This window comes from Arvicola amphibius, chromosome 12 (assembly GCF_903992535.2).
Source record: "Arvicola amphibius chromosome 12, mArvAmp1.2, whole genome shotgun sequence".
Lineage (NCBI taxonomy): Eukaryota > Metazoa > Chordata > Mammalia > Rodentia > Cricetidae > Arvicola > Arvicola amphibius.
This window is the reverse complement of record NC_052058.2, coordinates 67,831,029-67,902,427: the sequence shown is the minus strand read 5'-3', so window position 1 is coordinate 67,902,427 and position 71,399 is coordinate 67,831,029. Positions and strand designations below refer to the sequence as shown.

Here is a 71,399-nt window from a genome sequence, read left to right as displayed (position 1 = left end):
TGTTTTGGTCCCTCATGTGAGGCTGAGTACATGCCTGGTCAGTTTAGACAAGTTTAGACAACTCAGCCTAGGCTTAGCTTCTCAGGGTAAGTCTTCCACAACTGCTCTCCATGGAGAAATATATTATTAGGTTGCTTGGCTTACTATCTCACGCAATGAAAATTACTCTTTGGAAAAAGAGAGTGTTTCTGCTATTTAAATATTCATTTATTTATTTCTTCATTTATTAAATATACATGCAATTAGCAGCAAATATATTTACTATATACCAGGGACCATTCTGGGACTGAGGACATACCAGGGATAAGGACAGGAAGCCTTTTTCCTTCCTTGGAGTTTACTTTCTCACAGGAGGATATGACAGTTAACAAGTCATTTCAGATGGTGGCATTATCATATTATTATATTATCGGAAGGAAATGTAACAGTTGAGAACGACCGCAGGTGTGATGTGGCATCCCACGGGTGGGGGCCTCTTGAAATGCCCCGAAGCACCAGACTTCATTTTAATCTTGATGGGTTCTTTCTGGAGTGTGGCTGATGAAATCAACCGCAGAGCTCGTTCACCTGTGCACTTGGTTGGATGCGTCACCTCACTGCCACGGGTTCACTTCAGAGTCACTGGCGTGGAAAGGGAAGAGGCACGCTCAGCTTGAGAGAGAAAAACGAGCCTGGCACTTTTCCATCAGACAGCGGTTGATGTTTCTAGTGCCCTCTTCTATCTTCCCCATCGCTCTTCCTGTGTCAGCTTCAGGGTTCTACTGTTGAAGGGAAAAATGGTTTTCATTTTATCCTAACAGGATACTATGTGTTTTCATTTAACTGCATACGGCTCCAGTGTAGAAGGCCATGTTCTGAGTATTATCTCAGAGCGTATTTAGTCTTCCTAGGTGTTCTGCAAGGCCCTCGGTTTACAGATATCTGTACCAAGTCATAGAGCTGTGAATAGTGGTGAGAGCTACCCACTCACACGTCTCCTGCCTCACATTAGCCCTGGCTGTTTACCATACATTAGCCCAGAATCAATCAATCAGTCTCTGTCTCTCTGTCTCTGACTCTCAGTCTCCCTCTTTCCCCCTCTGTCCCTCCCCTCTCCTCCCCTCTCTGAGGTATTTTGATGGACAATATGTAGAGTCCAGAAAACAATGTCAAGTATCTTCTCAATTGCTCACAACCTTACTTTTTGTGAGGGGTTCTCTCAGAGAACCTGGAGCTCTCTGATTTCACTAGGCTGGCTGACCAGGGGTCTGTCTTCTTGTTGCTAGGGTTAAAGGCATGCCGACTGTTAAACTTTTAGGTGATTCTGGAGACCAAACTCAGGACCTCTTTATGCAGTGAGCGCGTTACCAATTGTCTTCGAGGAAGCTGCAGTTGGGTATGCTTCTCTGCCTGACTCTGGAATGTATTTACTTTCCACTGAACTGTAACCATCACCAAAATGAAGTCAAGTGGTATCACCTGTTCTTGATCTTGGATGACAATGTTAAGGCCAGATGAGCCATGGGGCTAGAATTCAAACCCAGGTCCCCAAAATAAATTCTAGCCAAGAGCATTGACCAGAAGTTTAGATCCAGACTATTGCACTCACTAGTGGTGTGACTGTTGGCTATTCTGAATCTCAATATTCTGACTGGCAATTGATCATAATAAATGCCCATCTCCAAAAGTTATTGGAGACAGCAAAAAAAAAAAAAAAAAAAAAAAGGAATTCTGGTTTTGGTTCCTAGTAGGCTGCCTAGCCATCGTTCCGTTTCACTGTGGCAGATCTCTCTTGTCCCTCCTAAAATCTGTGCTCTGCATAGCTCGCAGGTTTCTCCTGGCCCTGCTAGATCATGGTCTAAGTCAGAATTTCTCAAAGTATGGTCCCCAGAAGGAAGTGCCAGCATAGCTTACTATCAATACCACTTTGGGACCCCATATTAGAGCTACAGAGCCCAAACTCCAGCCTGCGGATCTCATATGATGGTTGCCTCATGCACAAGTCCGTGCCTTTTGGAATGCTGGAAGATTATGGTGCATTTGAAATGTGAACTTTCATCATGCTATTTATGTCCGTCCTCTCTCTGCGTTGGCAGTGGAGGAGCAAAACAGCCGTTTCCTTTTTCTGTCCGTCAGACTAAATGCACCAGAAAGATGCTAAAAATCCTGGGTGAAGACAAGCTTGGCTATATCCATGTCCAGTACAAATGCAGATCGTGACAGGCAAGGAGAGGGTGATGTGCTGTTGGGCAGTCACCGGGCTTTGGAGTTTACTCTGGGGCCAGGAAAGGAATGTCTTGAATGAGACATTTAACCGGCAACCTAAGCGTGAGTGGGAGTAGTGAGATTGCGTGTGGGAAGATGAAGGGGAGGAAAGGTAAGAAAGTCTTCTTATAGGAACTGGCATTTGCAGTGCCTCAGAAGTCGAGCTGGTGTGGCAGAAAATGTCTCTGTATGTGAAAATTAAGACGAGCATAAGGCATAGGTCAAAATGTGAGCAGGACCCATCTCTGGGTAATGGGATTAGCTGTATTTCTAATTTCCTTGTTTGTGTGTGTTTTATAAGAAACATCTTGCTTGTGTAGTTCTTTTGCAATAAATAAAAGTTACCTTTTAAAAGTAACCATGGCTAGAGATGCAGCTCAGTTGGTAGAGGGCTTGCCTAGCATGAACAAGTAAAACCTTTGGTTTGGTCCCCAGTACGGCATAAACCTGGCGTGTCAATGCGAGCTTATGATACTAGCACTGTCTCGAAAAAGTTCATAAAAGGAGGAGGGGAGACACACACACATGCACACACACACACATACACTTACACACACACACACACACAGAGCACGAGACAGAGAGAGAGAGAGAGAGAGAGAGAGAGAGAGAGAGAGAGAGAGAGAGAGCACGTCAGAGAGATTGACTCAAAAAGACCTTCCTGGCCAAGCCTGGGTTGGAATGTATGCTTTAGGGGAGAGGTGATATTTCCAGGCAGAGGAAGTGGCTTGGACAACAGCGTGTATGTTTAAATAACTGCTAGTTGCTAATGGCTTGTTATAACTACAGCATGCCCGTGGGGGTTGGGTGGGAGATGTGACAGGAAAGTGGGCAAGAGAGCAAATCCCAGAGGCCATGTGTCAGCAGGAAGTTTCATGTTTGTTCCATGGTCAATGTAGAGTGAATTGATCAGATCTGTGTTCTACAGATGTCCTAGGGTTGTAGTGTGAGGTGGTGTGCCAGCTGTTCTCACCAAGGGAGTGACACACCAGAGAGGCGGGGGAAAGGAAGGAAGGAACGGAATAGGGAGGGAAGGTGAATGGGAAGGAAGGGAAGGAAGGAAGGAAGGGGAAGCAGGTGGGTAAGTGAGGGGATGTGTTGGGGAGGAAGGAAGTACGAAGAACGCAGGGAAATAAAGAATGCATGCCCTACCCTCCCGCCATTCATTCCCTCCTTACCCTCCCTCCTTCCTTTCCCTCCCTCCCTCCCTTCCTTCCCTCCTTCCCTCCCTCCCTTCCTTCCTTTTCCTTAGAAAACAAAACCAAAAAACCATACATAGTTTACATTTTTTTAAAAATATTTCTTTATTTGTGAGAGAAAGAGAGAGAAAGGTGCAGGTCAGAGGATGATTGTTGGGAGTTGGTCCTCTGCTTCTACCGTGTGGGGCCTGGGGAGCTAGCTCAGGCCATGAGACTTTGTGGCAGACATCTTTGAGACAAGTTCCTTGTCTGCTGAGCCATCTTACCAGTCCTTCTGTTTGTTTGTTTGTTTGTTTGTTTTTGCAGCAAATTCAAGAATGTGACCTGAGATTTAGTCTTAGTTGCTTTCTGATTAAATATTAAATTTAAATGATTTGTATGACCACTTTGATGTCAAATAATGGGGGTGAGAGGCAGCCTTTCTATTTCAACCCCCATTCTAGAGAGTCACAGGCCATCAGCCCCTTCTGTGCTGGAGTCCTGTGTGCATCTTCAGACCAAGAGAACACGTCTACTTCCTACTATAGGGCAAGATCAAAATGAGGTAATTCCTGCAGCGTGATTGACATTCTCAGACACAAACAGCTGAGACAGACACCATCCGCATTATTTGCCACCAACTTTTTAATGCAAGTTTTAATTTTGTCTGTTCATTTCAACCAAATCTGAGGTCTCCATGACTACAATAGAGGAACAGAAGGAAAAGAATGCTTCTATGTTGGAACACCCTAAATGGTATTGTTTATTATGAAATGTGGATATTTTAAAGGATGCCCACAGCTTTAAAAGGTGTAAATGCTATTCATATGGTGTTCTAAGCCTCAGGCATTTTTATGTTCAAGCTGTGGGTGATATGGGAACACACTGAGAAGACGCGTCAATAAGGGCTTTCAGAGGAGACGCGGGATGGATGGAGCTGGAAGCAAACACAAATGGAGAAAGTTGTGTGTTTTCTTAGCTGCCAGAGTCACGAGGTCAAGTGTGGTCAATGGATTGATGTAAGAAAGTAACAGCAACCTGAGTAAAAACAGTCAAGAAAAAAAATCCATAACACTTTATGGGGCTTTTATGGCTAACTTTCCCGGCTGATCATTAAGACATGATGGCAGCCCGGCCACATCCTTTTCCAAAGGAAGCAGGTGCGCCTGAAGCTCTTGGAGTTAGAGCTAAAGTCCAGCTCTTCTACTTACTGTCTGGGTTTAGATGCCGTCAGTGGAACACGAATCCACTTGCTAGGGGCTATAGGGGGAAGCCAGATGTATTCATCAGGTGCCCAGAATTTAATAACCTCCCCAAAATGGCAGACATTACTGTTGCTCATCCTCTAGGGGCCGTAGAGACCTTGCGTGCGCCTCCGCAAGAATTCTGCTTTCTGAAGAACACCAAGTAGGAGTATTAGAATAGGGCTGGGGTTTCCTGTGATCCCAGCTCCGGAACGGGGTCTGGACGGCTTGGAATCATGCCCAGTATCTGAGGCCGTTTTATTTATACAGATGCCAATGTTCAGGCTTTCCACAGGCAAGGGTAAGGAGACAGGCATTCACCACTGAGCTGGGCAGTTCCGCAGCACGGATGGGAGCAATGCTGGCTGGCGCTGGCCCACTGACCAGTTGTCTGGATGTTTGTCAGTGGCATGGGTCCCCAGCCGTTTTTCATTCCTCCTTTCCTCCCTCCTGGGTCCTGTCCTAGTGAGGTGCTCCGCTTCCACTCAGGTACCCAGTCTGTGTCCTATTTTGTTCTCGGCTAAGGAGAGCAAACCTCCGCAAGGTGAAGCACTTGCTGACAAGGCAGGGCCTGTGCCATTTGGAAGAGGACTCTTGAAATCTGGAAGAATGACATTTTAATGACAGAGTGATGGACAGCAGATTACTGCCTGGGGTTAGAGGACTCCGCCAGTCACCGTGACTAGACTACAACAGCTGCACTGTTGACTAAGACGGGCATTCCTTTCCAGAAAGAGTTTCTAGTTTATCTGGAGGGCATAAAGGGTCAGGGCAGTGTTTAGTAGAGGAGCTACCCCCTTCCCATTCCTCCTCCTCCTTGTCCTCCTTATCTTTTATCTCTCTCTTTCCTTTTCTTTCTTTTTCTTTTCTTTTTCTTTTTTTGAGGCAGGATCTCACAAAACCCGATGTAATGCCATTGAAGATGGGGTAGGAAGGTTATGGGGAGGAGGACAAAATGTAGTCAATAAAATGAAAGCACAGCAGGGAAGCATCTTCCCACAGCCTTAGCTGATCTGTTAGGGCAGCACGGAAACAGTAGTGCTACAATGTAACGTTTGGATGAGTACAGGCCTTTCATTTCAGTACTCTGGAGGCTGGGGTAGGAGGATTGTAAAACTTGAGTCCAGCCTGTACTATAGAGTGAGACCCCATCTTACACAATATAAAACAAAGAACAAAACCCCTGAAAATCTAGGGATGCATGGCAAGGACATTGGCTGTTTCCCTGGTCCTTCATTTCCCCACATCTTCCGATAACTACACCTTGATTTTCCTTTGGGACACACCATCTTCCCATGTGTGTAATCCTGTGGAACTTCTGGTTTTCACCCTATTGGTGAGGGAGAGATCCCTGATTTAGGGCCTGGGGTAGCCGAATCCTGACGCCTGGTACGGAAGAGATGAGATCACTGGTATTTTATTATTTAGACATAGTCACAGTCTTGAGGAGGAGGAGGATGCAGGCCACACAGGGTCATGAGGCAGGAGGAGGATGGAGCCAGGGCTGGGGAATAGCATGAGTGTGAAGGGGCCCGAGGAAGTGGACTTTGTAGATGAAGGGGGTGAGGTGTGCCTGTGACATGCCAGGGTGTGGTTGGATTATGTAAATCATGTCACAGGCCACCACGGAGGTGACACCCACTCTCAGGGACAGGCAGAACTGTCCTAGTTCACTTGATGAGGGGGGCTGTTTATTTGCAGGTATGGTGAGAATTTGAGTTTAGCTTGCTTAAATTCTTATTTTGTTCCTTAGATGTCATTAAAATGCCATGGTTTATTTTGAACCAGGGTTTCTCTACCGATCTCTGACTGTCCTGGGATTCTCTTTGTAGATCAGGCTGGCCCCCAAATTTACAGAGATCCTCCTGCCTCTGCCTCCCTGAGTGCTGGGCTTAAATGTGTGTACCATGATGCATGCTTGAGTCTAGGCCTTAGCTTAATCTTTTTATTTGTGAATAGTTCTGTGTCTCCCACTGTGAAGAGAACGAACCAACCATGCTTCTTTTCTTGTAAATAGGAAGTATGACATTGGGGGAAACAGGGGTGGAAAATGACTGGAGTGTGTTAATCCAGACAGAGCTTCAGAAATTGCCTAGAGTCTCCCCTTGTCCTGGCTTTTCTGAGCATCCTGCCTTTCTTTAGAATATGGGAAATGTGTAATTGGTTAAGTTGTCTGGAGCTGCTTCTATTGCTTGTAGCAGAACACAGAGTTGTTGTACATTTGTTTGGCATACTGGCTCTGATGGATAATTTCAAAATACTTTTAAAAATTTATTCTTTAGGGACTTGATACACATATACAATGCATTTTGATTGTATCTTTCCCCCCATTTACCCTCCCCTGTCTCCCAGAACTCCTCCCCAACGGATCATCTTCCCATGTCATCATTTCTTCTTTTTCTTCTCCTTCTCCTCCTTCACCCTTCCTCCTTTACCTCTCATTCCTTATGTTTAGTAACTCATTAAGTCTGATTACTGTTACCGGCATGGGTACAGGGCCATTCACTGGAGTATGGGCAATCCACTAAGGGCCACACCCACAAAGACAATTAAATCTTATTATCAACTGCTAATAGTTCCTTAGCTAAGGATGGAGCCTTGGGAGCCCCTCCCCCATTCATTCCAGATTGCTGACTAGTTTGATCTTGTAGGGTCTTATGTGGGTAGCCACAGTTAGGTACTGTGAGGTCGGGAGTGCCATAGCCTTGTCATGTCTAGAAGACAACACTTTATAGCTCCTTTCCATCCTCTTACATGCTTTTGTGTGCCCACATCCCTGGCATTCTATGAGTCTTGGTGGTGGTAGGTTAACTTGGGATGTCCCATTTAGGGCTAAGCACTCACTTATTCTCAGCTCTTTTGACCAGTAATGAGTTTTCATATTAGCTGCTTTTCAGTACAAAATAGAAGTCTGGTCAAAGTTGAGATAAACCCAAATCTATGGCTATAAATATTTAGAAGGCAGTTGGAGCATTTCAAAAAGTATAAGTAGTGGGTTCACTCTTAGGATCTATAGGCACACCAGCTGTGGCTTTTTGATCAGGTTTTCAGTATCAGACATAGGTGTCTTCCTGGAGAGCTGGCCTCAAACCCAAGCATTTGGTCACCCTCATACACTCATTCCACTGTTGTACAGATGGGCACATCCTGCCTGTCAGCTCAGGATTAGGTTACACAGGGCTCACTGTTATATATTATTGCATACTGGGTAAGACTGCTGATGACTTTTCACCCCCAGAAGCCTGCACTATGAATGAAAACCCAGCCTGCAGGGAAGAAGATTCCTGTCGTTTTCCTTTCCTCTATGCAGTACAACCAAGCATGTAGTATCTTCAGCAATAGGTTCTTACCATGTAGCTATGGTGGGCAGCGAAGGGCATTGATAATATTCTGTGTTGTTTGGCCGGGGTGTGTGTGGCTCTGTGACCTCCCTGACTAATAAGTTATATAACATACTTTGTACTGAGATTTTTTATTTAATAACTAAGCTGTGCCTTCTGGGAGCAGCACTGTTCACCCATGCACGGTACCTATATTTAGACGCCATCTTTATTTATGTAATCTTTGTATATTATATGTTAAAATTAAATTACAAAGTAGTGGGTTTTCATAAGGATTTCCAACATGTCATTAGTTTTAATTAAAACTAATTAATTATTAGAGAGGGCCCCTCCCTCTCTCTCCCAATAGTTTGCATTATTCCCACTTTACAAATGAAGGAGATGGAGGCAAAGAGGTACCAAGATCACATAAGCAAAGACGGGAAAGTTAAAACAGAATTAGCTTTGTAATCATGAACAGCTCTGCATCCCTTTTCGTAAAAACAATAAATGGAGACAACCTCTTAAAATTCTACACGCCCCCTAGAAAGAGGAGGATCAGTTTGATACACTGTCCTTCACTGTTTGATACATTGTCCTTCACTGTTTGATACATTGTCCTCCACTGTTTGATACATTGTCCTTCACTGTTTGATACATTGTCCTCCACTGTTTGATACACTGTCCTTCACTGTTTGATACATTGTCTTTCACTGTTTGATACATTGTCTTTCACTAGCAACACCTGTTCTTCCCATTGGACACTGATGGCCCTAGGGAGTCACTTATAACCTACCCAGAGCTAGGGAATCTCATTCCTTGAGTTCTGAAGATTATTACGAGTGAGCCACCTCATCTATGTGGAAGCTATAACCAGAAAATGAAAGGCTGTTATCTTTAGTAGGCTCTGGTATTTGTGGAAGAGCTTTCTGGCTTGAGAGGGAAGGCTACGTGCATGTGTGCACTTCACAGCTCAGGTGACTCAGCCCTTCCTTCTAGTCATGACTTAGGCCTGGGCTTTGGTGGTCAGATAACCAGACTGAAGGGGAAAAGGGAATTAGAGCAGAGAGCTCGCATTTTCCCATTCACAAGTAAGGTCCTGAAAATGGAGACCGTGAAAGCAGGATGGATAATATTCTAAAAAGGATTTTGATCTGCACACCTAAATAAAAGCACATGTATAGAAACAGGAAGAAAACCAAGAGGCAGAAGAGCCTCTGAAAGTGAAGATGGAAAAGAGAAGGTTGCAGAAACAGGGACGGCCCTGCAGTGGTGAGTTTCTGGGACAAAGGTGGCTTTACCTGGGCGTCTCAAACAGGCACTTCTTTCTCTTCCATTTCCTGCCTCCTCAGAGCTGAGAGCTGCTTCAGAAGGGAGTGTCACTGAAATAGATGGACCCCAGGAGCAGCAATGCCTCCTTAGATGTTCAGAGGTCACAACCCCACACCCATGGTCAAGGAGGGAGTATCTTCCTACAGATGCAGCAGATCCGGACTATTGGGTTCCAATGGGGCATTTGCCCCAAGTTCTACTCCCCAGGAGACCCACACTCCTTCTCTGCACTTTGAGCTCTGTGGCTCTTGGCAGGGTCTAAAGGCTTTGGCGCAGAGGCTGCAGCAGAAAGACACACTCCAAGGTCATAGCTATTAATTATACTGTCAGTTAATCGATGGCCTCAAGCCCCTTGTCAGAACCATTATTTCATCTCAGGAATGGGTGGGGCCCTAGTCTGCCTCTGTCAAGAGGGCAACTTTGTTGCACCAGGGTTAACAGTAGCTGAGTTCTGGGTCTATCTTTCCTTCAAGAATTTGCTTAATGGACACAATAGAACCCCTGTCCCACCCCCTTGCTACCTTGGAGGGAACAGGAAGAAATGCTTGTGTCAGGTCACATCATAAGGGATGAGGCCGAGGGGAAGCCACAGAGGAAAGCAGATGCTTTCCTGCTGTTGGGCTGGCTCTTCATCCTGTGGGTTGCTGCTGCTTAGCCTGCTGGCTAAAAGCCCATATGGCACGGGCTTAATTCCAGCTACACTGGTTCAAGCCATGTGACCATACACAATTCCTAACTTCTCTGTGCCTTTGCTTTCTTATCTGCTTAATGACAGACTTAGGAGTTGTAATGGCTGAGGAAAACAATCCGTTTGTCTTAGTTACTTTTCTATCGCTGTGATAAAACACCATGACCAAGACAACATATAGAAGAAAGAGTTTATTTGGGGCTTACAGTTCTAGACAGCAAGAATCCCATGATGGTGGAATGGGAGAAGCTGGCAGCAGGTGGCTGGAACCGCAGCTGAGAGCTCACTTTTCAAACCACAAACAGGAGGCAGAGCAAACACGGGACATGGTGTGTCTTTTGAGATCTCAAAGCCTGTTCCCAGTGACATACTTCCTCCAGCAAGGCCACACCTTCTAGTCCATCACATATGACTACCAACTGGAGATCAAGTATTCAGATGCCTGAGATTAATGGGGGACATTTCATTGAAATCACCACACCCTGAAAAACAAAAAAGCCAAGTGCCACGTTGGCATATGGAAAGTTCCTAATGTGTGATATTTCTTATGATGACTGGTTGTCTTCAGCACCTCTTCCCTTGGACTTTTCCTGACCACACCACAGGGATCCTCTGGCCCCAGGTTGGACATCTTCGAATGCTTCTCTAGTGGTGAGATGGCAAGTGGGGTGGCTAGGAGCAGGAAAAGGGCTAAGGATGGCTTGGCAGATGTTAATACACGGTCTTGACTCTCTGGGCACACTCTACCCTGTTTTGCGCTTGGGTTATATTCAAAGGCACATTCCTGTGGCCAACGTTCTTAGAAAGCTGGCTCAAGCCATGCTTGGCTCCAAGAATTTTCGTGGGCAAGAGGCCACATTCCTCAGCTGGACCTGCTCCAAGCAAAGTGAAGTGAAACAGGCTGCCTTGGGCTCTCCAGTGTCTGTTTCTGAGGCCTTTTGGAAAGATGATCTTCTCAGGTACCTTCTTTTCTTCTTCCTATCAATGCCTTGGTTGAGAAAAAGAACTAAAATGAATTCATCCTGAGGTGTAGTCTGCCTTGGGTGTGACTACTTCAAGGGAATTTAGATTCGGATACAAATGGATTTTTATGTAAACTGACATTAACTGTGGGAGTCAGCCCGTGGGAAAGGCATTCCTGGAGGCTCAGGACATTCTGGAATATCTTACTTAGGTGATTAATCACCTTCTGCACTCTGGTCTTCAGATCTCTTCTCTGCAGCTTCCCTAGCTTTAGTTGAGGGCACCAGCTGAACAAGAGACTGTTCTCGGGATGCAGGGGAACCGAATCTGGCACTAGGGAGACCCCAGCATCTGCCGTTCCTCACTCAACCTGCTTCCAAACCCATCACGTACAGGAGAAGCTGCTGAAGGAGGAGGCTGTTGACGCCCCCATGCAGGGTGCTGAGAGGAATTCTGTACCTCTGAAATCTGCTGTCATAGTTAGAAGGTCTGACAATTCCCCAATACAGAGCATTCTTTCAAAAGGAACTTCGCCTTACATATATTGTTTTATTTACGCTTGTATATACTCTAACTATGTACTCCTATCTTAGTATGGATGACTTGATGAATATTATGGGATCACTGCCGAGGCTCTCTTTTGTCTACTTACCTACCTCCATGCTAAAGCAGCTTTTGCTTTTTAAATAATTATTATAGTGGTGGTTTTATATGCCAACCTAACTGGGAATGCCCAATTAGCTGGAGAATCATAACTTCTAGGGTCTGTGGATTAGTCACTTCTTGTCTTTATGATAAAATGCTTGACAAAAACGTAATGTAAGGGAGGGAGGATTTATTTTGACTAATGGTTTGGGGGGAAAGCCCATTAGACTGAAAAGGGATGTTAACAAAAGCAGTTTAGAGCTGTGGTAGTGGGTGCTTGCTCATAGTTGCATAGATTAGGAAGGAGGGAGAGGGCAGGAAATAAGGGTTCCCCAATGTGGCTTACTTCCTTCAGGTTCTCCGCCCCTAAAGGTCCACTGTCTCTCAAAATGCAATCATCTGGAGACTAAAGATCCAAGTGCAGGGTTCTGTGGAGGACCCTTCACATCTGAAGCAGAGTATTCTCTCTGGGTGCTCTGGATGAGATTAGCATGTGGGCTGATAGTTGATTAGAGAAGTCACCCTTGTTTGAGGAGATGGTACATATCTTCAGTCCCAGCACTCAGGAGGCAGAGGCAGGCAGATCTCTGACTTCTTCAAGGCCAGCTTGGTCTACACAGTGAGGCTATGTCACAAATAAATAAGAAGACAAAACAAAATGGAGGTAGAGATGCAAAGCCTTTATCCTAGTCCCTTGTGGGTCTAAGTGAGTCGATGTTTTTGAGCAAGAGCAGTTTTCTTCCTCCCTCCTACCCTCATTTCTGTCTTTCCTACTTTCCTTCCTTCCCCCTTAGGCTTTCTTTTTGTTGTTTGTTTGTTTTTTTTTTTTTGAGACAGGATCTCATGTAGCCTAGGCTGACCTTGAACACTGATCCTTTTACCTCTGCCTCCCAAAAGTTGGATTTCAGGCATGTGGCAGCATACCCAGCAGCAAAATGATGCTACCACAGGTACAGGTACTTGAGGAATGACTCTGAGTTCTACAGGATCAGAAGCCACTTGTGTCACATGGGTGTTTGGGTGACACAGGTCGCTCTGGGCTCATAGTTACAGCTCCGGGGAAATTTCAGTTGTAAAGTCTTTGTATGCTCTCCCCCTGTGGTGGTTTGAATAAAAATGACCCCCATAGGCTCACATATTTGAATGCTCAGCCACCTGAGAGAGACACAATTTGAGAAGGATTAAGAGGTGTGGCTTGGTTGGCACAGGTATGGCCTTGTTGGAGGAAGTGTGTTCATTGGGGATGGGTTTTGAGGTTTCAAAAGCCCAAGCCAAGCCTAGTGGCTCTCTCTCTTTCTGCTGCCTGTAGATCCGGATATAGAACTCTCGGCTTCATCTCCAGCACCATGTCTACCTACTCACCGCCATGCTCCACGCCATGATGGTAACGGACTAAGCCTCTGAAACTGTAAGCCAGTCCCAATTAAATACTGTCTTTTATAAGAGTTGCTGTGGCCATGGTGTCTCTTCACAGCAACAGAGCCCTGACTGACTAAGACACCACCAGAGAGGATGGCAAGCTCATCCACAGTAAAGATGATCTCACTCATCTCCTGAGAGACCAAGTGCTGTGTCTTGCCGTTTGTTGATGTTCAATAAATATTTGTTAAACAAATGATGCAATCTGTAGCTTAACTCCCACAAAGTTTTATTTCAAAGTAGCTTTTCCCAACACCCAGCCTACTCGACGACAACCACAATGCTCCCCCCTCCCACTTCACTATGAGAGTGTGCTGAGGGAATGCAACCAAAAAGCTAATTAGGGAGCTGAGTGGACTCTGAGATGCGCTCGCATAGGCAAATGTAGGACAGAGGCAAATTTAAATGATTTGCAGAATCATCGGAGGTTATTATCCATGACCCTACACCGGCCCAGTTTTTTTTTTTTTTCAGATAATCAGGTTATAATTGGTATTGGTTCTGTATTCCTCTTTAGAACAGAGGGAGAAGGTGTGAGGATGTTATGAGCATGAAGTAGGAGAAAATATTGCCATACAAACTCAAAAACTGTTATGAGTTGACACAAAACCAAGAGATGCTATTTTTCTTAGCTGAAGTCTATGCAAATATACCCTTTGGCCCCACTCCACATTAGAGGTGCATTAGGGTGAGGCCACACTTCTGTCTATTGTCTCATCTTGGGTATTGGTTGGCGGCAGGATTTTAAGGACATTAGCAGTTTGGTAGCCCCAGTATATATTCTCTCAAGTTAACACAAGTTTCCCAGCTTTCGCAGGGAAGGTCTTGGTTTTTAGCTTTTACTATTACACAAAATTTGAGTGGCAGGAGAAAATATTTCTTTCCTTTCAGAGAGAGTTGGAGGAAGTTAGAGGATCTTTGCACAGTCTGGGTTAGAACACAGGCTTGGGACTGTACCTGTTACAAGTCAGGCCACTAAGAACACCCCGTCTTGACCAGGTTGCTGATTGTCCTGTGAGGATCAAAAGGACAACTAGTTGGATGTTTGAATGGATGGAGAGAGACGCACGACCCATGCGCTCTGCCCTTCTGTCACTTGCCTACATATTCCAGTGACCCGCTGGTTGTGCTCTGCACAGCGGTGGCTCGCTGGGCTATACACTTCTGTGCACTGTGATGTAAGGACAGTAGGAATGAACTCATTTGGTTAAAATCCAAGAGCTGAGTTTCTAATCTCTTTCAGCATGTTGAATCATCTCTTAGTGACCTATGCATCTGACGTGGAATGCCCATCTTTGCTATCATTGAGGGGTTATACAACAAAGTTAAGGAACTGACTTGTGAGCTGGGGAGACAGCTTTGGTTGGTCAGGTGCTTGTTTACGTTTGGATCTCTAGCACCACATGAGCTCTGTGTAGTGGGAGACATGCCTCTGGAACCCCAGCACTTTGAAGGAATTCCGAAGCTCATAGACCAGTAAGTCAGCAGAGCCCAATCAGGAGCTCCAGGTACAGGGGACTGTCTGTGTAGAAATATAAACTGTGTGTGTGTGTGTGTGTGTGTGTGTGTGTGTGTCTGTGACTGAGAAAGACATCAGGCCTTTACACCTACATATAAACAGATATTACACACACACACACACACACACACACACACACTTCTCGCCCTGGTGTGGCACTAAATTCTAGCACCTGGGAGGCTGAGGTAAGAGGATCAGGAACTCATCTTTTGACTACACAGTAGAGCTGAGGCCAATCTGGGCTACCTGAGACATTTTCTCAAATGCTGTGTTTTACATTTCTGTAGGAAGTTATTAAAAATTGCTTTTATATAGAAAGCCAGGGACAATGTAAATAATTTAGTTACATTTGGATGTTAATGATCTCCTGTTTGTCAGATTAGCTGGGTTGGGTCCTCATCCTTTGAGACACTAAGATAAATATTTAAAGAATTCATTTATGTTTGAGATAGGATTTCATTCTGTAATCTTTGTTGGCTTGGAATTCAATCTGTAGACCAGGCTGGCCTCCAACTCACAGAAATCAGCCTGCTTCTGCCTTCCAGAGTGTTGGGACTAAGACTAATTATTTAAATTTGAGAAATACACAGAACATTAAGAAAGATCTGAGGGCACCCTAGGAACCGCCCCCCCCTCCCCCGTGGTACCTCATGTACTTTAAGGGACACATAGCTGCAATTATCTCAAAGGTCGATTGGACATAAACATAGTACAAGGAGCTGATAACTTGAATTTGCTTTCCCTGCCTCTAGCACCTTATTGACTAATGGAGCTTCTTAAAATGCTTCTGCTGTGTGGTTCCAATTCTGCTCAAAGATAAACAATGCTTGTCTGTGGTCAATCATTCAAATGGCCCCCTGCCTTGTGCCATCCTTTTGCTACTGGTTTCACTTATTTGCTTTGGGGCAGAGCTACCACCAGGTGAAAATACCATGTTTTGACAAGGAAAATTCAATGTTTTTATGATGGATTTGTTATGATGATATACAGTGTATATAATTCATTCATTAAAATTAAGAAGCTTAAGCCGAGTCAGGTTTGCCACAGTTAAGATGAGCTTGGGATAGATAGTTCCATGCTAGACGAGGCTATAGTGTCTCAACAGGACAGACAAAAATACCATATGGTATTTTTTATAATATGGCACGTGGTAAATGCACATGTAGAAACACTTGTAAACGGAGGTGCCTCCAAAGAATGATGGACTAGGATTTGGAAAAGTTGACCTCGGCTCCCACTACTCATTATGAAGCCTCAAATAGTTATTTCTTTCTGGTGTATCAATTTTCTCCAAAGACAGTAGTACTCTGGTTGTTTCCATCAAACCGAACGACTGTTGAGTCTTTTTAAATGCAAAATCCAGAATTCAAATAACTCTCAAATACATTTTGCCAAGTAACAAATAGAGATTCCATCAATTTGTGGGTGCGTGTTTGGCTCCGTGCATTTACTGAAACGAGAAAGTAAAGAAAAGCTCCGGATTTCCCGAAGACTCTCAGTATCTCAGCTATTTCATGGAAGTTCCGAAGATTAGAGGATGGGCAATCCAACCCGCACCTTTGAATCCGGGGATCAGCCCAAGGCTGTACCCTGGGTGTCGCTTGGAACTTCCTGGGACCACATTTCCTTTCCTCGAGAGAAAATCCAAGAAAGATACCTTGCTTACTTTTGGGAGGAATGCTGAGAAGTCAGGGATTGCTGGGCTCACGGAGGCATAAAGGAACAAAGTAACAACACAACCGGTAGAGGAGGCGGGGCGGATGTTTGGGGGGTCAGGTTGGGGTGAGTGGTCACACCTGCTTCCTTCCATTTTCCAGGGCAAATGGCTTCAGCTGCTTCCCGGCAACAGCAGTTTCATAAAAAGCTTTTGAAAAGGTGTCAGCCAATAGCAGGGCGGGACCCGGCCTAACAGCTGGGGGCCCCTCCCCCTCCTCCAGGCTGGAGTAGAGAATTGGCAAGCGGCAGATGGAGGCCTTTCTCCCCATCGGCGAGCTCCCGGGGCTCTGCCACAGTGCCCCCAAGATTCAGGAGCGCAGGCAGAGGCAGACCCTTCACAGGTTTTCCCTTGAGCGCGTCCCCCCACATCCCCCGCTGGCTTGCAGTCTCCTAGGTGGGGTGTGAGGTACCAGATCTCATCCAGCGCCTTAAGGGTTTTGCTTAAATGTTAAATTTGCCTCGAGTCTTCGCATGTGACATTAATCAAACAGCTGAGCTGTGCCGGCCCTGCTGGAGTAGAGCATTCATTAGAGTCCCCAAGGGACCCCCTTCTTTAGATCTGGGAACTTTTTGCGGCAGGAATAGAGATATCGTCTCTGCCAGGAAGGCCCCAGGCTTGTGGCTCTCCTAGGGCCACTCCCGGGCTTTCCCTGAATGTTTCCCGGGATTCAGAAGCCCCATGGCTATCCCCAGGGTTCTGTGACTCTCCCTGGATTCCTATGAACCCTGCAGCAACCAAGTCTCTCGGGTAGCCGCAGCCCTGGGATCTGCATGGAAGTTTCTGAGGACACAGCCATATGGCGCATGTCTAGACTGCTTTGTGAAGTGTTTTCAACTTTCCCTGTGGCAAGTGTCAGTCCCTGGGGGCTGGGAGTGAGGAGAGTCCTGGGCCCCCTGCCAAGAATGCTTGGCACCCCTATCTAATCTCTGCTCTCAGGAAGGAGCTGTTTCCAGAAACCCTTGCTTTCGTCTCTCGGCCCCCACCCCCTTCCCCACACACCAAGCCTTTCTTGTCTTCCAAATACAGACCGGTGCCAGGAAAAAAAAAAAAAAAAAAAAAAAAACCTTTCGCGGTGGTTGCCTGGCCAATATTTCCAATCCCAGGTGGGAGGAACAATGTGAATGAAGGCCTTGGTGGCCTGCGCTGTGAACCCTCTGGCCCGGGGATGGAGATCTGAAATTACAGCCTGAGAGGTGGCTTCTGATACAAAGATGAATCAACGTGCCGCAGGTTAGAAACTCCTCGACTATAACCAGCCTTCTGCTTTAACCTTTTTCAGAATTATTAAAAAAGAAACGAAAAGCGAAACTAACCTAATTTCTTCCAGGTAGTTCCATTTTTTTTTTTTGCCACCCCCACCTCCTTTCATAGACATAAGTAAACCTGAGCATGGTTGACATTTGAATATATGTAACGACACACTCACTACGGAGATTTGTGTGTGCACTGATCTAAACCCGTTTAGATCCTCTTTTATGCATTCAGAAACAGGCATGGCAGGGTTGGGTCACTTTCCTGAAGAAACACTACTTTTTTGTTTGTTTTTTGAGACAAAGTCTCACTTGCAACCCAGGCTGGTCTAACACTGTATAGCCAAAGTGACCTCGGACTCACCCTGGTTCTCCTGAGCTCAGGGACCACAGGCATCAGCTGCCACAGCTGACCCTACACCAGCCGGTCAACCCCACTGTGGGTTTTACATGGCTCTAGTTTTCTCCCTTCTCTTCAATTGATTTTACATTTTTCTTAATTCTGCTCACTAATAAACCCTATGACAGAGTGACAGGGAAGAAGAGAAGCAGAAGCGGTCCAGTCTGTTCACCTTTGACAACCTTCCGCCATCCTCGTGGTCATTCAAGTCATCCTTCCCCCGGGGTTACCGGTGTCACAATGGATTCTCTGTTGTGTGGTCACCACATTAAAGCTTGGCTAGTCACCTTCCTTTCTCCCAGTTCACTTCAAATCATTTTAATAAGCACACAAATGGCTTCCAGCGACAAAGACTTGTATCCCCACTGCAGTTACGACATCCTGTCTACGGAAGGTTGTGTGTCGTCACTGCAGTTACGACATCCTGTCTACGGAAGGTTTCGTGTCACTGCAGTTACATGACATTTCCGGGAGGATTGACCCTGGGAGGGGTCATCACCAACCTTACCTCAGTACAGGTTCACAGGGAAGTCAAGACTTCTTGGCTATGGGAATCTTAAATGGGGGGGGGGGGAGGGAGAGTTTTAGTTTTGGGAAGATGGAGTATTTTACTTCTGTCTTTCTACAAGGATGGAGTCATGTTCTGGAACCTTTGGAAGGGCTCTCCTTACGTGGTCTGCCCTCTCTGGGTATCTGAGTTTTGATTACAGTTGCCAGTGAGAGTTCAGTCTTGCTCAGATATCTATTGTAATAGTTGAAGGGGTTCTATTCTTTCTCCAAGACCGGGGAGAAATTGTTTTGTAAGGAAATCGGCTCCTGTATGGGCTCTGTATTTACTTCTCAAGAGGAGAGGCTGACTTCAGGGGCTGCCTCCTACCAGGTTAGAAATTGCCTAAAGAGTCTTGTATTATTCTTTGAGAATTCCATACATGTAAACAATGGAATATGATCATATTCATGTTCCAGTTCCCAACTGCAGCTCCCCTCATATCCCCTCAGCACCTCCTCCTAATCTCATGTCTTTTTCTTCCTCTCTTCTCCTTTTCCTTCTTTTTCCTCCTTTTCTGGCACTTCTTTTTCTTCTTGCTAATTCGCTAAATCCAGTTAGTGCTGCCTGTATACATGTGGGTGTGGGGCCATTCACTGGAGCATGGGAAACCTACCAATGGCCATACCCTCAAAGGGAGAAAAAGAGATTTTCCTCCTCCCAGTAGCCTCAGTAAGGGGCAGAGCCTACCATCAACAGCAGGGATGCCACTGGCTTGATCTGGGGTAGGTTTTGTGTGGCGGAAACAGGGGGTGTGAGTTCGTGAGTGTGACAACCATGCCAGGCCAGAAGACAGCATCTCACAGCAGCCCTCCCCAGTCTCTGGCTCTCACATTCTTTCTGCCTTCCCATTCGTAATGTTCCCTGTGTAAAAGGAGTATGGGCAGGTGGGTTGATATGGGATTTCCCTCTGTATGCTGTGAATATCATTGGTTAATAAAGAAGCTTCTCTGGGCCTACCGCAGTGCAGAATAGGGCAAGGTGGGAATTCTCAGCAGATAGAGAAGGAGAGAGTAGGCAGAGTCATGTAGTTGCTAGAGGAGAAAGATGCCTGTGTGCTGGTACTGATAAATCACAAGCCTTGAGGTAAAATATAAAATAATGGAAATGGGTTAATTTAAGATGTAAGAGTTAGCTAGAAATATGCTTAAGCTACTGGCCAAACAATATTGCAATTAATATAGGTTCTGTGTGATTATTTTGGGTCTGGGAAGCCAGGAATGAACAAGCAGTCTCTGACAACAGTGGGTAATAGTGTTTGTCTAGGGAACTATCAAATTGGTTCCTGGCAAAAACAAACACTGAAATGACCAAGTAAGACAGAAGACCAAGCTACAGAGGAAGGAAAAAATATCAACTTTATACAAAGAAACTCTCTTCCTGCTGCCTGTGGATTCAGATGTAGAACTTTCAGCTACTTCTCCAGAACCATGCCAGCCTGCATGCCCTCATTCTCCCCACCGTGATGACAATGGACTAAAATTGTGAAACTGTAAGCCAGCACCAGTTAAATTCTTTCCTTTTTAAGAGTTGACACGGTCATGGTATCTCTTCACAGCAGTCGAACACCGACTAAGACAGGAAGTAATAATAATAGCTTGAGCCGGAGAGTTGAGATTCCATCTCAGAAAACAACAGCAACAAAAATCAACAAAAACCAAAGTGAAACTAGAGAAGAAGCTGTTTTACATTTCTGGAAAATGCACACTATGGCTCTGGCCCAATATATCCACTTCCTGTGATGCTGAAGCTCGAAGCCTGCTCCAGAGTTAACAGAACAAACGAGTGTGAAGACCCTCCTGAGACCTACTTATCAACATCACCTCTGATTGCAGTCCCTTGGCACTCCGAGGAACTGATGATGGGTGCAGTGATGTGGACCAATTTCCCAATATAGATTCCTTATGAGCATCAGAGAAAAAGTTAGCACTGACTACAGAAAAATGAAAGAACCCCTTCCCCCCCAAACACATGCGTGTTTCTTCATAACAATTTCTATGCACCAATGTGGGTAAATAGTTACCCTTCATTGTGCTTTTATTCTTCTGGCATTAAAATCATCTTTATTTTATAAAATGATAGCAGTAGTAAATAGGATTTTAATGCTTTTATTTGAAAATGAAAAATTGATGATTTTGTGTTACTGAGAATTAAGAAAATTTTGCTAGACTATGACATAAAAATATGGAAATTTTATGACACAAAGTGACTCCCAAAGCTATGTTTATGAATTGGAATATATATGATAGGTAAGTGAACAATATACACATGAAAGAAAAAATTAAATCAATCACTTTGAAGAAGAGAATTTATCAATATTTTAGAGGACATAGTCACAAATAAGTTTTCTAGTATAGACTGGGTTTCTTTAGGTTCCTGTGTCAAATTACATTTTTGATATTAGAAATGAAGCTGAGGTGCGTAATAAATTAAACATAGTTGCTAGGTGACAGTCTTAATGGAAACATTCAGGGTCAGTGTGGGAGATAGTTCTATGAACAGGCCACGTCAGCCAGTCATCGTTAGCACCTGCTAACACCCCAGTGATGGTCTTTTGTTTACATTGCCTCAATTTATCTCAGGTGAAGTTTCCACCTGGCAGGTGAAAAACAGAACACAGAATTACAGAAGTGGAAACAGATCCATAGACAAGTCAGTGAAGATGGAGGTCCAAGAAGCCTAGGATTTGTTCAAAGATGGGAGCTGGGAACCAATTACATATTTTAAACATTTGTGTCTATCTGCCATCAGATGTAGAACCTGGTGTCTTACTCACTGGCCTGTTGCTGGGAAGAAACACCATGACCATGGCAACTCTTATACTAGAGCACATTTGATTGGGGCTTGCTTATAGTTTCAGAGGTTTAGTCCTTTGTCATCATGGTGGGGAGCGTGGCTGCCTGCAGGGAGATACTGAATCAGTAGCAGAAGGCTAATCTGTAAGGCAAAGGGGGAGGAAGACAGACAGAGAGGGGGAGGTAGGGAGGAAGGGAGGGAAGAAGGGAGGGAAGGAGGGAGGAAGGAAGAGAGAGAGAGAGAGAGAGAGAGAGAGAGAGAGAGAGAGAGAGAGAGAGGACAGACAGACAGACATACTGGCATACTGGGCCTGGCATGGGCTTTTGAAACCTCAAGGCCCACCACCAGTGACATACTTCCTGCAACAAGGCTTCACCTTCTAGTCCTTCTAACCCTACCAAACAGTTCCACTCCTTGGAGACTAAGCACTCAAATATCTGAGCCTGTGGGGCTGTCCTTATTCAAGCCACCACAGTTGATGAGGAACAGAGTGTCCTTTCATCACTGAGATTTTGATAAGACAAGGAGAGCAGGGTGAAACTAGAGATTTGGTTCTTGTCTTCATGGAATGTTTAGTTTAGTGGGGGTGCCGGAGACAAGAAAACAGGCAATAAAGGATAGTATGTCCACACTTGAGGATGGCTTTGTTCTCTGTGGGGCCCAAAACTGTGAGCCTATCTCCACCTTGTCTGAAGGTCAGAGAGTTTGAGGTTGCTCAAAATTGTTGACAACAACCAGGGCTACACATCCTGACCTAGGGTGCGGTTACTTGGTCCTTTTGACATTAAGATGGCCCACATAGGTAGATCCACTCCCCACTAACCAAGGGTTAGGAAATTTAAGCATACTTCTGCTCCTTCTTTTGAAATAGGAGGTTTGACCTTGGGAGTGACTGCCTACAGGATACTTGGTCTAGGGTGGGTTCACCGCCTGAACAACAGAGTGTTAATAACTTGACGTCTCAAAGTACTGAAGCAAGTAACAGCTAGAATTGAAGTTCTAGTTGTCCTTTGTGTCGTGTTAACATAGCCTTTTGTCTTCTTCCCCCTGTTGTATTGGAGTATAAAAGTGTATGGAAAATTAAACATGGGTGAATTTCTGTATTCACTGGCACTCCTTCTGCTACCATCCTATGTTTTCTGTTTTATTACTTTCACTTGCACCTTCATCCTCTATATTTATTTTCTAATCCTCATTTCCCTACCCTGGTTAGTGGTATTTTTGTTGAAGCTGGTATCCGACAGTTCTCCCACACAGTATTTGTTTCTAGTACTAGGTCAAGGATAGGGTGTCAAGGGGGAGTGTGGATCGTGTAGAGGGGGTATTATCTGAACACATTCATTCTCATCAGGACCCTGTGAGGACTACATGGGTCCCCATTTTACAGGGAAGGACAGCCATGGGGTGCAGAGAGATTGCACTATTCTAGGTCACAGAACCTGTGAGTGGCTGATGTAGCATTTACACTTAGAGTCCAGGGTCCATCTTCTCCATCGTGCCCATCTGTTGCCTATGGAAACAGGAAAGGGAGAAACAAAGGCTGGGAACAGGATTCCTGGATAGATGCTTTAAGTTCTATTTGCTCCAAACAACCTTAAAATATAATATTTAAACCCACAAGTAATGCGAGCACACGAGTGTGCCATGTGCACATGCCCCCGTGTGGACCCTGCTTATAGGTGCTCAGGTACTGCTTGGGTTGGACATGCCCCCATGTGGACCCTGCTTATAGGTGCTCAGGTACTGCTTGAGTTGGACATGCCCCCGTGTGGACCCTGCTTATAGGTGCTCAGGTACTGCTTGGGTTGGACTCTCACGGATTTCTGCACCAGCGGGTCCATCTGAAGAGTTCAGAGGGGTTTTGTTGTTGATGTTCTTTTTACTATGAACTATTTCTCCCTATCTGTCTACTGATCACTCCATCCTATTTTCTTTCTATCTGGAACTTTCTGGCTCCTTTGTGTCTTAGGACTGGGCTATTTTGGTTAGATTTCTGCTGTTTCTTTTCTCTCTTTTCTCCAGCTGGCAGGCTCTGCTTTCTCGTGGTCAAACATACTCTTCTGGGAAAGGAGGTAGCCCCCTCCTTTTCTCCACTTAGTCCTTAGGCAATAATTGTGTTTCCCATCATAGCTTACTGGGTGGGACAGCAAGATCATCCTCAGATGTGGCTAGTTGATTAGAGCTAGAGCCATTTTTACTAGCTCTGCCTGGGAGGGGAAGAGAAGGAAAAGCAACCTAAGGAGTCATTTAAAGGCGAGCACAGTCATTCACCGTGTGTGTAGGGAGAGGGAGATGGAGATCTTCAGTCTACCAAAAAGCAGAGGCCATCTGCTTTCTGATTTTCTTAGCAGCCTTCTGCATTTCTGCATGGTTAGTGGTCATTGCCCTTACCTGAAGGCAGAAACGGCTCTTAACCTAAATTCAGAAATGCCTTTACTACAGCCGTTGCTGCCATAACAAATCATTACACACACACACACACACACACACACACACACACACGCACACACACACGCACACACACATACACACACACGTAGCAGCAACTTGACACAAATTTATTATCACACAGGTCCGTTAGCTGGAGGTTTCTTAGGAGTCCTGATGGGCTAACATTAAGGTGTTGATTGTATTGGTTCCTTCCTAAGGCTCCAGGAGAGATCTGTAATCCTGCTCTTTTTGCTCCTTGGGAGGCATTCAGTTCCCTCTGCTTCCAGACCTGACATCTTGTATCTTTGAGGTGGTTTTCCAGCTTTCCAACTGTATTCCTTGGCTCTTGGCTTCTTCCTCCATTTCAAAGCCAAAAAAAGAGGGGTCAGGTCTCTCTTATGGGTTGACTCTCTCCTACCCTTCATCTGTTTCGTCTCTCACCTTCCCTTCTGTTTCGTTCTTCTACTTAAAAACAGATTTATTTTCATTTTATTTGGGTGTGTATGCACGCATGTGTGCGTGTGTGTGCGTGTGTGTGTGTGTGTGTGTGTGTGTATGCATGCCCTTGCTGGCAGGAGCCCCTGGAGAGGGTGATAGATTCCCCTGGAGCTGTAGTAAAGGCCGTGATCTGCTGGCAGGGGTGGTGGGAAGACAACTCGGGGTCCTCCGCAAGAGCAGTAAAGGTTCTTCAGTGCTGAGCCAACTCCCTGTTCTTTCACTTCTAAAAATGTATGTCATGACGCTGGTCAGGTGGCTCAGTGGGTAAAGGCGGATGCTACCAAGCCTAGGAACGTGAGCTGGCTCCTAGGAACCCACATAGGAGAAGGAGGAAACTGACTTCTGCAAGTTGCTCTCTGACCTTCCCATACGCCCTGTGGCATATGCACCTCACCCCAAACAAATGAAAGTATAATTTAAAAAAAGAATGTATGTTCCTGGAATGTGTTAGAATGTCACTAGCCCAGACGATCCAGGGTTGGATTCCCACCTCTAGGTCTTTCACCTTCGTCAGATCTGTTAAAGTCCCTTTAGCCATGCTTCACAAATCCCAGAGATTAGCCTGGGATATCACTGGAGCATCCTCCTCCCCACCACACACACCTCGGGTTACCAACCTTCACCAAACCCTTTTATCCTGCCTCGTTTTCAACCATCCTCCCTATGCCCTCTGTCATTCTCATGTTTATTTACTTTTTTTCTTAAAAACAAAGTTTTATTTTGTGGGCACATATCCACATGACTGGCGCAGCAGGAGACATCAGTAATAAAAATGAGGGCTGAGTTTCTAAAATGTTTGCTTAGCATTCACGAAGCTCTGGATTCCACCCCTAGTGCTGCATAAACCCGGTGTGGCTGCACAGGCCTAAAATTCCAGCACTTGAGGGGTGGAGGCAGGGGTGTTAGAAGTTCAAGGTCATTCTTGGTTATAAAGTGAATTAGAGCCTGAGATCTCATGGCATCTGTACTCAGATTGCTTATGATTGGATGGGAGAATTTAATTAAAAGAAAAAACCCAATGTATTAGAGTATGCTTCTCATATATCAAGCCTCTGTAATGTCTCCCTTTACTGTTCAACTCTTCTTATGCTCAGAATAAATATTGTAACTGCAAACAGAAAAGGCTACATCTGCAGATGACTGTGTATATCACTTAGGAAAACACTTGGGAGTCTATGCAAGTTCATCACGACTGCAGTGTGAGTTGCTGTTTCTTTTATTCCTCTTTACCCAGAAAGGGTGAGATTTCTTGAGCAGGGATGTTCATCCAGCCTTTAACTTTGATTCCTTCCTTCCTTCCTTCCTTCCTTCCTTCCTTCCTTCCTTCCTTCCTTCCTTCCCTCCCTCCCTCCCTCCCTCCCTCCCTCCCTCCCTCCCTCCCTCCCTCCTTCCTTCCCTCCCTCCCTCTCTTTCTTTTTATTTGAGACAGGGTTTCTCTGTGTTGCTCTGGCTGTCCTGGAACTCACTTTGTAGACCAGGCTGGCCTGCACTCACAGAGATATCTGCCTGCCTCTACCTCCCCAACTGCTGGGATTAAAGACCTGTGCCACCACCACCGGGCTTGATTCCTTTCTTTCTTGTTTGTTTAGTCTCTGTAGGGAACAGTTTCTTCTCCCTCACTCCAAAAACCCCACCTTGATATTGCTTGCCCTTAAGCTAAACCCCTTCTTACTCCACAGTCTTTGTTCTTGATTCAATTTATTCTAACATATATAGAGTTCTTATTTATTCCAGGTACTTATCTGGTGCTGGGGATACAAACATGAAAAAGTTCTGTTCTTTAAAGCAAAATCCGTTTTTGTGGCTTTGAGAAGCTGGTCACATTCTGCTATTTGACCCCTTTTCATTTCGTTTCCTTAATGAGCCTTCCCAATCCATTCACTGCACAGATCCTACCATTGTTGAGCTATTCCTTTTCTCAGTCTTATAGGGCACCTGGCTGAATCCAGTGTCCCCTACAGAAATGACGTTCCAGCAAGGCACTCCCAGCACTGAGAGACAGGGCCAGGTAGATCTCTGTGAGCTCAGAGGCCAGGGTTATCTATGTATTGAGTTCCAGGACAACCAAGGCTGCAAAATAGACACTCCATCTCAAAACAAATAAACAAGCAAACAAGAAACAGCAAAATGATATTCTGCTTCTGTGACAGGGTAAAAATCTGTTGTGTAATAATACTCTTGAATCTGATGTCCTCATGGGCAGTGCAAGACCTGCGTAATTTCCAGCATCTCTGGGAATGTTTGATTATTTTTTTCTTTTCTCTTCTTCTTCTTCTTCTTCTTCTTCTTCTTCTTCTTCTTCTTCTTCTTCTTCTTCTTCTTCTTCTTCTTCTTTCTCTTTCTTTTCCTTCCTTCCCTTCCTTCCTTCCTTCCTTCCTTCCTTCCTTCCTTCCTTCCTTCCTTCCTTCCTTCCTTTCATTTTTGGCAAGATTTCTCTGTGTAACAGCCATAGCTGCCCTAGAACTAGCTCCTGTAGACCAGACTGACCTCAGACTCACAGAAATTCACCTTCCTCTGCCTCCCAATACCTGGAATTAAAGGTATGTGCCACCACTGCCTCGCATGCAGTATTTTTAATGTAAGTAATTAAAATGTATTGAAATTTTCTGGGATGGTAGTTATTTCCTCCCAACTCGAGGAAAGGAAAAACACTGTCTGAATCCCGCTGGACCACCAATAGAGAGAGGAGAAGTCATTCCCTCCAAAAAGCTTGGTCTTTAGTCTCCTCAATCCAAGAAGGTTCAAGAGGACAGGTGCAGGAATCAGAGGGACAATCTCATGACCCTGGGGTCCAGGTGAGATGCGATGAACCTCCGAGTTGGCTCCTCAAACACGTTTACTTTCTGTGGGTGCAGCTCTTAATGGCCATGCTCATTTCATACTGTTAATGCGGCCATTATTTCCCCTGGGGAGACTCAGAGCTAGAGGGGCAAATTCTTAGCCTCCATCCTAGCTCTACTGAATTGGAAACCTGGGGTGTTCTCACAATTAGTATTACAGCAAACACTTGAGGAGGATGTTTTTCAGCTTGAGCTTGAGATCTCTTGCTCTAAGCCAAGGTTCAGATGCCCACCGACAGCTTCACTTCCCGGTTACTCCTGTGTCTCTCTCCTCACCGACTCTGCTCTCTCTTCAGCGTTTGGCTCATCAGTGTCCATCTTTTCTGATTTCTGGACTGCTTCGTTCGCCCCACTTTCTCTCTACCAAACAGTTTTTTTCCTCTTCAATCTTTGCTTGTCTCTTATTTCCTTTAAATGTGGTAACTTCTTTAGGATCTTCCCCGAACCCTTCCCTCTCTTCTCACCTTGATCGAGGGATTCTATTTATTGTCGCCAACTCTTGGTTTCCAGTAGAGAGCCTGCTTTTCCATCTCCTCCCCATCTTCTACCCTGATAGAGCTCAACCAGTCCAGCCCTATCGAAGCACAGTGCCGATTTACCAGGCTGAGGCTGCTCTTCTGCCTGGGTCTCTCAGCAGGCTCTATACTTCACCCAGGCCATTCCTTAGCCTCGGGTTCTCCATCTCAGCCATTTTTTGTGGATCAAAATCCACCTACAGCCGTTAGTGTGAAGGAAGGAGTTAGCAGGTCCTCTCAGAGAGTCTCCTTGACTTTCCAGTCAGAAGCCTTCCGCCTCAACTCCCTCACGTTTCCTTGGTGATTTGAGTACTTAACTCGTTTATGTGCACATTAGCTACCCGGATCACTGTCCCTTCCTCTTATCATCTGGCATGACAAGGATCTCCAGTCCCTCAGCAGCCCCTGAAGCACATAGTAGGTTCTCCACAGTGGTTGGTCTATTGACCCGATTGTGTTGAAGTGGAGCAACGTTTTAGGTGGCAGCAACATAATGATAGTGGCATCTACGAAGACAGGAGCCTGACGGGTTGTGGGGGAGGGGTTCATCTCTAGGGTCAGTGCTGGTCCCATCCTTGGGAGAGAGGTTTGACGGAGGCCTGGTAGCCTGTGGAAGGAAGGATGGTTCCTTAGACATCCAAATCGGTCACTTTTCGCCCTCTACGTCCTGCCATCTCCCTCCCGAGCAAGCCCTTGTTTGAGATCTCCTTTCCCTTCATTAGCTGTGCTTATTGGAGTGTTTCCCAGCTGCAGCTTCCTTTGGTCTCTTCTCCTTCCACTGTTTATTTCCCTGTCACCCTCTCTCTTTGGCTGTGGTTGTAAACAGAGTCAGCAACTGTCAGCCTGGGGCTTGTAGAGTGAACCGGTCGCATGAACACTCTAGAATCCTGCGGAGGGCCCTCCCTGCTGCTCAAAAGCAGCTCTGGGCACTGGCCCAAGTGAAGCAGAAGGTTGTGCTCCTGGCCATCAGAATGGAACTTTACAGACAAGCATCACGTGGCATATCCTCGCTACTCTTCTAGCCCTGGCTCTTGATCCTGTTCCTGACAGCACAAGCCCCTGGTAACCAACCCATTGTGCACCTGGTAGGGGAAGCAGTCCGGCTGGTCTCTGCATGGGGTGACAAAGGACCCTGAACATTTCCTGCCTAATCCCTACCCGTATCTAACATTTTCCTCATCTTAAGGAAAGTTGGAGTAGTGCTTGACACGAATTGCCTGCCCATTCTAAATCCTAAGTCTAAATGGCTTTTCTAATTATGGGAGGGGAGATGGACAAGCTTGAAGCTAAGTCAGGAATGTGGGACTGTGTTTCCCCCTTCCCCACATCACCAAGCATGCTCCTGTCTTGGTGTGACCCTCAGCAAAAGCAGACCACCCTCTCCCTCCCTCGTTGGTGCCCTCAGTCACACCCTTATGCTTTCTGCTCCTGACTGAACTTCGCAGAGCCACCAGCCCTTCGGAGGTAGTTGCCTGTGTTCAAACCATCAGCCGAGAGCCACACAGGCATTGCCATCCTGCTGGAGCCTGCGGTCCTCCCCCAACTGCGTGGCTGCGCATTATCTGTCAGAGTGCCCCTCTCCCTCCCTCTGCTTCCCCGCCCCCTCCCCTGCGCTGGCTTGCTGGCTTGCTTGCCTGCTTGCTTGCTCTTTCCCTTTTCATGAGATGCAAAGCCTGGCGCCGAGCAGAGCGTTCCCGAGCAGCATGTTGCAGGAGCTCTTCTAGGGGCCCGAGGTGAGGCGGCCACGCTCCGCCACCCTCATCCATGTACCAGAAGAGGGCTGACTCTGTCATTCAGCGCTTCACTGAGCCATGCCCAGTTGGAGCCGACACCAGCCACATCTTCCCAGCTGCGCTGCCCACCACCAGACAGGTAAGAGAGAGCGGCTGTTTCTCCAAGGGCGTGATGGGTCCCTGGACACCAGCTGAGTCTTACTGGGAGACACAGGACAGACAACAGAGAGCAGAAAGGCACTTCTGTGGTAGTCTCCACTTACCCTGTATCGGAGCATCCTCGGAGCAGGGCAAGCCTGCCACACTGGTCCAGAGCAAGGATACAGGAATAGCCTCTTCTTTCTATTTAGTAAAGGATGAGCTGTAAATGCTCTTTCTTTTTCTTTTCTTTTCTCTTTTTCTTTCTTTTTCTTTTTTTTTTTGTTTTTCTATCTGTTTCAATCTCAACTCCTCAGGACCCATGAAGTCTGCTTTCTGGCAGACAGGCATCCTGTTTCTGGCCTCAGATTTTTAGGGGTCCCTGAAAATATTGTCAGTTGATGTCAGCACGGTTGCCACAGGCTCCTTATTTTTAGTTTCATTCATGTCTTGCTCAGCCTCTGCTTGGAACTGGGGTCGCCAGCACAGCAGCTTGACTGCACATAGCATCTGTCTTGTTTCTAGTCAGCCAAGCAGATCCGCTAGGCTCTGCTGGTGACTAACACTAGGGACACATTCCAATGCAAGGGACTCACAATGACAATGAGTTGGAAGGAGATTAAAATGCACCTGAGGGTACCAATGCCTAAGTGGCAAGTGAAGGGTACATATCCCAGCAACAAGAGATGATAGGTCCCTGGCATGGTGGCTGGTGATTTTTTTTCGGGGGGGGGGATGTTGTGCTGGGGGAATGAGGCTGTTAGCTTTTCTTTCTGTGTTAGCACTGTCTATGTACTGAAGACGGGCGACATTCAGGTCCCAGTGTGCTCTGACTTGGGGAGGCTTCCATCTGCAGCAGTGCAGGAATGCTTAGCCTAGCCTACAACGTGGCTTACTTTGAGGACACTTGTTCTAACAGATTGGGGAATCTTTAGGGTTTTCTTAGAGGATACTGGGATTTCTGGAAGGCGGGGGCGTGTTTATGAGGTCATATTAGCGATTTGGAAAAGTTAAACCTCGACAAACAGACAGCATGGTATTGTGATGATGGGGCTGTCATTAGCCTTTGGGAAATCACAGCCCATGAGCCATCCATACAGTTGTCTAGTCTTTATCAACTGTTGTCTCTCTACTCACTCTCAGCTTGATTTTATTCCTATTAATTCTTTTTAATGTAGTGTTGGGATTAACTATTTTCCTCTTGCTGGGACAAGATGCCTGCCAAAGGCAACTTGAAGGAAGGGTTTGTTTAGGCTCATGGTGAGGGTGCTGTCCATCATGGTAAGGAGGACAAGGCAGCGGGGATATGAAGCCGCCGGTCCTACTGTGTCCGCAGCAGATAGCAGAGGGAGATAGATGAAAGCGAGCGGTCAGCTCATTGCCTCCTTTTTATTCTGTCTGGGACATCAGCCCATGGAAAGATGCCACCTACAGTCAGAGTCAGTCTTTCTGCCTCAGTTTACCCAATCCAGACATGCCCGGTGGTTTTTCTCCTAGATGATTGTAGGTCTTGTCAAGTTGACAATATCACTCATCACAAATGGGACAGGAAAACCTGTGCAGGTTCTGTTTATTAACCCCTCATGAATGGTGGCAAAGGCCTTTTCTCATGGGTCAGTGTACCCTGACCTGGAGATGGGTCCTAGCCACGATAGCAGTCTTAGGCATGGCAGGTACTCACGGCAGGTGCTCAAAAGTATGGCTGATTGCCTAAACAGAGCATGCTTTATGAAAACCCTTCTTCCCCAGATTGTGGCTCTCAATGATGGGCCAACAGGTGGACATGCAGAGAATGGGCTGGAAGGATGGCCCTCCTGGATTGTAGACTTCCTAGAGCCACTGGCTGAATTTCCTGGGGCCCTTCACTGAGCAGCTTCACTTTGGCGACCAGGAAAATGGGGATAATTGCAAGTGCTTACTTATTCCTGAAGTTTTTTTTTTTTTTTTTTTTTTTTTTTTTTTTTTTTTTTTTTTCAAGATTGAGTTAAAATGAGTAAGAAAAATCAGCCTCCTGTGAAGATGTACTGAGAAACTTCGCTAAGGACTTTCCATTTATTATGCAGTTTAACCTCTGCTTTCTCAGGACAAGCCAGGGTTCAATGAGGCTAAAGCCACCTGTGAAGTTCAGAAGAGAAGTGTTTTTGTTTGTTTTGGTTTTTTGTTTGTTGTTTGTTTTTGAGACAGGGTTCCTCTGTAGCATTAGAGCCTGTCCTGGAACTACCTCTTGTAGACTAGAGATCTGCCTGCCTCTGCCTCCTGAGTGATGGAATTAAAGGCGTGCGCCACCACCGCCTGGCTGTGAAGTCACTTCTTAAGTCTTGACCGTGCTGCACAAGTGAAAGATTTGTTGTTACTTTGTAGTTGCAAATATTTTTCTAATTTTCTTTTTCCTGCTGTTGGGATTGAACCCAAGACCTCATTCACGCTGGTCCAACATTCTACCTGATGAGCTACATCCCTAAAGGTAGAATTTTTTTCCCTGAGTCCTATCATAGACTCTTTGTTTTGTAGTTTTTCATACCTTCTTCATCCAAACACCTACACGCCTGGAGATGTTGACAAGGCCCCATCCCTCTCTCTACCACTTCTAGGTTAAGATTTCTACCATCTAGAAATACCAGCACTCTCCTCAGGGTCTTTGACCACGCTCTCTGATGCAGTTCTTTTGAAATGTTCAATAAGAGGTTCTAGGAGAAAGAGTGTCTTGGAAAAGCTGAGTGGCTTAAGGATTCCTTTATCTGTCAGGACAAAGACAGTGAGGATGTGCTTAGCACCTCTGTTCCTCAAGGGGCACCCAGACAGCGGTGTCCCTCCTCCCGCCTCCAGGGCTAACACTAATGTGAGCCGGGCATCTACCTGGAATGGAAGCATCTCAGGGAGCTGAGTGTTCTACTCATTTCTCAGAAGGCTCTGGATTTAGGACCACACCCAGAGGGAGAACCGTTTCTAGGGGCCCAGCCTGCACAGTGCTATTTTCTGTGGCTACAGCTGCAGCAAACCCCATTCCATATCCCAGGCTCCAATGGCTGTGGATTCCCTGTCTGCTGATCCAGGTGGTTAGCTAGGATGATACTGGGAGGGGAGACAGGAAAGGCATTGCTTGAAGCCAGTAACACAGAGGCTTAAAAAGAATTTTACTTTATATTCGTGTGTGTGTGTGTGTGTGTGTGTGTGTGTGTGTGTGTGTGTGCGTGTGTGTGTGTGTGTGTGTGTGTGTGTTTGTGTGTGTGTAAGCCTCTTCTGCTCACAGCTGTAGACCCCAATGACAAATGGGGATGCTTTTGTTACTGTCTAAGGAGGGGAAGAAATTGATAATCTGGGACCAATAGACAGGAAGACAGAGTCACATTTCATCTGTGGCAGCACCTCTTGTCCACAGACCTTGAAAGCCAGGTCCCCCTACATCCTCATCCCTGGCCCCACTGCCCTTCCTACTACTGCAGTCCCCACCTCTGTCCCTACTTGGTGCTGGGCCTCTGCCTTATCTGCTGTGATGCTCATCATGAGGTGTCATGCTTTCTCGGGAATGAGTAATTTCCAATCCAGTCTGCTTTGACATTTCTATGAATTCTTATACAGTGATATAGGAAGTTGGCCTTGCCTTAGTAACTTTAATTTCAGAGATTTATTTTTAAAGCAAAATCCCAAGGAAAGGTGAATAGGTAGAATTAGAACCTGAAGCCATATCACTGATTCCTGGAAAGCCTTTGGCATTTCTTTCTTTCTTTCTTTTTTTTTTTTTTTTTTTTTTTTTTGGTTTTTCGAGACAGGGTTTCCCTGTAGTTTCTAGAGCCTGTCCTGGAGCTAGCTCTTGTAGACCAGGCTGGCCTCGAACTCAGAGATCCGCCTGCCTCTGCCTCCCGAGTGCTGGGATTAAAGGCGTGCGCCACCACCGCCCGGCTAACCTATGGCATTTCTATGACTCCATGCTGGCCAACACCCTGCTCCAGACTAAGACATGGTCTTACTCGCCTTCCTACTCACAGGCTCAGGCAGGTTTGACACTAGAGTATTTTTATTGGTGTCAGGTACCATGCTAAATTTGGGGGAGGGCGTAGAGATGGAAATATCTTTGCCTATGTAATGCCATGCATAGAATATAGTGTGCCGTAAAAGAGATTCTTAAATGTCGGTTGAATGAAGGAATAAGTCATAAGTAATACATTTCTGTGTCCTGGATGAACTTGGGGTCATATGAGAAGAAGAGAATTATAGGTAATGAGTTAGACAGATATTCCCAGGAACCTCAAGGATATGGAGTGTGCTTGCTACCCTGAGTGGGTAAGGCAGTCTTCCCGAAGTTCAGTTTGAAGGATGAGTTGGGTTTAGGCAAGTCGAGAGAATTATAGGCAGATGGAATGGGACACAGAGCTCTGTGCTCCAGAGCGTGAGTACTGGAGGGTGTGTGGGAGGAGGGGGAGTGTGAAGCTTAAGGCAGGGGAGTGATGGGCAGCTCTCATGGGAGGTAAGACCTGGGTCTGAAGGAGGTTGTGTGTAAGTTCTTTATTGAGCTTGAACTTTATGCTTAAGCTATGGCGGCTAATAAGTTGGGAGAAAAGGGGACATAACCATATTTGGGACTTAAACTTATGATTGTGGCTGCAAAACAGAGCTGCGTTTAAGTCCACAGACTGGGCTGCAGAGAGCAGATGCCGTGAGAACATCAGCTGGGGCCCTTGAGGACATGAGTCAGGGTGGGGATGCAAGGCAGGAGATAGATTTGAAAACTATGGAAGAAATTTAATCAGCATGATTTGATAATTGGCTAAAGACAGGAGCTGAGAGAAAAGGAGTTACCTCTAATTACTTCTCTATTTTTGGCTTGAATTACTCAGTAGATGGTGGTATCAGAACCCAATCTCACCAATGCCAGGGGGAGCCAAGGGCTATGGGGATGAGAGAGGGTGGCAGAAGAGGATGGTGGATAAAATAGGTCAGGAAAAGAGGAGGCAATATGCTTGGGTTTTAGGTATATATTCGTATTTATTGTGTCTGTGGTCTGCCGGAGGGCGCTGTCTGGTAATCCACAGGTTATAGGAATTGGCATGGCTGAGAGAGGGGCCGGAGATGGAGAAATGGTCAGTGTGCCAAAAGGCAGTGAGGATGAGATTAGCCAGGCAGTGTGCAAAAGCTTCAGGGCAGGAAGTCATGGTTAAAAAGTGGCATTTATGGGATGGGCTGGAGGAGCCAGCCAGAGAGCCAAGGAGAAGGGAGGTCACAAGATCATCAAATATCCAGTCAGTGTCCTTATCTTCCTAATTCTCTCATCAAATTTTTATCATTTTTGACTGGAATCAGGACCAGATATAAGATCTGTGTATTGCAGAAAAAAAAAAAAAAGAAAAAAAAAAACCACTGACAGCCATTGTCCACGAGATGGGATTGTATAACCATGTCTCCCAATTTTATGTCATTTTCTCAGTGTTCCTCATTTCAGAAACCCCGAGAAGCGTTTGCCGGCTTAGGTACCAAAGCCTCCATGGTTCAATTTTAAAATTCCATTCTATACACAGTTAGAAAGGGTAGTACAAAGACAAGAGAATAAAAAGGGTAGAAAGAAAAAAAGCCCGTGGTTAGCTAGGTGATAAATGGAGGCCCAAGAGGCACAAAAAGAAACCGTAAAGGCAACAAAGGCCAGAGGCTCCAAAAATGCCACAAATGTAATATCTTACACATTTTGTATCACCTTGGTGAGCTAGTGGTAAAAAAAAAACCAAGTTTTTAAATAATAACATTCTATTTCTATAGCACTTTTCCCTCAAATAGCTTATTAAATAGCTGAACAGACATGATCCAGGTAGTTCCTGTGTCAAGCAGGGAAGTGGGAGAAATCTAATTCCCATTTTAGCTGGCAAAACGTTGTTGATAAGACCAACAATAGCACAAAGGTGCTTCATGATTAAGGGCCACTTGCTACCTGTCAAGCCTTGTGGGAAGCACCCTATGCCATTACCTCAGTTAACCCCGGTAACAAGCCTGTGACATCGGTACGGGTGTTGTCTTCTTCGTATCCCACAATGATTACGACATCCAGGATGAATCACTTTGCCCACAGATATGTCTGGAAAGTGATGCTCCTGGGATTGACACTTGAGACTATCAACTCCACTGGGCTTCCCTTTAGTTCTCTTCGTCCCCCCCCCCCCCCAAACTAATCATCTTACCTTTCTTTTGGTATATACTGACTCACTGGCAAAGTCCTATTTAAAAGAAAGCCACGATCACCCCCCCCCCACACACACACGCCAATATATAATAACAGAAGATGTGCTGGAACTTACAAAGCACCCACAGAATTTTTCACTTACTTTTTATATTCACCCTGGGTAATAAACAGGCAGGTGTGTTCGTCTGAGTTTTACAATGAGAATTTTGGGGAGTGTGAGGGGTATGGAGAGGAAGGTGTCTTTTAGCTCCTGGACTTCTTGTCTTCCCTTCCCAAGGGCTGGACTTAGGTGTCAGTACCACTATGCCCGGGTCAGAGAATAAATTATAGTTCATGAGTTCTTGCTCTTGTTAGTTGGTAATCACAGAGCTAGTGCAGGCTGTTAGTGTTGCAGAACCAGTTAACAAGAGTGATGTCCTCTGGTCCTTTGTTCTGTATGCCTGTGTTTTCCTGCAAACCTCATGGGTTCTTAGCGTAAGCTGCTGACCCTTCTCCCTGACCCCATGATGTCCCTTATGGGAGCCCAGGAAGGTTATTACAAATTAAGTTTCTGGATGCTTGAACTGACAGGAAGGGGGGCTGGCTGCTAATGCTCAGAGGAATGAGCATGAGATGCTTGTTTTTGTTGTTGTTCTAAAGTAGAATTTTGGGTCAGGTGTCCTCTTTCTGTCCTGCCCTTCCCTGTGTCCTTCCAGTCTCCATGGAAACCCCAAATCAATGCAGCATATGTTGATCCAGGTTTCTACTGTTACCGGGAAGCCGAGCAGTGGAAATTGCTTTTAAAAGATTTGTGGAAGAGCTTCAGCATGCTGACCAGAATCCATATCTGATATCCAAATGACTTTTATTAAAAGCTCCGAATGTGGTGTTATCTGAGGTGGCATGTTGATTAGATAAATACACAGGGGGCATTTGGCAATAAACCTCTTCTTCTATCGTGGCTTTTTAAAATATTATAGTGCAGATTTTAATTCCTTTTATCATCAATTTAATTATACTCTCAGGCCTGTATGGCAATGCCAGGTGCCCCTTTTGCTCCTGATTAATTCTGCCCTGCACAGATTGGGCTGTTGGGATAGTTTATTAAAGCCCTCGGTACCTGTGCCACTGTCCCCTGAAACTATTAGCATTCTGTGGACTTCTCTTCTGACCAGGAGACTGCAGAAGTCTTAACACATTTTCTCCATAAGGATGGCTTGGTGATTTTTCTTTTGCTTTTTTTTCAAGAATTCAACATAAGGGCTGGCGAGATGTCACTTGTCACCAACCTTGATGACCTGAGTTTGATTCTTAAGACCCACATGGGGGAAGGAAAGTACGAACTCCTGCAAATTGCCCTCTGACCTTCACGTGTGTGCTGTGGTACATGCCTACCGCCTCCCCCCCCCCCAAATGAGTAAATAAAATCAAAACATTTAAAAGAACTCATAAATAAGAGTTAGCCAGAGTGTTACACACCCGCTCCACAGGAAGCGACGAGAGTTGGAAGCTCAGGGAGTCAGAGAGGCCGTCTTTCAGGAGTGGAAATCAATTTGGGGGGATTGGAAACCACAAATGAAATGGATCAACTCGATTGTGATTCAAGCTGTCAAAATCATCCTGCAAGGTGGTGCGACTGGGATAGAGCGGCTCCTCTGATTGAAGTCCTTCTGAAAGAGCTCAGAAGGAGAGCTTTCAGATTAGAGGTAAAGGGGTTGGCAAAGGAGCTGGGAGTTAAGACGCAGATGCAGGGCAGGATCTGAACGGAGGGAGCAGGTGCATGGGCGTGTACGTACGTATTTGAGAGAGCAATAAAACCAGACAGAGAAGCAGGACCGGCTTATTGTCAGGCAAACAGGGGAGCTGCAATTGAGCCCATCAAAGATTATTATATAGACGATCTGCTTATGGCGTCTGTTCAGTGGGTAACTGAGGTTTGTGGGTGCAGGGGGGGAGGGTGTTGGGCAGGGAGATCTGCACTGGGAGCTGAATAACCTCTGTGCCAATGGATGGGAGGGGAATGAAGCTAAGGAATAATTCAGAAACACAATGATCAGATTGAAACACCAATTTAGCAAGAGGAATGAAGAAGATGCCAGAAATATCTGCACTTGTTACCCCAGGGATGAGGATGCAATGATGTCATGAGCAAACAGAGGGAGCCCTGTGGGAAGGAAGGGAGGGCTGAGAACGAAGTTGCTGGGGATACCTGGAGTCTGTGGGCCTGGGGTTCCTGGAGCTGTCCAGCAGATCCCTGCTGGTGCAGCTCTAATTTCAAAGGGGTGCAGGCTGGTCTGTGCCTGGAAGGACGGTTCCCAAGGGGAATGCTTTAAAATGGAAAGAGCAGAAGGGTTGTTGCATTGCCTATGGAGCCAAAAGAGGGCTGGTCACCTTTGCTAGGAAAAAGCAGGAGCTGGGGCCAGTTTTCAGCCAGGGAATCAGGAGCAGTAGCCACAAAAGCTTGACATTCAGTCATGGCTCTAAGCTTTGGAGGAACATGGAGTCTAAGTGGGTAGATTCTGGCCTTCTAGAACTCTTTCCTGCCCCACTCATCCAGGAAAGAAACCCAAGGTAGGATGCTCGACTTTGGAGTCAGCTTAAAGTTTACCCTGGAGATTTTGTTGTTGTGTCTTAAGTCAGGGTTTTCCTCTGTACCCAGACTGGCCTCAAATGTGCTTCTTCTGTCTCAGCCTTCCTGGTGCTGAAAACACCCCATCTCCCTCTGTTCTTCACACAGCTGTCTCTGTGGGAACTTCTGGTGGAGTCTTCCCATAGACAGACTGCATTAGGACTTGCACTTCTCAGACTGGGCAATCTGAGGTTCCACATTAGTGCCTAGGAGTATTTTGGTAGAAACTTTCAGATAAGTTTTGACCGTCTTCTTTTCCTAACGTTCTCCATGCCCTTCTGTTCTTTCCATTTCCTTTAAGACTTTATTAATTATGGCGTCTTTCCCCAAACATTTGACTTACTGCCTTTTCGAGAGTGCATTATTTCTAAGGCTAATTGAAGACTCTGATGTCTGGTTAGTATTGATCAGCTCCTGCCCCAGACTTAAGCCCTTCAGCAGCCTCACAGCCATTCCCTAGTGTCTTTCCTTCCTGTGTATCAGACAACACAAAACTCTGGGAAAACCTGTGCCTCATATTAGCCCTGGTGGGGAAGAGTCTGCTAACGACATCTGTTTCGTATAAGAGGGAGGGGCATGGCAGCACCAAAGTAGACGCCAGGAACCAACTCTGCAATTTATGAATGACTTGTCTTTGTTTTCCCACCTGAAAGGGGGACTGATAAAGATGTTGGCTTTATAAATTTGTTGTGAGAACTAAATTAACTCAAGTGCAACGCTGGGCACTGTGTCTAGCACATACAAAATGATCCTTAGACATTAGCTTTGTGGACTTCCCCTCAGGGTGTAAACATATCTTGGGCAAGAGAAGTATTTATTTGTGGGATTTTTTTCCTTATGGCACAAAACACCAGGGAAGGATCTAGGAAGTGACAAATTCTCTTTCAGCTTGACTTTGAAATTTAGCTAGCATCGTGTTTGAAGACATTTTGCTTGGTAACATGAAGGCATCTCTGTCTAACGAAGGGATGCTATGGACATTATTAGAGAGGGAGCGAGAGACAGAGTGAGTCACTGTGGGGGCAGGATTTCTATTTCATCCTAGCACCAGGCAATGAATGATTACAGCACATTAATTTCACTGTCAGAACAAGGGTCATGCACCAATAGATATGCTCAGAGAGACCATGGCCCAGCATGACATAGGAGCAAAAGCTCCCCTGTCAGAGTCAAAAGACACAAATTTTGGTTCTTATGCTGCCATTCTGTATTGTACCACTTAAAAAAAAAAGAACTTTATCACCCCTCACCTCAGTTTCCTCATGTGTGGCCTGGGGATAATAAGCTTCCTGATAGTATTATGCAGAATTGTTGAATGAAAATGCTTTATGCTGGATCTGTGAAGGTGGAGGTAGAGCAGGCTGTCCTTGAACTCTTGATCCTACTGCCTCGGTCTTGTGGGTGCTGTAGCACAAACCTAGTTTTGCTTTAAACATGTAATACGTGTTAAACAAGCTGGACCAAATAGCACAGGCCTACAATCCTTGCTATTTAGGAGGCTAAGATAGAAGGACAGCAGTTTCTGCCTGGGCTACAGAGTGAGTTGAAAGTCATTCTAAGCAACTTAAGGAGCTCCTGTCTGGAAAAGAAAAAAAAAAAAGAGTAAGAAGAGGGTCTGGGAATATAGCTAAATGGTAGAGCACTTACTTGCCTAGCATAGGTAATAAAGCCCCTGGTTCAGTCACCAACATTGAACAACAAGTCAAATAAATGGAATCCATTACTGTTGTTACAAAGTCTCTACTTTCTATGGAAACATCTTCTAACTTCTGGCTTGAGAAACAACTCACCGCAAAGGCCAGGTGTATTTAGAGCTGGTTCCTGAACCGACATGCGGACAGCCATAGAGACTGAGAGTGTAATGAAGAAGAGAAGGCAAGCTTTAGCCCCAAGGAATCTGTAAACTTCATCATGTGTCAGAATCCCTGGGCAAGCTGGGCGCTACTCGTAGTTTCTGTCACCAAAGGTCTCTGCATGGAGCCTGAGCAGTAGCATGCCCAACACATACCCAGGTGATGCTCAGACTGCCAGTCTGGGTACCACTTTCGGAGAACTAGGACAAACAGGAAGAATCTTCCTTCTGGAACAGCAGCAGACAGTGTGAAGATCTATGTGGGTATAGAGGTTTGGAAATAATATTGAGGGGGGAAGAAAGATGGAAACAGAGATGATGAGCAGATCGGGCAGAACAAAGGAAAAAGTCTCACTCCATCACAAATGCAAGTCGGGGGGGAAGTTGCTAGGTGATGGATGAGGAAAGAGAGGTGAGTTTCTACTGTAGGAAAAACCAGGTGAGAGGCAGGAGCATAGGGTTGGAAATCTGCACGTTCCAGGAGGTAGAGGAGGCGGGAATCACTCGTTGAGGAGCGGGGAGCGGTGTGGTTGGTCCTGGTGGGGTGGGGGATGGAGTGGGAATGGGCTAGGGGAGAGGTTCCTCGTCGAGGAAGGGGACAGCTGAGACTTGGCAGAGAGGGGTAATTTCAGGGCTGTGTGGTTTGGCTTGGGAGCGCAGTGCAATAGAATTGGGAGAAAGGGGGTGGAATTTAGATGTGCGACCTGCCCCGTAGCTTTCTCGCTCTCTGCATTTATCACATCACATCACACCCAGCAAGACAGGCCCCCTCCTCCTGGCTCATTAGGAGATTTGATTCGGCTTGGCTCCTGCTGTCAGCAGCTGTCTGGGGCAAGATCTTTATGCTCCCTGCTCCCCAGCGCAGCCACCAGCCTCCAGCTTCCCCGGCAGCAGCGGAGCTCATTAGAAAGGCACCCTTCCCCGGGTTTTCAGCTACTTGGTGGCCTGAAAAGAGTTAATACCTACTCTTGGCTGGGGGGCAGAGCAGCTGCTATGGGCTGGGGAGAGACTTCTCCCTGAGCTGCAGCCAAAGGAACTGCAGGTTAGTGAGGCCGAAGGAGGAAGGTGCAGGATGTGTGCCAGGTCAGCTCTGCTTGGGGGCATCTCCTGTGTCCTGCCAATAAGGATGGGCGTGCAGACTGTGCCCGGGAGCTGAGCCGCCGCCTGCTGGGTGTAGGCTGCTTCAGTATTTACTGAATGTGACAAGCAGAGAGGAGAGCTTTTGGGGCCGCTTGCTGCCTGGCTCAAGTGGTGGGAGGTGTGTTGTGCATGCATGCTTATGTATATGTGTATGCATGCGTGAACCTATGCGTCCCTGCAAACATGCCTTTCACCTGCCAACGATTTCACGGCTAAAAGAGAGATCTACTCTTTCCTCAGAGCTCCTTAACCCGCAGCCTCTCTGACCATCCACTTGGCAAAGACCCGCAGGCCATAAGGACCGGTCAACGGCAGTAAGTATTGGCGCTGCCTTTCTCCTTCCTCGCTGGGGTGTTGGAAAGCTGGTCGTATTATACATATTTAATTAACCTGCCTCTTCATGCATATTGATTGCTTTCTCCCCGCTGAGCTTAATTTCTCTCCTCTTTATAAATCCTTTTTCTTTTTTGCACTTATACCTCCCCCCCCCCAACCTTGAATGTCATCTTTTTCTACCCTGTCGGCTCCAGTCACTTGTGACTTGGTGCCCACTTCCAAGGATACTATGGAGGGGGGTGGGGTCACACTGTTGAACTTTCCAGGCTCTGGGTGACCCTTATCTGTCCCTTATAAGTCTGTCTAAAGCTAAATGAGAAAAGAGCCCTGAGGGTTCTGGATCCTGGAGTGGACAAGGCAGCTGGGGTAGAGTATCCTGTGAGTTTTCATTTAGGGAATCAAAAGCTGACCTCACTCAAGGTGTGATTTTGGAGGTGCTGGTTGGGGGGAGAGGAGACAACTGGATAGCACCAACAAGCCAGGGTGGGGTGGCCGCAGGAAAGGGAGGGAAGAGCCACAAGCAGGGGCAGAACCCAGGGGTCCCCTGCCCTAAACGACCTTGCCTGTGATGTATAAGGGGAGTGAGCTCTGGCCTGCTCAGCTGCAGAATAATAAAGGCCCCTGGCAAGATCTTCTCCCTACCCTTGGGACAGGTTTTTATAAGCAAGAGGAAATGAGGCGTAGGTGCCCAGACATGCTTTCTGGAGACCCTTAGAGCTGGAATGGGCCTTGACGACTGACTTCTGAAAAGCAGGTGCTCACCCACTTAGGGCAATGATTAAGGAAATGTCCCCTGTTGTCAGGGAACATGACCCACTGGGATGAGCCTTTACATAAAAACCTGATTCCCCGCTCCATCCCCCCCCCCCCCCCGTTTTCTGTTTTCTTTTTGGTGTTAATAAAGTCATCCTTCTATTTTGTTAATGGTAGAATTATTCTGCAAGCGATTTTAAGAAAGTGTTTGTGCAATGTTCAGGGTAATACCAAGACAGTTTAGATGGCGCAGTCACACGGGAGTCTCATCTGTCTAAATTAGGATCCTTTTTTAAAATGGATCCTACGTTTGGTGTCAGGGTTCCCCAAGGGAACCTTTTATGGATAGGTAGGCAGCTCTTCCTATCAGTGCTCTTTTGTGGGAACAATGGTCTGAAACCCTGCGAGTGACACTCATGGGAAGGAGAGGCTTCAAGCCAATCAGCCTTCAGCCTCCACATCTCCTTCTTCCATCCCCAAGTCTTCCCTGCCAAGAATGGGCCAGGCTGAAGAAGGTTCACCTCCTTATGAGCTAGGAAGAGTGACTTGCATATTCATGGCTGTATCCCGTGTTTGGGATCCCTGCCTAGGAGCATGCCCAGTGGTGAGGGTGTCTGGTGGCTCACCTCCAAGTCCCTTCAGCCCCCCTCCTTGCTCCCTTTTTCCTCCAGCCCTGGCTCATTTCCACCTGGGACAGGTGTCCTTGGAGGGAGGTGGGAGCCAGAGCAGCATCCAATCAGATTATTTTGGAGCAAGTGTTGGCCTCTCTTCCGTGGTCCCTTCTGGACTGGTCACTTGGGCATCAGTCTAGTAAGATAAAGAGAACAGTAATTTTTGGCTGCCAGGCCCATGCCTCCCTAAGGGCAAATGTCCCAATTTTGATGGCCAGTGGTTAGGGAAGTAGGAATTCCTGACCAGCAGCCAGCAATGTGAAGCCTCCTGATATTTGTTTCCACCCATCTTTGATTGGCTACCCTTGCTGAGAACAAGCTGACATTTGTGGGTGCTGTGGGGAAGTATTCCGGCTGTGCAGAGCCACTGGAATGGTGTATCTTACAGACAGATGTGAGAGGGTGAACCCTCTTACAGCAGACTCTTTGATTTTAGGTGAGAGGACGTGAGAGGGTAAATCCTTGAACCCCGCAGTCTTATTTCCTGCTCTGACGTCCCTGCAAACCAGCCCAAGGGGTAACCGTAAGCGGATGCCTGTATGGCTGCCTTACTGATGCCACGCAGGTAATGAATTAATGACCTGTCTTCTTGTCCTGCCTCTCTCTTCTTTGCTCCACCTTCTGGTCTCTCACCTGTCGTGCTGTTTGAGCCTGGCCCAGCTGTTAATTAAGTTCTGGGTGTCCTCTTTGCTAGTTCTCCTGGGCCTCCAGTGCACAGGGCAGTAGACTCGCCTTTGTGCTTCTTGCAAAGTTAGAGCCTTGCAAGTGGGATCTGCCTTAGCTCTGTGCCCTCTTGTTGACTTGGTAGAATCTCTTGGTGGTGACTTTTAGGGTAGGATGAGGGGCTGTGCATGAACTTGTATGAAACTCTGTGACTTGCTGGGACAGGGGTTTGCAGAGAAAAGGAAGATGAGAAAATGATCCTCCCCCTCTTCTCTTTCCCCTTTCTTCCTTCCCTCCCTCCCTCCCTCCTTCCTTTCCTTTCCTTCCTTCTTCCCTTCCTCCCTCCCTCCCTTCCCTCCTTCTTCTTTTCCTCCTTCCCTCCCTCCCTCCCTCAATTCCATCCTCTTAGCCTTTCATTCCTGTGTCTGCTTCTATCATTTCCCACCTAAGCAGATTATGACTCAAGTCTTAACTAGAAAGATAGAAAACCATTTTGTTCCAAAGTAAATTCGCTTTTGTGAACTATTTGAATGGCTCAGAGTTGTCTTGAGGGCAGGCAGTACCCTTTAAACTAGCCTGCGCCAAACCTTGGCATACAAAAGCTTGTGTGGAATTGCCACTTTCCAAGAGTCCTGTGTGTGGCTCTTGAGGGCAGTGGCTTGACTGTTTTTATGACTGATGATCTCTTAAGGCACCAGGCTGGGGCCTGACCTGCGGTGCAGCCTGAGCAGGACCTTTGCCTGAATCCACAGTAGTGATGATTCAAAGGGCTTTTAATCAGTTGCTTGAATGGCCTGGTGCTGGGTGCTCTGTGATTTGGAAGAGTGAATGGACACATAAGATGCTCTGTTTCAGGAGACAATGAGTGTAGCAACTGTCTTGAAAATGCCACGAGATAGAGGGAGGCACAGTGCAACCTGCCTGGGGAGAGAGGTATGGGCAGCGTGGTTTCCTGCAGGAGAGGGTATTTCTGGAACATCGGATGCTCCAGCTCTCAGGGGCTCTGTGGAGATGCGCTGTGGAATACAAATGTCCATTCCTGCCAAGCACAATACCATCTCCGTAGACAAATGTCAGATAAGATTTCTGTGAACGAAGACAATGAGCAGACTGGGGAATGGAAATCCATTTGAAGTCAAGGGGAGTGATTGAATTGGATGGCCTCTGACTCCCGTATCTAGTTTTAGGGTTTGTGAAAAAGAGGGACAGGAAGCATGGCCAGAGGACTTGCTGTCAGCTTGTGAGATGGCATGTCGTAGGACTATTCCATGACAATATCTACCGTGGCACGCCTGGCAATTCCGTTTGTAAGCCAGATTGAGGTCCTGGTCTGATTATACCTTTATCCCCACTCCACTTACTTTTGCACTTCATGTGAGTAATGGTCGTGGTTAAAGGTCAAAGGTTAGCAAACTTCCGTTGCATTGAGCCTAAGAGTAAATATTTTCAGCTTTGTAAGCTGTGTGATCAATGTTGCAACTGCCTAAACCTTGCCCTTGAAGTTGAAGGCATCTTTAGACAGTATGTAAACAAATGGGGTGTTGTGTTCCTATGGAACTGTGTACACAGATACCTCATGGGACTGTAGTGTGCCAGCCCCCGGCAAGCATAAGAACTGTCACAGGGGACACTGTGACATTGTCTATTGCCTGTCTCCCTGTGGTCCATAGCCACCCATGCACACATAGCCTGTCTTGGTGAGGTGAGCCGAGAGAAACCGATTGGGAATGGACTTTTCTTGAATCCCCACACTGTGTGTTTGGACTCGCTCTGCTGTGCACCCCTGCCTTTTGAAGTTCCCCTCTCTTCTGTGTGAAGGAAGACCCTGCTTTCATGGCCCTGTAGTTTGGGGCTGCTGCCCCGCCTCTTTGCCCTTCTATTGGGAAAGCAAAAATGTGGATTGCTGTTCTGTCACTGCTGTGTTTCCACTCCCTACAGAGAATCCTAATTTAGAAATTATCCCAAGCTAATGACCTCCATTGACTTACCATCAACTTGCCATGTCAGTTTTAAAAGGCCTTCAGCCTCTACGGGAAGGGCAGAGGAAGGGCCCCACACCTATTATTACTATGCCTATAGTGACACAAGGCATGAGCACAGCCCTTGCCTCTAGTCCAGCTGAAGGACTCTTCAGGGACCGCTTGGGGTGGGGAGGGTGGTGGGTCCAGATGTCTTTTATAGACCTGGCAGAGTGATCACGACAGCCTCCTCCTTTCTGCCTCCATATCTGCTGCAGGAACAAAGGCATGAGGACTCGACTGGGGTGCCTGTCACACAAATCGGACTCTTGCAGCGACTTCACAGCCATTCTTCCCGACAAACCCAACCGTGCTCTCAAGTGAGTGGTGTGGCCGCCTTGCATTCCTGGGTACCCACACTGGGGATGTCTCTGGGACCTTTTGTCTTTAGTGAGTTTTTGAGCAGATAAACCACAAGACGATACACTCTGGTCTCTTGGCAGCTCCTTTCCTACCCCTGCACGAGAGTGACAGGAAGGCATAGCTCGGTGACATCAGGCGGGAACCCTCATCCTCCTGAGAAACAGTATTGCCATCAATGTCCAAAGCTGTGGGTGGGGAAGTACAGTTCTTTATTCTACTTGCTTGCCCATCTATGCTCTCAATTTGGAAATAAACATCCAAAGTTATTCTAAAAATGCGCTTAGATTCAGACTGCCCAGATTCTGCACCTCGTCTGTGCAGACACTGTATTCAATGATGTCACAGATGTCACCTTGTTTCAACCTCACTCACCTCTGAAAGGGGCATCGTTGTCTCCATTCCAAGAGGTGAAGATTTGAGGGGGACAGTAAGAGGTAAGCTGAGCCTCTTTTATCTCCAGACTAGCCCCGTCCCTTCACCCCATCACCCTGACATCTCCAAATTACATAGCTCTATCTACTTTTATTGTTCAGACCAAGAGTAATATACGGGATTCTCTGAATTCCCATCCAGGGTGATTCTTTTCTCTCGTATTGGGGGACAAAACCCAGAACCTCATTCGTGCTAGGTAAGCACTTTGCCACTCAGCTATTGCCCCCCCCCACCCCCACTTAGCGATTTCCCTAACTATTACTTGAAAAGTACCGATTTACAGCAGTAGAATCACAGAGACCCAGGTATGGCATGCATTCGCTCTCCGCTAATCTGAGGAGTCCTGGGCAAATCTGAGGGGTGGCTGGGGGAGAGGAGATGTCAGAAATACTCAGAGAGATGCTGTTGCTTCCTAGGAGACTCTCCACAGAAGAAGCGACGAGGTGGGCAGATTCCTTCGATGTGCTTCTCTCTCATAAGTGTAAGTAGAAATCAGGTCACATCATGTTGGAGCAAATCATCCATGTGGCAAAATATGCAGCGAACACCTCCTGGGCTCAGTACACTCTGCTGAGACCCCAGCCCTCTATAATCCTGTACGCAGCAGGAGGAGCAAAGAGACAAGAAAACAGGCATTTTTAATGTAGTGGGATTAAACCCTTCTTTCCTGTTTTCTATATTCAAACCATAGAGGCCCAAGGCTCTCAGTCATTATTTTATATTACATTACATTATGCTATGTTACTTTTTTTACTTATCAGATCTGTGTTCTCACTGTTGACCCGTCTTTGTTATTAGATATTTGGATAGGCACAGTGGAGGGCCAGGAAGGTAGCTCAGTGGTTGAATACTTTCCTAATGTCTGTGAGGCTCTGGGTTCAATCCTCTTCGATCTTCTTTTTGAGATAGGGTGTTTTATAACTTAGGCTGGCCTCAAATGCGTTAGAAAGCCAAGCATAGCCTTGAACTGGGCTTCTCCTGCTTTCACCCACCACCTTCCAAGCACTGGGCTTACAGGTGTGTCTTACTGTGACTGGCCAATCAGCAATGTTAACGAGACAGAAGTCAGCGTGGGTAATGGGAGTTATGGACCGACCTGAATGAGAAGAACCAGGCTAGATCTCACACAGGGGAATTGACCCTTTTCCTCCAAGTCACTGGGCTACTTAGTCAAGTGAGTATTCTGTGTATTTTAGCAATCCCTTGGATGGGCAGAATTTCACTCTTTATCTCAAGGGATGATGATCTCAGCTGTATTGTGCCCCCACTTCCTGGCTAGAATACGGCTTTGCCCTCCCTCCCTCCTCCTCTTCTATTTCCTCTCTGTTCAGCTGTCGTGTCTTTTGTTTCCTGCAAAGGCAGGAAGAGTTGTGCATATTGCAGTGTTTAGAGGGCAGTTTATCATTACTCAACGCTTCAGCTCTTTTTTTTTTTTTTTTCTCATGAGCAAGTCCAAATTTGTTGGGCTTTGAAATCCCTGCGGCATTAAGCGCATGGAAGTGGCAGAGCAGGGGCGGGAAGCAGAGAGGGGGTGTTATGAGGAGACAGGAAGGTTGCAGACAGACATTCGGTGTTCCTCCTCAATTCGTCACGTCAGTGTGAGATCTGGGAGCAGAAGGGCTGCTTGCATTTTGCTGTGTTGTTCCTATTTAATCGGGGGATGTGTTTCTGGACAATTAAGTTGAAGGCTGTGGGTAGGATTCAGATCTGGGCTTTCACTGTCAACCTGTCTTGGTTATAGATACTTGGGCAGTCATGGTGGAGTCCCTTGGTTTTCAGCAGATGCCATTAAATGTGATTTTACTTGTCCAGGTTTGGGAAGGTGGCTCGGGGGTTCAGTACCTGCCTAGCATGGGGGAGGCTCCAGGTTCAATCCTCAGCATTGTGTCATCGTCAACATCATCATCACAATCATCAGAAAACAAGAAGTGATTTGGCTTTTAATTTGATGACATTGCTTCCTCTGACTTTGCCTCTTGTTGTTAATAAACAAATCAACAAATACTTCATGCATGGAGGGGATATGCAAGTATGCATTTGCGTGTACGTGAACCTGTGTGCACAGGTGTGTGTGCGTACATTTGTGCATGTATGAAGAGGCCAGAGGTTGCTGTCAGGTATCATCTTCTACCATTCTCTACTTTATTTATAATATCTATCTATCTATCTATCTATCTATCTATCTATCTATCTACCTACCTACCTACCTATCATCTATCTATCTATCTATCTATCTATCTATCTATCTACCTACCTATCTATCTATCTATCATCTATCTATCTATCATCTATCTATCTATCTATCATCTATCTATCTATCTATCATCTATCTATCTATCTATCATCTATCTATCTATCTAGTGTATGGGAGGATATGGGCTCATGCATGCCTCAGTGTACCTGGTGAGGTCAGCAGATAACTTCTAGAAGTTGGTTCTCTGCTTCTACTGTGAGGGTCTTGAAGGTTGAATTCAAGTGTCAGGCTTGGTTGCAAATGCCCTTCCCTGCTGAGCCATTTTGTCAGCTATCCACCTTATTTTATTGAGATGGTTTTTCAATAAACTCGGGGCCTACCAATTAGGCCGGGCTAGCTGGTCAAGGAGTTCTAGGAACCTTCCAGTCTCTCCTTTCCAGGAGCACGCACATCACACTTGTCTATGTGGGTGCTGGGGATCCAAATCCAGGTCTTCATGAAGGCACCACAAACGCGTTGCCAACTGAGCCATCTCTCCAGCTAAACAAATTCTTTTGAATAGATTTTAAAATAAACTGCAATATCTAAGAATAAGTGCATACTATAAAAAATTGTGACTTTGGTATTCCATGGAATCTACTTAGGCAGGAAAATAATTCAGTGTGGGGATACAGCATATGTACCAAACCGTCATGCCCCAATAGCAAGCCCACATAGTGAATTTGCCAAGGTAGTGACATATATACGATACTTAGAATTAGATGATAATGCTTTCCTAAAAACCAGGTTATTGATTATTTTTTGGGAGTCCTATTCTGGAAACAAGTATCGCTGTCATTTTATATCTTCTGGCTGGCTTTGATTCAAGGTCATCCTAAAGTTTGGTTTCTATTTCAGCTTCACATTGATTCACTCAGTTCAAATCCCTGAGGCGGTTTCCTCATTCTAAAATGGGGTTAGAGATGCCTGCTTGTTCGCTACCTCCTGCAGACAGGAAACCAAACAAGTGGACACATCCAGAACTCTGGGCTCTTTACTTAAGATGCAATGCAATGACACCGTGGGTTCTTTTCTTTTAAATGATACATTTATTTATTAAATGCAAAAATGAATACCTTGACAATGAATTTTGTATCCAGTTGTTAACATTAAGTCAGGGTGAGATCTAGAGATTCAGTTTTATTTGCTTGATTCTGTGACTCTTGAATCTGCAGCTGTTTGGTCCTCCTGTCACGGAAGCGGTTCCCAGAATGCTGTAACATTCCCCCAAGATGGGAATCCCGATAACGGGTCACAGCTGGCACCAATTTGCTAATTTGTCAAAGTACTACCAAAAAAAAAAAAAACCCCAAACAAACAAACAAACAAACACACAGGCTTTTTGAACTCTGAAGTTCTTTCTCTAACCCTTCTTAGAGTCTGAGGTTCTGCTTTTATTTCTGTTTAATACAGAAATAAAAAACCCATGGCATGAGAGTTCTTAGGAAGGAAAGGGTATTTAGGGTCACTGGTAGAGGAACTTGAAGCTTTTAGGATTTGGGTGTCTATTCCCCTGTGAGGGCTGCAAAGCAGTAGGAACCCAGGCCACCTTAAAAGATGCTGACAATGTTCTAAGAGTCTAATTAAGTTGGGTTGGTACCACGAGTCAGTCAGGCCTGATTAAACTTCTCCAGTGGGATTTCACATGTGCCTGTCCTTGACAGCACTAATGGGATGTGTGCAGAGCTTCTGATTAAGACACGTGCTACCCCAAGGAGTAAGAGTACAGAGTTCCTGAATGACTGAGACCCAACTGTGGGTGTTAGTCTAGAACCCGTTCTTCTGTCGTTCTTCACACCGAGGTATCTGTCCTTCCCAGCTTTTTTTCATTTCGTGGGACCAGGTAATCATTTTTTCCCCATCCTCGACCTCTGGAGCATCTTTGCTGCCCTTGATCTGCTGCTGCTCTGGATGCTTATTTAATTATTTCTCAAAGATGTGCTTATTCACTATGCACAGATTCTGTGCAGCTGCGGAGGTAGGGGGAGCACAAGCGAAAGAAGCTGCGGTCTGTCTCTGGTGGAGAATGAAGGTCTTTGAGAAGTCAGGTGAGCTCACAGATAAGGCAAGGAGAAAACTAGTGCTCTTATCACACAGCAGACGGGCTGAGAATTGCAAATGGAATTCTGACTTTCACTGCTGCTCTCCTCAGTGTCAGAAGTCCTATTGGTCAGGGAGGACAGTTTCCAGCAGTCAAGGAACAGGCTTGTGGATGCTGAAGCGCAGAATATTAGCTGGTAGTCAGATCTATGGGCCTGATTTTGTTCCCGGTTTACTCTTGGATGGTTAGGTGACCTTCACAGAAACCTCGGCTATTTAGGAAATCAGATTCCTCACTTGTCCCACAAAGGAGCTGGAGCAGGAGGTGACAGAGTCTGGATTTAGTTCTACCTTTGTCTCTGAGTGCTCTCTGGAGCAGATGTGAGGCTAGGTGATAGCCAATCACCTGTGGCAGGTGGTTTGCCTAGGCACTGCCAGGAGGGTTATTATGTAAGAGAGCTTTTCAGCTGAAATGGCTCCAGCAGCCAGAAGGGGGACCAAAGCACCTGTGTTCTTTCTTTCGCGCACTACATGGGCTCAAATCTCAGGCAAAAGAAGGCAATTTTGCTATCTTCAAAACCCTAGAATTAAAAAAAATATGGTGGAAAATATTTAGAGTTGTCTTTATTTCCCGTTGTATTTGTTTACAGATGAGTGCGTAGGAAAAGCTCTCATGGAGGCCTGAGAGCTAATCACTTGCTAAGTGCTTTTCTTAGAAGCTAACAAACGCAACTGAAATTGACACTGCTGATGGCTTCATTAGCTAGAAGGATGTCTAATAGGTGCTCATTTGGAAGCTTTTCCCTGTTCATCCAATTACAATTAGACTCGATATCTGAATCGTGCATGTAGTCTGCCCTGAAGGGTGATGTGAGCGTGTGTGTGTGTGTCTGTGTGTGTGTCTGTGTGTGTGGTGTGTCTGTGTGTGTGTGTCTGTGTGTGTCTGTGTGTCTCTGTGTGTGTGGTGTGTCTGTGTGTGTCTTTCTGTGTGTGTGTGTCTGTGTGTATCTGTGTGTGTGTATGTGTGTTCGCATGCCCAGAAGCCTTTCTGCACTGAAGCTTACACCCAACAGAACCGAGCCTCCTAATTTGTGGGAGATCCCCTAGGCAGCTGGGATACAGCAAAAACAGTATGCTTATCTTTTGTTTTATTTTTCATGAAGTTCAGACATGCGCTTGTTTGTCCTGCTTTTAGAGGGATATTTAGCCCTGAGCTCTGAAGAAATATTCTCTTTCTGCTTTTCCCTCCCTCTTTCTCTGTCCTCCCTCCCTCCCTCCCTCCCTCCCTCCCTCCCTCCCTCCCTCCCTCCCTCCCTCCCTCCCTCCCTCCCTCCCTCTCTGTCCTCTTCTCCCCACCCCTTTTCATTCTGTTTACCTCCTCCTTTTGTCTTTGTCTTGCTCTTGCATCCTTCCTACCTTTGGTCCCCACTCAACTTTGGACATAGAAGTTGAGTTACAGTTTTAAGTATACCTTCAGGCTGTATGTTTCTCCCCCCCCCCCCGACTTTTTATACTCGCTCCCATCTGGACCACCCAGCAGTTCCCTCTGGGCACTGAATGTGGCAGGCACTCTTGTTTGATAGTTTGTGTGGAACCTGGAGAAAGGCTTCTGTTTACTTGGCCCCATGGGGCCCAGGGAATGCTCGGTTAGGGGAAATGGGCCACTGAGAGTCCTTTCACAATCAGGGCATTGCCTGTCTCTGCAAACCAAGACCAGTGGAGAAGACTTCACTGTCTAAAACGTAACCCCCTTCAGACGATGGCTGAGATATAAAAACATGATAAGTTGAACTGGTCACACAGCAACTAAGCAAAAGATCCCAAACAAACCATCATATAGAAACTAAATGCCCAGCTTGTGTAACACTCGAGATTATTCTTCTAAGTGATCTTTAACTCTGGAACAAATAGGCTTCCACTTAGCATCCAGCTCTCCCCATATGCTGTCTCTAAGCCAGAAAAGTCTAGAAATGTCTTATTTAAAGTGTGAACCAAGGAAGGTGGCAGCAGCCCTTGAGGGAGTTTGCAAGAAATGGACATTGTGGGATCTTATCTGAGACCTGGGGTCAGAGTTCCTGGGGCTTGAGACTGGGGTGTGTTTTCCCCACAAGTTTTTCAGGAATGGGGAGCCACATGGAGGCACCAGAAGCTGTTTTCAAGCACAACTGTGCAAAACAGGAAAGGCCAGAGTTCTGGTGGGGCGGGTGGCCTAGGCTTTTGGAGAAACAGTATTTTGTATTGCATGGAGGGCCTCAAGTCCTCGGGCAGCACCCTTTCATGGCATATTAGTGTCACGGATTCCACGTGTGTGGTGTGAAGGTTTTCACAGGTAGGGGGAGAAAAAGGAGAAGAAAAAGAAAACAAACACACAAGCAAACAAAAATGTGTCTTTGGGTGTTGCAAAAGAACGGAGGCCGAGTTAGAGACAGATATGTGAAGTAGAGCTGGACGGGAAAGACACGTCTGCGTTTCCTTGTCCTGATGTCAACACTGCTGTATGCTGTACCTGGGAACATAGGGGCTGCGCTTATCCTTGCTGGGAGGGCTACAGGGCTATAGGCAGCTCGTAAGTGCGTGTAGCTGTACGAGCTCCCAGCACCTCATTCTGTCACTTTTCCGCGATGTGACCCTATGCCAATCACCTGCTATCAATGAATGTCACTTCCCCTCCTCTGTGAAAGGAGACTGATGTGCGGTGCAGGAACCCAATGCGGTTACTGTCCCAAATGCTGAGTGGGGTGACTGGAGCATGGGGGGACTGGATGAGGGATAGCTGCTTTGCTATTTTTGCTTTAACACATTAACTTCCCCAAGAAAATATGCATTTTGTGCATCCCGTGTGTGTGCCTGAGCTAATGTGAGCTTCCTAATCCCACAGACAGCTTGAAGCCACAGATCAGGGAAGCGTGAGAGACCCCAGGGATGTTTTCCCTTACTCAACCCCTTCAGTTCCTGAGCTTTTGGGATCCTCTCAGGTCTTCCTACCCACCTCCCTTGATGAATGTAGGAGAATCCGCTGAGAGTGTGGTTTTGAAAAACCTAGTAGGTAAAATAGGATGTGTTCTCTGCTTTGAGAGTCCTGGCAATACCCTTCTATTCAATTCAACTGAGAAATATTCTTTCATACTGAATTTGGAGATCTTTTAGGCTATGAACTAGTATCTGGGAGGGTTATAGAACTTCTTTATTGGGGATAAGAGCTCTGGGATAGCCCAGGGTCTCCTTCCTTCTGCTCCCGTATCTTAGGACTAGGAAGCCGCATAGCCTCAGAAGTCACTGCCTCTTCGTGTCCTGGATAGGGTGTCTTCACAGTGTCTCTCAGGTCCTTTCTGACACACAGACTTACAGTCCTACTATAATACGCTACCCTGATATACTGTCACACACACACACACACACACACACACACACACACATGAGTTTATATGTACGAGTAGAGATCATTTAAGGAAATGTGGGACATAATTAGCCACATATTGCTTGCCACTAAATATAAGTGGTAATAGTTTGTTCCTGGAGTAAAATCCCTACATAAGCCTTGATTAGACATAGTAATTTGCTTCAGAACCTTTTATCTCCCAGGTGACACAGAGGAAGATGCTGCCCTCACTACAGAATTCATATCGGTGGCCTGTTTCTGAGTCAAACAGGACTTGGCTCACCTTGGCTTGTAGGAACATTTTTCTGTTCCTGTCTTCTGCTTAACTGGGGGTCCTAGTCACTGGGTTATTTTCTCCCATTGATCAGGAATGCATGAGGGGGCTAGTCTTTGAGAGGGCCCTTTGGTAAACACAGAGTTTTCAGATATTTTTTTTCCTGGTCCTTTTGTGTTTTCCCAAGCCTGGGAACCGAGCGAGGCTCAGGTCCACCCTCGATGCCAGCTAAATCAGGCCTGCTGGACCTTGAACTGTTACCTAAGCCACCCTCCCTGCTGCACCAGCTGCACCGCTCATTCATAGTGACCCAATTTCTCCCCTTATGTAAGCACTCTGCATGAAAGAACCCGAGAGAGAAAGCCAGCAGCGGCAGCATGTGCGGCCATGGCATGTTCTTGGAGGTTCTGCGGCTGTTCAAAAGGACGCCAATATCCTGCCCACTGTTCCAGGAATCCTGAACACATGCTTGTCCCCTCCTGCTGCTGGCTAGGCACCAGTCTCAAAAACTTTAGGCTGTTTTCAGAGCCTTGACTCCTGGGAGGGTTCTCCAAAGAAAACCCAGGTGAAATACAAATACAATGACTAGAAGGAAAAGCCCCGCCCCCACACCCCCCTCCTATTCTCCTGAACTGTGCACTGCCGGTCCACTGCCTTTAAGTGGCCAGGACTGCATTTGGCATTACACATTGAGTTCTTGATCATGATCCCACCAGAACATGGAAATAGCACTCATTAACATGCATCAAGCACTCTCTGTTTACCAGTCAGGGTCTGCATGTCACTCGTGTGTATGAACTCATCACGTGCCCCTCAGCCCTGCGGAGGAGGAGCTGGTGGTACCTGCATTTCACAGTTGCGACATCCGAAGAGCAGAGAGGCCATACCTCTCCACACACTAGCTCATACCTGGTCAGAGCCAGGACACCATAGCCTCAGGGGTTGGAGACAAGTTGCCCCTGATGTGTGGGAGCTCAGGGGTAAGGTTCTGGGGGCGGGGTTCTGGACCAGAGCTGCAGTCTTCCACGGTTAGTGTGCAGAGTACATCAGCGGCACTGCGAAGGCAAACAAGGCCACCCCTAGAGATAACAGCAGATGCTGCCGAGCTGCTCAGCCATAAACCAACGCTCTGCATTTGGAAAAAACAAAAAACTACAGTTTGTGGACAAACAGAAGGCAGAGAAGAGGGTCCTGCTGGAGGGAAAGTGAATGATGGACAGATAGGGGAGAAAAATGGTAACAGACAAGAGGCAGGAGAGGGGCTGGGGAAACGTGCCGAGGAACAGAAGAAAAGCTTGCTGGGAAGAGGCTCAGCAGGGAGAAAAGAAGCGAAGGAGAAGACACATGTCTGACTGCATCTGTCCCCCAGTAATTTACTCTCCGGGTCACCTCAGCGAGAGGTGCAGACCAGGCCTGGAGCAAGTTAGTGGTCTACACCAAGGCTGGGGCTGCCTCCAGCCATCTGCTCCCGGCAGGAGGCGGAGCTCCAGCAGCAGCGGAGCTCCTCCTCCCTCACAACCTCTATTGTTTCAGGGTGGAACTTCTCTTAGCCCAGGGACCCTCAATAGCCCGCCTGCCTGGACGCCTGCTCTGGGAGCCTTAGAAAAGGGTAGGGGGAGGCTGTGGCCAAGAGGAGTGGGTGAGCTGAGAAGAAGGGCTGAAGGCAGGTGCAGACGGGCACGCTTTTGTGATTGTTGTTGAAGCATCTTTGCTGCAATCTGTTCTTGTTGCTTTTCAGGTCCAGATACCAGGAGAGTCCATGGGAACGGGGCCGTTCTCTCCCTTTTCCTGGCCCCTCAAGCTCTCCCTTGGAATCTCTGACAATTTCAAAGTGCCTTGTTCCCTCTGATCTCACCCTGAACTGCAGGCAGCCAATCGGTTTGAAGCTTGAGAGAGCACAGTATATTTCTTAGGACGCTTGTGGTCCTCAGCTAAAGGCTGGGAAAGCAGCCTGGAAAGGCACAATGGCATGTTGAGAACTGGTTAGCCCTCTGGCAAGGGGAGAACCGCTAGAGATGGGCTGACAGTCCATGCTGCAGGATGGAAGGAATTTAGGTAGATTCCAGGTTCTTGGTGCTACCTAATAGGCTCAGTTCTCACCATGGAAAAGGTGATGGGAGGTGTCCTCCAGCTGGACAAGCCCCAAGTCTGCGAGCCAAATGGCACCTTTGCAGGGTTGTGACACACATATGCTCAGTATGTTTGCCTGACTGGGGTTGCCATTTATCTCCACTTTGGAGAAAGTGATTGTTAGATTGGGAAGAGTGGCCTCTGAGGTCACCCAGATGTGTAGGCAAATCTGTTTTGCTTCCTTTTCTGACTCAGTGAGCACAGGCAATTCTATCAGATCTCACATTGCTTTGGTAAAGCAAGCCTCACTAAGGGCTAGCACTATTGACTGTTCCTAATGAGTACTAGGCATTTTTGAGTGAATTGCTTCATTTGATCTGCTAATAGTTCAATATAGTGAGTCCTGGCATGAACTTCATTTTGTAGACAAAATTTCCATCTTGTGCTTCAAGATGGTGGGGTACTTTTCTAAGGTCACATGGGATTCAAAACCAGAGCCCATGTTCTCTCTCTCTCTCTGCATATGTGTGTAAATGCACATGCACATGTGTGCGCACATGCAATAGGAGGTCATGTGTCTTTGGTCAGAAGCCATCCACCTTGCCTTTTGAAACAGAATCTCTCATTGACATAGAACTTATCTAATAGGCTGGGCCGACTGGCCCAGCTTTTTGTTCTGCTTTACAAAGAGTCTGAGGGCCCGAACTCAGGTCCCTACTCTTGTGCAGCAAGCACTTCATAGATGGAACCATCTCTCTAGTCCAAGAACCCCTTCTGAACTGCACTGATGTGATGAGACATTGGGTTCATGAAGATAAGATGACCAGGCCTGGAGTCCTCCCTGTGTGGCAGTGATGGTGTCACGGATGGGGACAAGGTGAAGTGATGGAATCAGGAGCAGAACGCGGTGTCTTAGTTAGGGTTTTATTGCTATGTAGAGACACCATGACCATGGCAACTCTTATAAAGGAAAACATGTCATTTGGGTGCTCCCTTACAGTTTCAGAGGTTCAGTCCTTTATCATCATGGCAGGGAGCATGATGGCGTGCAGGCAGACGTGACGCTGGAGCAAAGAGTGCTACATCTTGATTCAGAGGCAACACAAAGTCGAACTGGCAGCCACACTGAGGGAAGCTTGAGTAAAAGAGACAATAAAGCCCACCCCACAGTGACACACTTCCTCCAACAAGGCCACATCTCCCAATAGTGCCAGCCCCTTTGGGGGTTGTTTTCTTTTAGTTGGCTAAGTGTCACGTCTGTTGAGGACGGGTCTAAGCTGGGGTGGAACAGAGCAATAACTCTACCTGAGAAAGGTCTTCCAGTCTATTCCTTCCTTCCACAGTGAGGATGATGAGACCAGCCGAGCTGGATGTGCCGCGCAAGCTCATGCAGAGTGTAGGTGTGGCTGTGCTTGGAATTGGCGTTCTCAAGTGAGGATAGGCTTGGTGATCTTTGGCAGGCACACATATACTAATGGTGTCTTCTTCTTTATTTTAGATCTGTTTTGTTTTATGTATATGAATGTTTGCCTTCATGTATGTGTGCTCATCACATGTGTGTCTGGTACCCTAAGAAGTCAGAAATGGAAGTCTGATCTTCTAGAACTGGAGTTACTACAGGTGTTTGCAAGCCACCATGTAGATCACTGGTGGGAATCAAACCTAGGTCCTCAACTAGAGCAACAAGTGCTCTCAACTGCTAAGCCATCTCTGCAGCCCCCTAATGTTTACTTCTTAACTTGGCGTTCTTGTCACTAACTAATCACATGACTATGGCAAGTTATTTACCTTCCCCAACCTTTGTTTTTCTTTCTTCTCAAGTGGTAAAAAAAAAAAAAAAAAAAAAAAATCAAGATCTATGCCATGGATTTACCATGAAGGAAAAAAAATCTGTAAGGTTCAGAAAGAACTTGCTGTGACCAAGTAAGCACCCAGCAAATGCCTGTAGGGAGTATTCTAAAATGTGTATCCTGACTTCGGCCTTGTTTTTAAACTCCTTTGGCTCTTCTGCCTTTCTTCGTTCTAACTGCCAGCTCCAAAATTGCTGCTCTCTAAGGTCAGGTTATTCGGCAGCCTGGACTGAATGGTTCACTCTGAAGGATGGATCTATCCCCAAACTGAAAGTTCTTGTGCCCTTCTTTGTGCATGGAAACTGTCTCCAGGAACCAATGCCCAAGCCTTCAGGGTTGTTTCTCTTTCCTGTTACGCATTCACTTTTCCCAAGGTAGCCGACTATTCTGAATCTCTTCCTCTCTCCTGGTGTCTCCCCTATAACACAGGCTGCACTTATGATGACATAATCCATTATTTGACATTATTCCCTAATGCTTGTTACATTAGACTGGCTGGAAAGTTCTGTGAGGTGGTGCTTTTATAGGATTTATTTGCCACAGCTCAAAGCCTAGTACTTGAGTGTAGCCTCATTCCCCAAATTAATAAAGAGCAAGGCTGTCCTGTTTGATGCATCTCAACTGCGTCCCATCGCTGGCTGTTTCTGTCTTCATACCCCTGTTCCGTTTGTTTACACTCATCCTTAAGGAAGAAAAGCTCCCCCACTTCTTCTCAGTCTCTCTCTAAAATCTGCCTTCCCTAATACCAGCCTATATACACCTCTGGAAAGATCTTGTTCTCCCTTTATCCCTCTTTTCCTTCCTATATACACCTCTGGAAAGATCTTGTTCTCCCTTTATCCCTCTTTTCCTTCCTATATACACCTCTGGAAAGATCTTGTTCTCCCTTTATCCCTCTTTTCCTTCCTATATACACCTCTGGAAAGATCTCGCTTTGGAATCAGGTGGACCTGGTAAGGAATCTTAGTTCTTACAAGCTATGCAGTTGATCCATTTATTCAAGTTCTCTAAATTTTAGCTTATGTTTGCTTTTCCCCTTCCTCTTCTCTCAACTCCTCCTTTCTTTTACTCTCTCCTCCTCTTACCTCCTTTAGTTCAGGCTGGTCTCGAACTCACCATGTAGCTGAGCATGACATTGACCTGATTGTTCCGCCTCCACCTCTCTTGTGTTTACGGGATTACAGGCGGGTACCACCCCATCTAGTCTAAGGCATTGCTGGAGAAGATATGCTGTGAATGAATGAAGAAATGCTATTACTGATCAGCATTGTGGTGCAGAGAAATTCAGTGGGGGGTTGTAGATCTTAGACTAAAAGCCTGAGATACAGTAAGTAAAGTTCTGTGGCCCAACTCCTAATAAATAAAAATAAAAACTCTGCCTTTCATAGCCCCGTCACCTCCCATGACTGCTACCAGATGGGAATCCTGTTTCTTCCCCCTGTAAAACAGAGGCTGCCCTGTGCTCTCCCTCAGTCGTCCCTCTCTCTCACCATCTCTCTGTGCTCAGGCCACTTTGTCCACCTTTCAAGCCTTTCTTGAACTCCCTCTTCCTCAACACATCTTTTCTGACCATACCAACATTTAAATATACTCAAAGCCATCTTGAAAACAAAGAGAAACTTTGGTCTCATGGTTCCCTTTAGCTATGCGGTGTGCTCTCCCTCTGTTGCCAGACATATCTGAGCGAATGCTTCCCACTTCCTCTTCTCCATTCACTGCTGTCCCTACCACAGCACACAGCTGATGCAATACGATCAGCCACCTCACACTTCTGATGTCATGACTTCCCTGCCGTGTGAGGCCAAACCCAAGTGGACCCTTCCTTAGGATGCCTTTGCCAGATACTTTGCAAATAAGCAATAAGAAAAGGAACCAATATGCCATCAAAAGGTAGATTGAGATGAAGAGAAGAAAATGTTGGAGGGAGAGAATTTGTTGGAGGAGGGGCCGCTTGTTTGTTCCTGGCTGCTTAGCCCCAAAATAGTCACATAGAAACTGTTTTAATTAAGTCACTGCTTGACCCATTAGCTCTAATTTCCTATTGGCTAACTCTTACATCTTAATTTAACCCATCTCCATTAATCTGTGCACCACCATGAGGCTGTGACCTACCAGCAAAATTTCAGTACATCTGTCTTCAGCTACAGCTCCATGGCTTCTCTCTGACTCCGCCCTTCTTTCTCCCAGCATTCAGTTTAGTTTTCCCCACCTCACTCTGTTCCCTACAGCTCTGCTATAGGCCCAAATCAGTTCCTTTATTAACCAATGATATTCACAGCATACAGAGGGGAACCCCACATCAGGAAAATGTGCAGGAGCTGCATCACACCTCTGACACTGTTCACACTGATAGTTGTGTCCAATAGATTTTCTTGGCAGGTATTGCCCACAGCAGCCACTTTCTCCTCTGTGTGGCACGCTCTCTCTCCCAGCCTTTTGCAGTGCTATGCAAGTTCCTCATCTCTCTGGCTCTTTCACTGGTCTCTCTGTGTGTGTCTGTCTGAAAGGCAGGCCCGGTAAATTTGATCTATTTTCCTATTAACAACCGATCTTTCTAAAGCGTTTTCCCAATACTCTAACAAGTGTCTTTAAAGCTCTCGCCTTTGTGCGCATGCCTGTCTTCCTGCCACCATCTTCTCCATTACCCCCTTCCTCCTTTCATGCTGCTTCCTTCGCCTTCACTTCCCCCAGCAGTTGAGGAGCTTCTCCTTGCAGGCCTTTCTTCTCTCCTCAGACTTGGCTCAGGTGCTGACCTTGGGTCCCTTCTTGGCACCTCGTCCTTTCCTGTCATATGACTCACTCACCACAGCGTAATCGTCACAATTATGTCTTCTTCGTCTCAATCTACCTTTTGATGGCATATTGGTCACTTTCCTTATTGCTGAACAAAGTATTTGGCAAAGGCATCTTAAGGAAGGGTCTGTTTGGGCTTATGGTTTGAGGGCATAGCCTAGCATGGTGGGGAAGTCATGACGTCAGAAGGGTGAGGTGGCTGATCACGTTGCATCCTTACTCAGGAAGCAAACAGAGACAACTGCTCATGCTGAGTCCACAGCATACCTCATTGTGTCTGCTCTCTGCCCCTGGTGGAACGGCTGGGTCACCCAGCAGGGTGAACACACGATCAATAAAAATACAAAAAAAATGTTATTCCAGTGATCTGGGAGTTAATGACCTTACTCTGTAATGCTGTGTGTTGTAGGAACGAGGCCAGGCAAGTTCTCTGAAAGCTGGGAGGAGGAGAGCCACATCAGGGTGTAAACTTTTTGAGTTGGAGGGGAGGTCTGTGCCTTAGAGAACTGGGGCTGTACAGACTTCTCCTAAGCAGAGCTATTGCCGATACAGGGAGGAAAGCGGAAATGTACCATTCCTTATCTGCAGCTACATTTACTGGATTCTCAAACACCTGTTTTTGTTTAGAGGACAACAAAGCAGCAAACTTGAATTCTCCCATTTAAGGAATTTAGTTCCCTCTGGCTTAAAAAGAGTCACAGGCTCTGCTGAGTCACATCCCAGCTGCCTGAGATCAGTGGTTCTCAACCTGTGAGTCTTGGCCCTTTCACAGGGGTCACCCAAGACACCCAGAAAACACCTATATTTACATATGATTCATAACAGCAAGATTACAGTTATGAAGTAACAATGAAAATCATGTTATGGTTTGGGGTCCCCACAACATGGGGGTCACAGCTTTAGGAAGGCTGAGAACCACTGGGCTAGATAAATGTGCAGTTGGAGTCTCCCATGTTCACCTCTTTCTCTGGCTGCAGTGGGAAGTGTGTAAGGATGAGGTAAATACCACACAACTCTGCCCATCTGTGGCAAGTAGATCTTTTTGAGGTGCAGAGTGGTACCTGGGGGCTGTGAAGAACAGGGAGGAAGGGAGGAAGAGAGGGACCTGAAGGGTTGATCAGAAGGTGTAGTTATGAAAGAGCAAGAAGTTCTGGGGTGTAAGGACACAGCAGGGTGACTGCATATAACAATGTATTATCCAGTCAGAAAGGATGGCTCACACTTGTAATTCCAACACTTTCGAAGGTGAGGCAGGAGAACTGCCATGAGTTTGAGGCTGGTATGGGAGCATAGTAGGTTCCAGGTCAGCCTGAGCTAAAAAGGGGAGACTCCCTCTCTAAACCAAAACAAAACAAATATGTTATACATTTTTAAAAGTTAAAAGTATTTTGAAAAATTTACCACCAAGAAAGGGTATTTAAATGTTTGATTTAAATATTATACAATGTATAGAGCAAGTATTATCTCATTATCATCTATAATTTCCATGTTCTTATGCTCAGTTAAAATAATTTTATTAAGAAAAATTAATCTCAGCCAGGCGGTAGTGGCGTACCCCTTTAATCCAGCACTCAGGAGGCAGAGGCAGGTGGATCTCTATGAGTTTGAGGCCAGCCTGGTCTATAGACTGTGTTCCAGGACAGACTCCAAAGCTACACAGAGAAACCCTGTCTCAAAAAACCAGTCATCATCATCATCATCATCATCATCCCTTCAGGGAAAAATATGGGGGCATATGGGGAGACTCTGTGCTCCTTGGGGCTTCCTGTATCCACTGTAGGTCTCTGCTCAGAGTCCTTCCTTGCTGACCCACCCTTCTGGGTTCTCAAGGTCATTGATGCTGCCTTCCCACCTAACCTCTGCTTGTAAACAGTGTCTCCTGGTGCACACACTTGTAAACAAATCTGAGTTTACTGCAGAGCAGTATGGGGAAACATTCATGTCTGCTCCGTGGGGAACTTGAGAGCATAGAATATGGGAGGGGCCCCAAAGAGAGCACCTACAGCGTGCTAATGGGCAGTGATTTTATGATGGTTCTCTGATGTATCCCATCCAACTTTTGTCTGTAGCTTGGGCCACAGGCAGCATCTTGAAGAGAACAGTCTGAAATCCATATCCAACCGTGTGAGTGATTCTCAGGCCTGCCCATTGCCACTCACCATTCATCTCTTGGATTCCTGGCTTGCTGTGTTCCTGCTGTTTTCTTGAAGGGGTTTGACCTATGTCTGCGTGGGCATGGGAGGTAGCCAGAACCTCTCTCCTCTCTCTGGAACCTAAATCATGTTACGCCTTCCTTCTCTGGCACAGGAAGATTTTTGTTTCCATCCTGCCTAGTGTGACGGAGCCTTACATTACATTTTGCTTTCTCCACTGGCTATGTCGTGGCTGGTGGCACTGTGACTTTCCAATGCAGTGAACAATGGTGTCCCTTTAGCACGGAAACCTCCAGGATGGGATGATAAATCGCAAAGCTACCTTCTTTTCCTTAAGCACTTTAAGGCAGCCCGCCATGCTTAAATCTGTGATTCAAAGCTTAGCTCTGGGAGCCCCAGGGAAATGCTGTTTTTTCTCTAGTCTCGGTTGTAGCTTTTACCACTATTGTTCTAGTGTGGACACTGAAACACCTACTTAGGGCAAGGCATGGTGGTAGCCCCAGCACTCAGGAGGATGGCAAGTTTGAGGAAAGCCTAGGCTACAATGTAATAAGTCTCTGTCTAAATGAATAAATATAAACAAAAGAAAGCAAAGATGTAAAATGATTTTTTATTAGGAGAAATAAAAAATGTTTTAGAATAAACATTTTAGAGCCAGTGAGATGGCTCAGTGGGTGAAGGCGCTTGTAGTACAAACCCAAGGACCTAAGTTCCATCCCCAGAACCCACATAACAGTGGTCTGACTACCACATGACACATTACCCCCACACATATCATACAAACACACATAGCAATAATGATAATAATAAAAACATTAAAAATAAAAGCTTAAAATCACATGGCACCACCAGTCCACCGAGTCGCCTTGGCTAGTGCCCTCTCCTGGTATATACCAGTGATTACCAGATGCCCGTGTCATCGATGACAGAATTATAAAGTGCTGGTGCCTGGGAGACAGCTTAGTAGGTAAGACTGCTTTCTTGGCAAGGTTGACAGCCTGAGTTCAAATGCCCAGCACTCACGTTACAGGTCTGGCCTGACCGCACACGCCTTGTAGTGTTAGAATTGGTGAGGAGAGACACCTGATTCCTGAGAGCCTAAATGAACTTCAGCTTCAATGAGAGACCCTTTCTCAAGACACCCAGCCTCCTGTTCTGGCCCCAGTATGCCCATTCACAGGTGTGTTCACCAGCACACTCAGGTGTATGCAGCACACCCACACATCCCCCCCACCCCCCCCCACACAAAGAGAGCAAGGGGGGTGGTTGAGCTAGGATTAGTTGTGCAAGCCTGAGCTAGGATTAGTTGTGCAAGCCTGAGCTAGGATTAGTTGTGCAAGCCTGAGCTAGGATTAGTTGTGCAAGCCTGAGCTAGGATTAGTTGTGTAAGCCTGAGCTAGGATTAGTTGTGCAAGCCTGAGCTAGGATTAGTTGTGCAAGCCTGAGCTAGGATTAGTTGTGCAAGCCTGAGCTAGGATTAGTTGTGCAAGCCTGAGCTAGGATTAGTTGTGCAAGCCTGTCCTTTCAGTCAGGCCTCACTCAGAAGGCTGAGGCAAGATTACGAGTTTGAGCCCTGCTTGGGCTATGGAGTTAAATTAAAGGCCAGCAACAAAGTAGCAAGGAAGAAAAATGCCACACACCTCAGTGGTAGATTACTCGCATAGTATACTAGAGGATTTGGTTTAATACCCAGTACCAAAAATGGTAACACGAATTTTACAAAAATAATAATAATAATAATAAAAATGGTCATTGAATCATTTTTTCCCCTCCAGTTTGGCACTGTATTCTAGGGTGCTGTTCACTTTGGGGACCCTTTCTGGAAAGCTGTCATTGTCATTACACCCAGAGTTAGAACAGCTGACTGCAAACTTTTTCAAATAAAGCACGGTTGGAAGCGCAGCCTATACTAGCTGTCCTTTCCCGCCCCGCCCATCGGTGTGGCTGAAAGCACTGCTTGGCAGTGCTGTGACGCTGACTAGTAAGAGGAAAGATTGGATTAACCATTAGATAAATAGGCAGAAAGATTATAATCAACCTCAATTAAAGCCTATACTCTGGGTCAGCGAGAGGTTTAGCAGGTAAATGCACCTCTTTCACCAAGCCTGAGGACCTGAGGACCATCTCCAGGACCCACACGGGAAAGGAGAGAACTGAATCATGCAAGTCGTCTTTTGACCTACACACACACACATATACACATGCACACACATGCACACACATACACACATGCACACATGTGCACACACATACACACATGCACACATGTGCACACACATGCACACATGCACACACATGTACACACATGCACACATACATGCACACACATACACACATATACACACATGCAGGCACACACGCACATACACATGCACACATACACACATGCACACACATACACACATGCACAAACATACATACACATGCACACACATGTGTAATTTTAAAAACTTTTTAAAAATCTAATTTGATTGGCAAATTTCAAAGCAAAACCGAATAGACACCAAATACATGTCCTCAAGGGTTTTCTAAAAGACACAGAGAGTGCTATCTATCCTTGCAAAAGACTGTATTATGGGCTAAACTTCTGTTGGATGTGTTTCTGATAGCAGAAAAGGGTTGGCCCGAGACATCTATTTTCCTGTCCAGCTTGTCTTACAATGGCCCATGTTTTCTCTCTGGTGTGGACTTGGCTTAGGGCAGAGAATGAACAGTGCCTCTCACCTTGGCCTGAAGAGCAATACAGGCTTACCTGCAGACTTGGAGCTCGGCCAGCTCTGCATCAGTGGACGGCAGAGTTTGTCAGAAGTGACCGAGCATACCCACTACTGTCGTTACGACGGGATTTTAAACACTTCATTCTGATACTTCACGCTGGTCCTTGGACAAGAAGCACGGCTTGCTCTGAGGGTAGCTATGCGTCATGGGTGGGGAGGGCAGCAGATTTGGACAGTGAAGGCAACATCACAATAGTGCCGTTTCTCCTTCATCTGCAGTCTTTGGACTCAAGCTTCTTCCTCCCTGTCTGCTTTTTCACCTCTTCTCTGCATCCGTAGATGGGGTGGCGGCCTTCCGTGCCTTCTTGAAGACAGAGTTCAGCGAGGAGAACCTGGAGTTCTGGCTGGCCTGCGAGGAGTTCAAGAAGACCAGGTCGACTGCAAAGCTGGTCTCCAAGGCCCACAGGATCTTTGAGGAGTTCGTGGATGTGCAGGCCCCACGGGAGGTGTGTTGGGCATGGCAACTGTCCCCTGAGGTCTTGGAGGGCATCTGAGCCAGGTCCCCAGGATTTCCTCCCGCCCCAGTGGGCCCCCCAACTCTGGTGGAGCAGATGAGAAAGGGGTAGCTTTGGAGGGGTAAAAAGGAGCCGCATTAGGAGTGTCTTTGCTGTCTGCCCGACACGTGTTACCCAGGCTGTGTTGCCGCAATGATTTCACAAGGGTAAATCCCCTGGAGCCCGCGTCTGTTTTCCTAGTAAAAGCAGCACAGGGGCCGCTGAAATAACTCACTGAGTAAAGACACCTGCTGCCAAGCCCGACGACCTGAGTTTGATCTCTAAACCCACGTGATAGAGGAGAGAAATGATTCGTGCGAATTGTCCTCTGACCTGTCCCCTAACAGACATGCAATAAAAAGCTTTTAAGGGCAGCATAGCGAAAGGGAGTAAGAACCCTCTTTTAAAGGATTTTGCTAGCCGTCTCAGTCCTGCCACTATGTGCGACCATCCTGACTTCATTCAACCTCCCTGAGTCTCATCTTCCCCAGTGTAAGAAAGGATAATGCCACGCACCTTTCAAGGCAACTCAAGTGTTAGAGATAATGCTCCTACTGAGTGTTTGCCGTTGCTCATCAATGGATATTTATAGTCACTTTTATGCCGTATTATAATTATGTATAAGTGTTCTGAGTTTTAATACGGTGTGTCCCTAGGAAGGGTTTAACCCATGAATGGTTTGCTATCTGTATTTAGGTGCAACTTTGACTTGGGTTGTGAGATCTTTACAAGCTGGGTAGAATGCTATTGGCCCCTAATGGTGACATATAGAGAGATGTATGCTTACTGGGGTCTGTCTATATTGGGCATCCATTGACCTTGGTGGTTAAGATGAGAGGGAAAGTTTAGGAGAACCTTCATTAACAACTGGCTTGAAACTCAACTTACTGTGGTATGAAGATTCTTGATTAGGATTTGTTGATTTGAGGATTATTGCCATGGTTCTGGTACTTATCCACCTGCTTTAGATAAGCTTTGTAGTCTCTCTTTCTTTATTATTATTATTATTATTATTATTATTATTGAGACATAGTCTCTTTACAGGACACTGGCTGTCCTGGACCTCACTATGCAGACCAGGCTGTCCTCAAACTCACAGAGATCCCCCTGCCTCTGCCTTCTAAGTGCTGGGATTAAAAGCATATGTCACCAAACCCAGCTGGTCTCTCTTCTCTTCACTCACCTTATTTTCAATTTAAGACTGTTTGGACTTCAGACTCCTGCTGGAATCCCAAGGAACAAACCCCATAAAATCAGTTTGAGAAGTATCCATGATCCTAAAGTTGTGAAATACAGCCCGCTATTGGCGGTTGTTCCGTAGGTTGGGCCCACTGTCTAGTAGGTGCCTTGGCCTACAGAGATCTGTGACCTTGCTCCTTCTGTTTGTATCTCCAGGTGAATATTGATTTCCAGACCCGAGAAGCGACAAGGAAGAACATGCAGGAACCATCCCTGACTTGTTTTGACCAAGCGCAGGGCAAAGTACACAGCCTCATGGAGAAAGACTCTTACCCCAGGTTCCTGAGGTCCAAAATGTACTTAGATCTGCTGTCCCAAAGCCAGAGAAGGCTCAGTTAGACCTCAGATGGGGGACTCTTGGAAGTCATTGGCTTTCCCTTCCCCTTGCTGCCAAGACCATATTCTAATGTGAAACGCCATAAGTGTTCAAAGGCGCTGGGGCTTGAGATGGGAGGCTGGGGGTGACCAGGGAATGAAGGGCTGTTCCAAAGTATGACCCAGCTTCTGGAGCTGGGACGCTCTTCCATTTACCCAGATTTATGTTTTGGTTAGAGGTAGCAGCGCTGCTGACATCCATCTCTGGGTGGGCCAGTACCTGGCCCTTCATACGCCTTCCGTCATCTCCACTGAGAAGGCAGATTCACTGTGCCGGGCTATTTGTAAATAATGCAAACGCAGTTCCCATCACCTCCACACCATGCCCTCTCCAGCAGGATTCCTGATCTTCACCTGGTCCTTTACCCAAGGGAGGAGTAGCTAGAAGACTCAGGTTCTCACTTGGAATTTGCGGTCACAAATCGGTGATTTAATCTGAGTACCAGGACCTCACAGTTTAGAGGAGAGGTCTCTTGGAAATTTCAGATTTCTAGCACCATTGACAGGTGACCTCTGACAAAGGACATATTCCCAGGAGTTGACCTTGTCTTCCATCTCCGAAGGACCACTATGGGAGGAGTCTGGGGTCCCTGATTAGCCTAAGGAATTCAATGAACTTCCCTATACTTGCAGCTCTAGAGAGGGTCTTGGGAAACTCCCCCCATAACTTCTGAGTGGAGCTGTCCTTTTGAAAGAGAGACCTCGGGAATCTTCCCCAATTTATCGAGAACTTTTCTAGAAGCGGAGTGGCAAGGGAATGTAGCATCGGCGAACTTCTGTGCAGTGAGCCTCTGTAGAACCTGTCTGTTCCCTAGCGCATTCTGTGTCCTCACCTCCCCATGGCGTTACACATCCCTGATCTCTTAGGCTGAAAGACAGTTTGGCAAAGGGAGGTGAATTCCCACAGCATGACAGCTTTCCTAGTGCTCTCCTGCCACGCCACCTCCTCCTTCCATGCAGGCCATGTAACCACGATGGGGGAGAATGGGATCCTAGGCTGACACTCCCCTTGCAGCTTGTTTCCTGAGCACACTTCCTTAGAAAGGGTCCACTCTTGGCTATTGAGAAGTAGCTGCCTTCTTGGTCTCTGGCTTTTGGGACTAAACATGAACTGGGAAGATCACTGTGAATACCAGGCTGTGGAAACTTTCCTACAAGGCTAGTGTGGTACCCTGGGGTATCTTGGAAATGTACCGGGATACACTTTCTTGGAAGAGCCAGGAGCAGCACGGAATCTCTGCGGTTATCCAGGAAAAATCTGACCAGGAAACGGAAGACGAACCTGGAAGCTGCTGGTCTCTGGGTGGACTGGATCACAGAGAATGTGGCAGAGGCACTACTTGGGATAATCCACAGCTAGTCAACGTGGGTTCATGGAAGAACCACAAACTTTTCAGCTTGAGCGAATGAAATAGTCCATGGCCAGACTGCCCTGGATAGCAGGTGGAGGAAGGCTGGGCTGACACTCTGCTTTTGTGGGAACCTAGCCCTTCTGGGATAGTCTAGGGTTTGAATTCTGGTCTTGGAGAATCAATTCCTTCCTTGGTTGTAGTGGACAAGGCTAAGAAGGCCCTTGAGTCACATCGTGTTAGTGCCAACTGTCCTCCGAGTGGCACGGTGTCATCTGTGAGTGGGTGTTGGTGTCTGTGTGTGAACCTCAAGGAGAGATTAAAAAAAAATACCTGTTTCCTAGGCCCCACACTGAAGAGGCCCATGGCAGTGACAGTTAGTAAGAACTCTGAAGCTTCAGATGGCGTTCCTAGTTAGGTCAGAGAGATTCCCCCACCTTCTTAGCTAAAGCTGCCAGAGTTAATGTAATGATTAAATTCTCTAACAGGGTATTTTAAACATTGTTTACATATGAAATGTGCATCTGCTGCCAATGCTACTGTCCAGTATAAGGTGCATATAAATTGGACCTGCAGTGATGGAGATGTCCTGGAAGGGGCTTTCTCACCACTTGAGCTACCCCAATGCAAAAAAGCCCCACACACACTGTGTGGCACCCTCATTTGGGGCTAGAGTTCTTGCCAACTATTGGTGGAATGAAGGCTGCAGATGGTGATGTCACGACACCCCGGTGATGCCTTCCCACATGGGAGGTACAAAGGACCAAGTTTGGGTATCCTGAATTCTTTAGGTAGACAACGACACGTGAGTCTGTGTCTTTGTAGAGGAGTAGAGATATTGTTCTATTTATGCATATGTGTATGTGTGTGTGTACGAAAGAGAGAGAGAGAGAGAGAGAGAGAGAGAGAGAGAGAGAGAGAGAGAGAGAGAGAGAGAGAGAATTGTGAATCTTGGGTTGTACACTGCAGACATGTTCTTCCCATGTGGGCAGCTTTTCACATGTCCTAGCTCCCCTGCTTCTCATAGAAGGCACTGAGTTTCTTGCTCTGTTACCTCCTCTTAGGCACTTTGGTCATGCCAGCCCAGATTTTGGTTTGTGATGAAACAGAAATGTTTACAACATCTAGAGCAATATCCGAGCATACCTCATCTCTGAACTCCTATGTCTCCCAGTCCCCGCCCCTCATCTCTTCCCCCACAAGCCTCATCCACCTCCCCAGGTTGTCATCACAGCCGCCACTTCCATTTAATGTCTTCCTTTGCTCCGGTCATATAGAATGTGCTGATGACTGGCCCCGAACTCAGGCAAGTCCTGGCAGCAGCAGCAGGACACAGTGCTCTCGATCCCTGAGTGGCGTACTGGTTCTGCTGAATTCACTTATTTTGGTTCTGGTTTGTGGTTTGCTATGGCTCTTGTGGACTAAGTCGATCTCAGTCTTTGTCAGCTTGGACACTCTGGATGGAATGGGGGTTAATCCTCTGCGACAGTATTTATTATTAAACATGAGCTTGAATAATAGGGATCACGTTGAAAGCCCCTTACAAAAGCTAATTCCCAGGTTCCACACTCAGAGATGCTGATCCTATAGATTTAGAGGAGGAATCCATAAAGCAACATAAAAAAAAAAAGACTTCTGAGTTTGTAATGGCCTGTGGGCACTGGACCAAGATGACCCAAGATGGTGGTTCTCAATCTCGCTGCTCACTAGACTTAGAATAGTTAAATCAGAGAGGTTTAGCGGGAGCCAGGTGGCGGTAGTTTTTAAACATTCCACTAGTGGTTCCAATGTGCAGATGTGGTCAGGAAGCAGCAGCCTAAGAAAGGAAGAGGAGCAGAACTGAGGGGTAAAACACAGCAGTGGGGCAAGGCCTGAAGGCAAAAGGCAAATGATCAGGACCCCTTGTCTGCTCTGCAGCTGACTCTTGTGGGGGTTGCTTTGCGCCTCTCAGTCTG

General features: G+C 46.4%; 1 protein-coding gene across 2 annotated transcripts; it reads left to right on the top strand.

Moving 5' to 3' along the window:
• The first annotated feature begins 43,481 nt into the window (after window positions 1–43,481).
• Window positions 43,482–69,937, top strand: Rgs8 (regulator of G protein signaling 8). 2 transcript variants are annotated; one of them, XM_038349858.1, is made up of 5 exons: window positions 43,482–43,507; window positions 45,842–45,943; window positions 46,835–46,899; window positions 66,267–66,433; window positions 67,877–69,937. In XM_038349858.1, the coding sequence occupies exons 1-5, from the start codon at window positions 43,482–43,484 to the stop codon at window positions 68,057–68,059; spliced, it is 543 nt and encodes a 180-aa protein (XP_038205786.1). In that variant the 3' UTR covers window positions 68,060–69,937. The 2 variants fall into 2 exon arrangements, with proteins under 2 accessions (XP_038205786.1, XP_038205785.1); XM_038349857.1 differs by lacking the exons at window positions 43,482–43,507; window positions 45,842–45,943; window positions 46,835–46,899 and adding an exon at window positions 65,614–66,120.
• The last annotated feature ends 1,462 nt before the right edge of the window (window positions 69,938–71,399 follow it).

What these genes read in the sequence shown, in the direction of transcription:
- Rgs8 (XM_038349857.1), top strand. Translation starts at nt 65,871, where the DNA reads ATGGCCCATGTTTTCTCTCTGGTGTGGACTTGGCTTAGGGCAGAGAAT. An exon ending in AAGCACGGCTTGCTCTGAGG is followed by an intron (nt 66,121 to 66,266) that starts GTAGCTATGCGT and finishes CTGCATCCGTAG; the next exon opens with ATGGGGTGGCGGCCTTCCGT. An exon ending in ATGTGCAGGCCCCACGGGAG is followed by an intron (nt 66,434 to 67,876) that starts GTGTGTTGGGCA and finishes TTGTATCTCCAG; the next exon opens with GTGAATATTGATTTCCAGAC.